This window comes from Capsicum annuum, unplaced genomic scaffold (genome assembly GCF_002878395.1).
Source record: "Capsicum annuum cultivar UCD-10X-F1 unplaced genomic scaffold, UCD10Xv1.1 ctg78262, whole genome shotgun sequence".
Taxonomy (NCBI): Eukaryota; Viridiplantae; Streptophyta; class Magnoliopsida; order Solanales; family Solanaceae; genus Capsicum; species Capsicum annuum.
This window is the reverse complement of record NW_025888738.1, coordinates 1,036-62,313: the sequence shown is the minus strand read 5'-3', so window position 1 is coordinate 62,313 and position 61,278 is coordinate 1,036. Positions and strand designations below refer to the sequence as shown.

At 37.1% G+C, this 61,278-nt stretch overlaps 8 protein-coding genes and 1 long non-coding RNA gene across 12 annotated transcripts; 5 read left to right on the top strand and 4 right to left on the bottom strand.

Annotated features, from left to right (window-relative positions):
• Positions 1–800: 800 nt before the first annotated feature.
• LOC107871457 (protein PHOSPHATE STARVATION RESPONSE 1-like) lies at positions 801–2,241 on the bottom strand. Its single transcript, XM_016718395.2, has 3 exons — positions 2,096–2,241; positions 1,760–1,829; positions 801–1,270 (listed from the first exon to the last, which is right to left on the bottom strand). The coding sequence occupies exons 1-3, from the start codon at positions 2,224–2,226 to the stop codon at positions 905–907; spliced, it is 567 nt and encodes a 188-aa protein (XP_016573881.1). The 5' UTR covers positions 2,227–2,241; the 3' UTR covers positions 801–904.
• A 12,307-nt stretch (positions 2,242–14,548) lies between these two features.
• Positions 14,549–16,626, top strand: LOC124894910 (ankyrin repeat-containing protein At5g02620-like). The gene is made up of 3 exons (XM_047405408.1): positions 14,549–14,910; positions 15,227–15,759; positions 16,304–16,626. Exons 1-3 carry the CDS (start codon positions 14,796–14,798, stop codon positions 16,379–16,381), a joined length of 726 nt encoding a protein of 241 aa, XP_047261364.1. The 5' UTR covers positions 14,549–14,795; the 3' UTR covers positions 16,382–16,626.
• Positions 16,627–23,689: 7,063 nt separating this feature from the next.
• LOC124894909 (ankyrin repeat-containing protein ITN1-like) lies at positions 23,690–26,149 on the bottom strand. Its single transcript, XM_047405407.1, has 2 exons — positions 25,497–26,149; positions 23,690–24,349 (listed from the first exon to the last, which is right to left on the bottom strand). Exons 1-2 carry the CDS (start codon positions 25,789–25,791, stop codon positions 24,339–24,341), a joined length of 306 nt encoding a protein of 101 aa, XP_047261363.1. The 5' UTR covers positions 25,792–26,149; the 3' UTR covers positions 23,690–24,338.
• A 515-nt stretch (positions 26,150–26,664) lies between these two features.
• LOC107872162 (ankyrin repeat-containing protein ITN1) lies at positions 26,665–29,217 on the top strand. Its single transcript, XM_047405406.1, has 3 exons — positions 26,665–27,596; positions 27,899–28,417; positions 28,494–29,217. Exons 2-3 carry the CDS (start codon positions 28,007–28,009, stop codon positions 28,959–28,961), a joined length of 879 nt encoding a protein of 292 aa, XP_047261362.1. The 5' UTR covers positions 26,665–27,596; positions 27,899–28,006; the 3' UTR covers positions 28,962–29,217.
• On the top strand, positions 27,206–27,604 carry LOC124894911 (ankyrin repeat-containing protein YAR1-like). The gene has a single exon (XM_047405410.1). It carries the CDS (start codon positions 27,206–27,208, stop codon positions 27,602–27,604), a length of 399 nt encoding a protein of 132 aa, XP_047261366.1.
• Positions 29,218–33,275: 4,058 nt separating the features above from the next.
• On the top strand, positions 33,276–42,628 carry LOC124894907 (ankyrin repeat-containing protein At5g02620-like). 4 transcript variants are annotated; one of them, XR_007051425.1, is made up of 5 exons: positions 33,276–34,006; positions 34,992–35,518; positions 35,816–38,328; positions 41,091–41,150; positions 41,901–42,628. XR_007051425.1 is itself a non-coding variant. In XM_047405403.1 (5 exons), exons 1-4 carry the CDS (start codon positions 33,436–33,438, stop codon positions 41,133–41,135), a joined length of 1,368 nt encoding a protein of 455 aa, XP_047261359.1. In that variant the 5' UTR covers positions 33,281–33,435; the 3' UTR covers positions 41,136–41,150; positions 41,901–42,628. The 4 variants fall into 4 exon arrangements, 1 of the variants encoding a protein (XP_047261359.1); XR_007051424.1 differs by having other exon boundaries at positions 41,091–41,710; XM_047405403.1 differs by having other exon boundaries at positions 33,281–34,006; positions 35,816–36,040.
• Positions 41,372–43,338, top strand: LOC107872159 (protein ACCELERATED CELL DEATH 6-like). Its single transcript, XM_047405409.1, has 5 exons — positions 41,372–41,405; positions 41,511–41,614; positions 41,901–42,074; positions 42,191–42,373; positions 42,757–43,338. Exons 1-5 carry the CDS (start codon positions 41,372–41,374, stop codon positions 43,336–43,338), a joined length of 1,077 nt encoding a protein of 358 aa, XP_047261365.1.
• An 8,541-nt stretch (positions 43,339–51,879) lies between these two features.
• Positions 51,880–52,347, bottom strand: LOC124894908 (secreted RxLR effector protein 161-like). The gene has a single exon (XM_047405405.1). The coding sequence runs from the start codon at positions 52,345–52,347 to the stop codon at positions 51,880–51,882; it is 468 nt and encodes a 155-aa protein (XP_047261361.1).
• A 783-nt stretch (positions 52,348–53,130) lies between these two features.
• Positions 53,131–56,117, bottom strand: LOC124894912. The gene is made up of 2 exons (XR_007051427.1): positions 53,752–56,117; positions 53,131–53,355 (listed from the first exon to the last, which is right to left on the bottom strand). It is a non-coding gene; the product is annotated as an uncharacterized LOC124894912 (long non-coding RNA).
• Between the last annotated feature and the right edge of the window lie 5,161 nt (positions 56,118–61,278).

Sequence of the window (61,278 nt, the reverse complement as noted above, 5' to 3'; positions counted from 1 at the left end):
TGTCAACTTAAAGAACTAATAAGCATGTCTTTTGTCTATGGTGATACATTATAAGGGATGTTCTTGGCCAAAATTGAACAAAACATAAACACAAGATGTTTTTGCACCTTTTCGTGATTGCCAAACGACGCAAAGTTAATAAGACTTCTTGATAGATCACATTCATGTAAATGCAGCCGCGAACCAACGTTGACAGCGCTTCATTGTGCGCTCGTGTCGGCTATCGGTGGCGTCGTCCACGACGGGGCTGTTGGCGATTGAAATGTTTGGATCGTGGCGAAATGCGCGGTTCGCTGCCCGCGACATCACGAGAAGTCCATTGAACCTAATCATTTAGAGGAAGGGGAATTTGAATATTTGCTACTACCACCAAGACCCGCACCGACGTCCCCTCCTCCCGGGCTCTCGCCCAAGGTTTTGCAGCGACTGCCGCACCCCTGACAAATTTTCTATTACACTAATACGAGATAAAGCACGTGTCCAAAAATTAGTATATGTAAATACTTGTTCCTAAAACAAACAAAAATACACTATCAGCCATTCAGCGATGCATGTCTGATTGGTACACGTTGAGCCTACTTATGGGTGTTCAATCAGAACGAGGTCTGGTTGAGGTGTTTAAGTGAAAATTGTGTCCACTTTAGGCGTCCTCGTATGTATGACACCTATATAGAATGATGAAACAATCCGGATGACAGACAAGTGTGTCTATTGGCATACTCGTAAACTCACAAGATGGTGATTCGAGTCATGCAGTGATTAGTGAAGAACACAGTCGACCCTTAAGGTCAGAGGAAAAGTGAATGAAACAACCAAAGAAGACGATTATTTTCAAGCCGGAAGCTTTCATCAAGTCGATAACATTTGCAAAGACAACAATTCACATTTCAGCTATCCTGCTGGGCTACATATTACAAATGAGTCTATCAAGATTCATGAAGAGCTGACCTTTCTTCAGTTCTTGCTTGTTTTGACGGAGGTGAACAACACGAGTCTCCACCATCTGAGTCGTGATCTTCACGAACTTTCTTGTCCGGTGATTTCCCTCCTGAACTTGAACTTGAACAATTGTCGAACTAACAGGATCTTTCTCGAGTGCTTCTGATTTGTCGTTTGGAGGCGAATGCTTTGTCTCGGTTGATAGTGAAGGATGTTCATCTGTTATTGATGATGATACCTTTAAATCTTTCCCAATGTCCTTCATCCTCTCAAACATCATTTCGAGGTATTTACCTTGTTCTTCAATCCGCAACTGCAACTTTCTTTGGATCTGCAGAAAGGGATACGTTAAAATTATGAATGTGCTTGATAGAATTTATTTTTTGTAATAACCGTAAAATGGCAGTCCGGTGCACTAAGCTCTCGCTATGCACAGGGTCTGGGGACCGGACCACAAGGTTCTATGGTCCCGCCACACAAGAATACGGATATTTCATCAGCTACTTATGCCACGGATGATGATCAGCTAAAATGAAAAAAGGTACGGAGTGGAGTTAGTGACCATGTCATCGGCAATTTGAGGGAGTCGCATGGTTTCAAAACAGAACAATATCATCATGTTACATTCGAATACATCGAGCTGTTGCTAAAATGATAAACTTGGATGTGTGTCTACACAGACACACAATGTACAAGATTTTTAAGATAACATTCTCAATTATCCAGAGACTTTCGACATCTGATTTGACGATGAAAACAGGTACAAGAAAAGAAAGAATAGATACATGAGTAATGTTTGAGACTTTGATCGTCTACGCACCTCAAGTTGTTCATGAAGCTGCTTTTGGACTTCCATCTGCAATCTTAGCGCTTCTGTTATTCCCATAGTCCTATTACTAAAAATGTCAAGTTTGTAAAAGATGATCCCTCATTTGTACTTGTGGATTGAACGTTGGGTCGGGATGGGGATGGGGGTGGGGTGAGATATCTGCGGTTGTAAAATAGAACACTGGATTTGAAGTAAACATTGATAATCGAATGAACTTTTGCTCATATGGCATCATGTTAAACGTTATGCCCCGTAATGAACAGACATACAAGATATGCGATCGCTGCATAATCAATAAATATGCAAAGTATGGCAGCAAAGACTTACGTTTTCAGGTCCAACGATGGCATCTCTATCACACTGGTAGACTTCTTTTCCGATGTTCCTGCAATGTGCAGATTACAATCTCCATGAATTTCAAATGCAGAAGAAACTAGAGAGGCAGGAAACGCAAGCATGAGATATAATTAAAGAGATGCATCTTACAGAAAGATACATGTATGTATGTTTCGTCATATAATTAGCAAGATTTACGCGGAGTTCCTTGATGGATGCAAAAGTTTATCGACAAATCAGAGAGGAAATTTCTACCTTCTGAGGGTTCTGGTTTATATCTGGCAGTTCTATATTTCTGAAATTCAAAATAAAATGTATACGGTAAATAAATTTTTCCACAACTTTTATTATTTTTGTTCTTTTCTTCTATTTCTTCCATTCAAGTTACATATAATGAGCAAGAGTTGATACTATCACATTATAGAGACAAGATTTACGACTTTCGAACAATAAGCTACGTTTCATGGGCAAGAGTTGACACTACTACATTGTAGAGGCAAGACTTACGACTTTCAAACAATAAGTTATGTTTCATGGGCAAGAGTTGACACTACCACATTATATTTTGATTTATGAGATATTTTATAACTCTTACCTTAGAGGCAAGACTTAGCTCATGGACTTTCAAACAAAAATTATACCCCACGGGCAAAAGTTGACTCTACCACGTTATGTTTTCATTTATGAGATGTTCTACAACTATTGCCTTAGAGGCAAGAGTTAGCTGAAGGACTTTCAAACTACAAATTATGCCCCACAGGCAAGAATTGTCACTACCACGTTATGTCTTCATTTATGAGATGTTCTACAACTCTTGCCTTAGAGGCAAGACTTAGCTCAAAGATTTTCAAACTACAAATTATGCCCCACGGGCAAGAGTTGACCCTACCACGATATGTCTTCATTTATGGGATGTTCTACAACTATTGCCTTAGAGGAAAGACTTAGCTCTAGGACTTTAAAATAATAAATTATGCCCCATGGGCAAGAGTTGACACTACCATGTTATGTAACACCCCATACTTTTAGACTTGAACATAAATTATCATTTCTACTTGTAAACATTCCAAAAACCATAAATCTATTGTGAATATATTGTCTTAATCAACTATGTGGTGTGTAAATCTAGTTGAGCATGAATTGAGATCATAGAGGTCCCCTAACTCAAGGACGAGTTGAAAGCTTTTCCATCGATTGAGTTTTAGTAAGCGTCAAAATTTAGGTCAACTTCAATCAGTCATAACTCTTTGTATCTAACTAATGAGAGAGCCTATATATATCAAATGAAATATCTTTGAATTAGCTTTCCATCGATACTAATTTCGCAAAAATCTGACACCCGTGGAAGAAGTTATGGCTTTGCAAAGTGGAGTGTGTCGTGCAGCATAAGGTGTGCGACGCACACCCTAACTTATGCCATAAGGTGTGTGACGCACAACCTAATGTGTACGATAAAGAGTGCGCCGCACAACCTATATTATGCGATAAGGTGTGCGCCGCATACATTATTACTCAAGTGACTTAAACACTCTATTTTTGGGGCAAAATGGTCCTCTTCCCATCTTTATTTAGCCATAAACTCGAAATTCAGTCTCCAAATACCCCAAAATACACCTTCATTCATCAAAATTGCTCAAGAACTCTCCTTAGGGTTTCAAAATAAAAATCCAAGCAACTCAAGATTCAACCGTGGGTTTTTGAAACTAATTGCATAGTTGGAATCCCCAGAACGTAGGCTTCAAGAAACACCTATCATCTTCGCATATAGAGGTACGTGGGGTTATCTAAAAATCTCATGGGCCTTTAAATTCATGTTTTACAATGGGGGTTTTGAAACTACGAATATAATCATGTTTTGAACGTTTCTATAATATTGATTTGGTCTTTAGGCTTATTTTTGAAGTGATTTGATATATTATATATGTATATGCATGTGTTTCGAAAAGGTGTTAATTTGAGAGAATGAATTATATGAAATCCCTCTCTTGATGTGAATTTGTTTAAAATGTTCATATGATGTAAATTGTTTGAAAACATCTTGAAAAGCATGACATGAAATGATTTGAGAATTGATATGATTTTGACTTGAAAACGAGAGGGCTATTTGTGTTGAAACATGTTGAATACAATGGTTGAATGAAAAGAATGATGTGATATTGATGGCTTGCAAGTCGGGTATGATGATACCCTATAGAATATGATATGTGATTGAATCGGATGAAGTTTGAATGCATTGATTTTACATGAGATAGGTGAGTGCCCAAAGAAGATGTTTGAGTGTAAGGGCTCATCGCTGGAAACCGTGTTTGCCGACGTGGGAATTTGGTACCCTGCTTTGTGATCTTGCGTACCTGACTTTATGTCATTCCCAAGTTGGGACTATGGTTAGGAGCCTTGCTTTGTAATCTTGTGCACTACCATTGGGTCGAGACACCCTGCTGTGTGATCTTGTGTGTCTTCTCCTCACTTATACTCTAATCTTGGTGGCAACCGAGTTTTGAAAGTTGGCATAAATGTGATATGTAGGGTATTCCACCTAGCTCAGCTGCATTACATTGTTGTTGAAAACAATTACATTACGCCCATGTGTTTTCAAATGATTTGATATGAAATTGCTTTAAAACGTCTCTCAACTATATTTTGTAAAAATATTATGTTTTGTTTTGATATCTCTACATACTAGTACTTTTGTATTGACCCCCTTCCCTTCCAGGTTCGAAGGCACAGTCTAGGGGTCTAGAAAATCAGTAGATTCCTCAAACAGATTTGCAGAGTCACTTGGTTTTGGGTCTGGTGGGGGACTTGTCCCAGTTTTCAGAGATTTCGCAGACGTTATAGAGATTTTGTGTTGAGATTGTGGGACCTTATTCCCCATTATTGCTTTCGTATGATTCTTGACTACATTTCCATAATATTATTTATCTTCCACATTTCTTTATCATATGAATTATGTGCATGATTACCAGACAGATATGAGGTATTTCGGGCCTTTATGGTTCGGGATACTCGTCACGGCCAGGGCCCCGGTTCGGATCGTGACAAACTTGGTATCAAAGCACGGTTTATGGTCCCAGGGTGTCTACGAAATTGTGTTGGATAGAGTCTTGTTTATGGGTGTGTAGCGCGCCACACTTATAAGTAGAAGGCTACTAGGCATTTAGGAATATTTCTCTTTCTTCATGTTCTAGTCCATGCAATAGAGTCAGAATGTTCCCTTTCATACTCTAATTTGTGCTATGGTGTCACTCATATGAAAGTAAAGTCATCCCAAATTCTTTCCTTACTCTGATGTTCTCAGACATGTCCCATTATTGGGCTGATTCAAGTGCAAAAAATTTAGAATCTACATGATATAGTCCTTTCCGATTGAGTCCTATAAGATTTTAAAAATTGTGCAAAGACTCGATAGGAGTCTGTTAGTGCATCAATATGTGTTGATTCTGATGTAAATATTGATCCTGATGGAGTTGTGTATTCCAGCTTAAGGTATTAAGTGTATCTAGTCCCTCTCAAAATCCTATTACAGATGTGGAAAATGTATAGCAGAATGTTGGAACTGTATTTCCACCTGAATAGTAGCATAAGTTAAAGTGTTGTTGTCATGATCTATTGGTAGTGAAATTGGACCAAGAAATTGGCGATGTAAAGTCACAAAGTTAGAAGTCAGAGTGAGGGTGATTTTGTGTAAATGAATACTTCAGTTGAATAACCGATGTTTGAGGATGATTTACCCCTTTATAGTGATAAACTAATGTGGTAGAAGAAAAATCAGAAAGAAAAAGGATCGAGACAGGACTCTCTTAGCATGGTAGTCCATGGAGGAAGCGTTTTACTCATATTTTTATTTATACAGAATAATATGTATATTCTTAGACCATTAAATATTATGTGTCAATTTTCTATCCCTTGTAATATGTAATCTTGTTATCATGGTGTTTTTTGAAAAAAAAAAAATTTAAAGTCTTATGAAGCCGTGTGGGGATCTTTCAATTCACTAGCATAGTTGTCTTATCATTCATCTCATTTTCTTGTTCAAAATACAAAAATCAAAGTCTAGTGAAACCGTGTGAGGCCTATTTCGATTCACTAGCAACTTGTTGTTCTTGTGTTGGTTTAATATATGTATCGCTGAATCTATTTGCATGAGATTGAGTTGGTAAAGAGGTGCTTCGTCCTTGCATGATAGTTTAGTAGAAACTAAAGAAGAAGTGTTAGTCAGGGTGATTTGTCGGTTGCTTGAAGTATGAAAATGGTTATATTAGCCAGTAAGTTATAATTATAGACTCATGCTTGTTGTGGAAATTGAAGGTAGTCTAAATGTATGATTGAGTAAGTAAGCATGAGGTAAGAAATTCGTATAAGTGGATAAAATTGTATGGGGTTATAATATCATATTAAGGTTGATCATGCCTATTATGTGACTTTACTCCCCCCCTTGACCTTCTTTTGTTGGTAGTTGTAGACTAGTACTACTTGTGAGAAGGTATGTAGTAGATTTTTGAGGTTTTTGGATAGAATGTTCAGATTTGACGGACTAGTATATTATGTTGCCTTCTTCATTTAGTGGTAGATGATTGATGCTAGACCATTGGCTTGAATTTAATGTAGGATGTGGATGTAAGAATAGTGGCATGATCTTAATGATGTATGTTTTGTGGGATTAAATTAGTAGGCTTGATGTGTTGAAATAGTACATGCTAATGGAATATGATAAGGAAGACCGTAAGGTCAAGAACAATTATTGTTGCTATGAAGTTCTAGTGTGCTAGTGTTTCTTGATGTTCATTTCATAGTTTCCAAGTGAAAATCATGCATAAGGTTGGGTTGTAAAATCATGTTTAGAACTACACATTAAGTTTTGAACAGTTGATGGCCATGAAGGTGGATGTGATGATTTCTTGATTAATGATACTAGTTATATAGAAGTAATCTAATAAGCTTGAACGGTATATGCAAGAGCTTAAGTTTATTTGATTCATAGTCAAGTATGATGTTGTATGTCTGATGTAGAAGTATGCTAAGGTGATATGAGGTAGTGGCATTTCTCTAAGACTATTACATGTTGCGTGTGGCTAGTAGTACCATTGAGTTGCTAGATGGAGAAAGACTAGTAGATGTTATATGGGTTCTAAATGGCCAGGTTAAAGAGTTTTGATTGATAGTTTTGAACCTTTTTATACAATCTTGATTCTCATAGTAATTTGACATAAGCTTGGAGCTACGATATTGGTAGGCTATGTCAAAATTTGTATGGTTCATCAAGGGCTTGGTGATATCTATGATTATTATTAGCATCTAAGTTTGAGTTCTGAAGGTTGAACCGATAGAAATAAGTGTACGACTATTATACGATAACTATTGGGGTTATAGAAAGATAGAGTGTATCGGAAAAAGTAGTAATAGCAGTGGATTTTCCACTTTCAGGTGTAGTTATTCGGGTGAGTTCTATGATATATGTGTACTGTCGTTTCTCAAACCATAAATTATCGTAAGTGTAGTTCAGTTAGAACTAGTAAGAGATCTCCCAAACTTAATATGATGGCTTGAAGCCAAGGGGGAAATGATAGAACGAATAACCAAATCAGACTCTCAGATTCTAGTAGTGATGTCATGATGATATAGAACATCAGCAAGTGAGGGTGAGACTCAACCCATCCTTATCTCAGTATTTTTTAGTGATCCCAATACCTACTCATGCCTTACATATAAGTTCGATAATCATAGTTCATGATCATTCTTATGATAGAGAATCACGTGCTCTTTCAGATTCCTAAATGAGGAACTTCAGCTCATTCAGCAGTCGGGATCATATTCCATATATTATGAACTCCAAATTGAGGTCATGCAAATCATGGCTCATGTATTCACGCTTTGTAATGTGCTCAGTTTCCATAACTCATGTTCAACTTATAGCCATGTATGCCAGTTCAGATTTCTTCTCTGATGAATCCTTGATGTCGATTTGCTATTATCCAGCCTCAGTTGATTGTCGAGTCTTGTATAATATCCTTCCATGCTTCAAGGTTTTATGTCCTAACCTCTTAGTGACTCCTCTATATGTGGTGATAGTGGTGATGGGTAAATTTTACCTGTCACGACTCGAACCGGGGCCCTGGCCGTGACGAGCATTCCCAAACTCGAAGGCCCAGAATGCCCTCTGTCTATCTGATAATCATGCACATAATTTATATGATCAAAGTAATACGGAATAGACATAATAATACGGAAAGATGGTCAAAAATTTAAAATAGTTAAAGGCCTAAGAACATGCCCAATAATATTTAATAAACATCTGCAATAGTCTGTGAAATATCTACTGAAATACTATCTGAATAATTGGGATAGGCCCCAGCAGACCAAAAACCATATTGAAATAAATATCTAAATGACTAGGCCTTCTGAAGCAAAGAAGGCTCACCAACTGAACTCTGAGACAACCCTATCTGTAGACTCTACTGAGGATCTGGCCCCCTAGACTGCGCCTCAGTACCTGGGAGGAAGGGGGGTCAGCACAATTGTACTGGCACGTTAAGCAAGCCAAAATAGAGTAATTAAACATATATATATATATATATATATAATACGTGAGAGAAAATGTTCATCAAACATTATGCATAAAACAGTTTCTAAAAAACATATGGGCACCTTCTGAAAACATGTAATATGTCTGTAAATCTCAAACTCTGATCTGTGTATTACTTCTGAGTTAGGTGGTATCCCCTACAAGTTTGATATTCCACAGGCGATATGGAATCCGCCATTGACTCGGCGGGGAAGCCTCCAACCCGAGTATGCCGCAAGGGTTGGAGTTCTTGAATTTGATACGCCATACGACACTTAAGTCAGCGTATAATAATATACCCGGGTCGGCAAACCACGGTGTTAGGCAGTGAGTTATTTGAACTCAATCCCTCTTCAGCGAACCACCTAACATCTCTGTATGCCCATTTTTAACCTTTTCTGTACATGCAACATTCTGAATGTCTAAAATCATGATAGTCTGAAATGTCTATTAGTCTGAGTTTAATATGGCATTGGTCTGAATTGGCATCGTCATACCAAGACTTGCAATTCATGATTTCTGAGCCATAATACATTAAGCTAAATCTTTCATTTAAATCATAATTTAGACCACCAAAAACATACAACTGATATAGAAGATTTCGTGTTTCGAAACTCAAGTCAAAATCATGCAAAAACTTCATCAACATATGGTGGTCTAGTGCCTTTAGCAAATCCATGCACTCTTTCATTACATGCATTATGAACATTAAACATTCATTCTAGATTCCCTCTTTAATGATTTAAAACCACCTTTAAATCATAACAAGAGTTCAATCATTTCATAAAGTGCTTTTCAAGGATGCATTGCAAAACAATTCATATGCTATGAGAAATCTGAAAAATTCATAATAAGAGGGAATTCACTGAAAATCATGCTCTCAACAACAATTCATTCTTGAATACATGGTTCATACATTCATATTCTCAAATTACTTTGGGGAAGGTCAAAAGACCAAAACAATGATGTTAAAACATTTAATACATGAATATATACATAGATTCAAAAACCCCATTCTAAAACATGATTTTTCTATGCCCATGAGAATTTAGGAAAACCCCACGTACCTCTATTTCGAAAAATAATGGGTGCTTCTTGAAGCCTGTGGATTGGGGATTCCGAATTTCTAATCAATTTTGAAAACCCACAGTTAAATCTTGATTTAAGACTACATAAACATGCCAAATTAGAATAGTATTTAAGGCTCTGGGATTATCAACGCATCAGAGTCATGGTTTTTATTCTACCCCAAAATACGTTGTGTTACATTACCTGTTGATAAAAGGGACATTGTATGCTTGTTTAGATAATTCCATGAGTGTTTGCATTAAAGTTTATATGTGGTTATCAATATAGGCTTGAATGACATGTTGGGATTCAAGGGGAGGAACACAATATGCGTTAGTGAATCCATAGTAAGAGATCGGAGTCAGTCGTTGAAGTGTTAAAGCACGTTATGCTTAAGATGTGACCTTCATGAAGATAGGAGAGGTTGAATCATGCAGTTGGACTAGTATCATAGTGTAGCATGTTGTATTTTGTGACTTAGAGTTAGGCTTGATCGTGGTGAAACGATTCAGTTATTTTAGACATTAGTATAAAGTTTTGTCGATGCTCATATGAGAATTTTAAGCTGAATTAAATGAATATGATATTTAAGGGGGATAGTATAGTTAAGGGAGTATACGAGATGTATGTTAAGCTTGAAATTAAGAAGTTACATTGACTAAGGCCTGGCAATTCCATCCTGATTTATGAGTTATATGTCTATATTCCAGGCTGCAGAGTAATGTTAATGTTAGGATCCTATAGTCAGATGTCTTGTGTGACTCATACCCAAGATTTTTTTTCTACCCAGTGCTTCTAGGACTTCGTTAGGAGGAGTGTTGATAAGATACTCCAGATTGAGTATAAGTTTCCAGTATAGTTCAGTCTATGTGGCCAGCAAATCAGTTTAGCAGTCAGATTCACATGACTTGTTTTCTCGTCTTTTCATTTAATCATGCTACGTAAAAATCTCAGATATGTTACTATTCCAAGTTATACTAGTAGTTGCGAGTATAACTCAGTTCATGTGTCATGTACTAGATTCAGATTCCAGATGTTCAGTTCTAACTCACTTCGTAGGTGCCTAGTGCATCGCCTCAATTTTTCCGAGTATCTTAGTGATTTGAGCATTCATAGAAAGGCATAGTGTTCCAAGGGGGAGATACCCCCATTCAGTTGCATGCATAAATTCTTATTACAAGCTTCGCATCAGTTATTATTGCGTATTCAGTCATACATTCATATGTCAGTTCAGTCAGATATGCATGTTCATTATGAGAATTCAGCTTATGAGTAGCTTCAGTCGTGTATTCCATGCATCAGATATGCACGCCCGGTATAAAGATTCAGAACATCAGTAGTTTCACTCATATAGTTAGGTTTCAAATCAGTGTATCCTTATTAGAGGACGTATCATGTCTGCATTATTCCATACCTTTAAGGCTTCAACAAGTTCCTACCCATCATTCGATGACGAATGATCCCAAGGGGGAGATAATGTAACACCCCATACTTTCAGACTTGAACGTAAATTGTCATTTCTACTTGTACACATTCAAAAACCATAAATCTATTGTGAAGATAGTGTTTTAATGAACTATATGGTGTGTAAATCTAGTTGAGCATGAATTGAGATCATAGAGGTCCCCTAACTCAAGGACGAGTTGAAAGCTTTTCCATCGATTGAGTTTAAGTAAGCGTCAAAATTTGGGTCAACTTCAATGGGTAATAACTCTTTGTATATAACTAATTAGACAGCCTACTATATATCAAATGAAATCTCTTTGAATTAGCTTTCCAATGATACTAATTTTGCAAAAATCCGACACCCGAGGAAAAAGTTATGGCTTTGCAAAGTGGAGTGTGTCGTGCAGCATAAGGTGTGCGACTACACCCTAACTTATGCCATAAGGTGTGCGACGCACAACCTAATGTGTGCGATAAAGAGTGCGCCGCATAACCTATATTACGAGATAAGGTGTGCACCGCATACATTATTACTCAAGTGACTTAAACACTCCGTTTTTAGGGCAAAATGGTCCTTTTCCCACCCTTATTTAGCCATAAACATGAAATTCAGTCCCCAAATACCCCAAAATACACCTTCATTCATCAAAATTGCTCAAGAACTCTCCTTAGGATTTCAAAATAAAAACCCAAGCAACTCAAGATTCAACCGTGGGTTTTTGAAACTAATTGCATATTTGGAATCCCCAGAACGTAGGCTTCAAGAAGAACCTATCATCTTCGCATCTAGAGGTACGTGGGGTTATCCAAAAATCTCATGGGCCTTTAAATTCATGTTTTACAATGGGAGTTTTGAACCTACGAATATAATCATGTTTTGAACGTTTCTATAATATTGATTTGGTCTTTAGGCCTATTTCTGAAGTGATTTGACATATTATATATGTATATGCATGTGTTTCGAAAAGGTATTAATTTGAGAGCATGAATTATATGTAATCCCTCTCTTGATGTGAATTTGTTTAAAATGTTCATATGATGTAAATTGTTTGAAAACATCTTGAAAATTATGACATGAAATGTTTTGAGAATTGATATGATTTTGACTTGAAAACGAGAGGGCTATTTGTGTTGAAACATGTTGAATACAATGGTTGAATGAGAAGAATGATGTGATATTGATGGCTTGCAAGTCGGGTATGAAGATACCCTACAAAATATGATATGTGATTGAATCAGATAAAATTTGAATGCATTGATTTTACATGAGATAGGTGGATGCCCGAAGAAGGCGTTTAAGTGTAAGGGCTCATCACTGGAAACTGTGTTTGCCGACACTGGAATTTGGTACCCTGCTTTGTGATCTTGCGTACTTGACTTTATGTCATTCCCAAGTTGGGACTATGGTTAGGAGCCCTGCGTTGTGATCTTGTGCACTGACATTGGGTCGAGACACCCTGCTGTGTGATCTTGTGTTTCTTTCCCTCACTTATACTCTAATCTCGGCGGCAACCGAGGTTTGACAGTTGGTGTAAATGTGATATGTAGGGTATTCCACCTAGCTCAACTGCATTACATTATTGTTGAAAACAATTACATTACGCCCATGTGTTTTCAAATGATTTGATATGAAACTACTTTAAAACGGCTCTCAACTATATTTTGTAAAAATATTATATTTTGTTTTGATATCTCTGCGTACCAGTACTTTTGTATTGACCCCCTTCCCTCCCAGTTTCATTTATCATTTATTAGTTTTGGGTCTGCTGGGGGCCTTGCCCCAGTTTTCAGATAGATATTTATTTCAGTCATGCAGTAGAGATTTCGCAGACGTTATAGAGATGTTGTGTTGAGATTGTGGGACCTTATTCCCCATTATTGCTTTCGTATGATTCTTGACCATGTTTTCGTAACATTATGTCTTTATTTATGAGATATTCTACAACTCTCGCCTTAGAGACACAACTTATCTCAAGAATTTTCAAAGAACTTTGTAACAACAATTCATGCTCTTAAATTTGATATGATGTCAAAAAAAGAAGATTCCTTTGCGAATTATCCAACTTTTTATTTATTAGCGAAATATAATAAAAGTTGAGAAAAAAGAAAAAAACGATCAAACAAAATAGAGGAATAAAAAAAGAGTGAGAAAAAAAAAGGCAAGAAAAAAAATACTGAAGATTAAGAAAAAAACGAAGAATTAAAAAAATTGAGAAAATAAAAAATGAGAGAAAAAAATAAAAATAAAGTTTGAGAAAAATGGGGGAAAAAAGACAACTGATAAAAACTAAAAATAAAAAAAATAAAGTTTAGAGATAAATGAATTAAAAAAAGAAAAAAAATAGATAATGAATAAGAAAAAAAAAGAGAAAAAAATAGAATAACAAAATTAAAGTAAAAAATAAAAAAGTGAAAATAATAAAATATAAAATTTGAGAAACAAATAAGTATGGAAAGTTTAATAAATATATTTGAGGTGTAGAGAGGCAAAATGGTACTTGTACTATACTTAAAAAGTAAGGAAGATTATTCTTTAAATACATTTCTTTATTGGGGTTAAATATCTAAAGTCATCCATATTTGGGTCTATGACATGCAATTTCCAGTTTCTTACAGCTATTGGAGTCTGGCCTAAGAATATCTCAGAATATATTTAGCTGTTGAGTTAACTTAATTATAATTAGTGACGTGAACCTATAGTAAGACGACGTGTGGCAAAGCGGTATTTTGAAAAATCACCGTTAACAAGTAATGGAATGGAGAACCTGTTTTGTAACGACAATGGCATAAACGAGATAAACTTTTAACGGATGGCATAAATGAGACATTTATGATAGTTTGATGGCATATTTGAACCTTTTTCCGTTATTTTAATTAACGATGTGGATCTCTAGTGAGATGACACGTGTCAAAGGTATTTTTGAAATACCATCATTAACAAGTAACGGCATGGATGAACTTGTTTTGTAACAGTAATAGTATAAACGAGCAAAATTTTCGACGGATGACATAGCTGATGGCATAATCCTTTACACTTGTGAATTTAACTGTAATAGCATGTTAGTTAACAATTTACTCAAAGTTACCAATCAATACTTTTGCTTTTGCTTTTGATTCTCTCCTTTTGCTTTTGCTTTTCTTCTTTCCTTTTTTAAGCTTTCTTTTGGGAAAAGGAATAATGGACTCCGCGAAGACTTCATTAGGATATTTATATATTGGCAAAGACTTTTAATGGACCAGTATGATATTTTAAGATTAATTCAATATTGCAGATTTTAAAAATTTAGATGGTCGAGAGCTATACACAAAATACTGTACGTTGGAATCGTTCTTACCTTAAAACAACAACAACAACATATTGGATGTAATCCCACAGGTGGGGTATGGGGAGAGTAGAGTGTATGTAAATCTTATCCTTACCACAGAGAAATAGAGAGACTATTTCAAAATCCATGCAATTTGATGGTCGAGAAGCGAAACATGACAAGTAAAAGTGAACGGAGGGAATATATTATTCTAAAACAAAGACCTAGATAAGTCTTAATTTCTATATAATAATTCACTCTGAGAAAGCAAAAACTCACAAGATCATAATCTCCTAAATCAAAAAAAGTAATGGATCGAATCCTGTACACTGCTGCGACGAAAGGAATTACAGGAAATGGTGATTTTTCACTTGCTGATTATCGAAATAGGGATGAAGCAAATGGGTACCAGGTCACTCCAAAGGGTAACACAGTCCTCCACGTCCATTTTTGGTTTTAAAGTTGATTAAATTGAATTAGTGCAAACTTGAAACTGACAGTGTATATAGCTTGAATCCTCCTTTCGATTGACAAATTTTTATACTTGTGAACCAAATTATATCATGTCGGTTAACTATTTGTTCAAGGCCACCAATCACTGTTTATTATATAGAACTGAGCTATGGATTCAGCCACTGATGTTTGTGTTATGGTAGGCTTCTTACATTACACCTGCAGGATGTTTCACGCACCGGACTGCCTTCTTTTTTAGTTTTTAATATTCGACATATATGTATCCAGATTGTGCGGCATCACTGTGGGAATGGAACAAATCATTATGCGAGGAAACTGACAAATGGGATTGGAATCCACTGCATTATGCTGTTAAACTAGGATTTAGAGTAGTACTTCGTAAAATGCTGGGGTGGAAGACATCATTAGCCTACACTCACGCAGGCAATGGAAATGACTGGGCAACATCAATTCATATTGCAGCCAATGAAGGTTATGTAAACATGATATGTGAGCTATCATTTCACTGTCCAGATAGCTTGGAAACGCTTAACAACAATGGCCAAAATGCTCTTCATGTTGCCATATCGAATAATAAACTAAGACTAATCATATTCTTATTGAATTCTAAAAAATCTGATTACCTTATTGACGAGCCAGATAACGATGGCAACACTCCTCTCCATTTGCTTGCTGCCTCTGGCTGGATAAGTGTGCCTGCTAAATTAGAAAGACATGCCAGTACAAAGAAGGTGTTAATTAACAAAGAAAACCAGACTCCACTTGACATATCAGAGTCTAGCACAGAGATAACACAGCTGGTACATACCTACATGTTACTTTGCTAGCGTTTAGCCATAGATTTTGAAAATTTATTTTCAAAAATCTTTGTTTGGACTTGAAATTTGGCATGTTCCAAGATCACAACTTCAAAAACTTGAATTTTCAAGTTTCAACTTCAAAATCTATGGTCAATTCAGCTACAATCTATTGGTAATTCCGCGACTACATGTAATTATTCTCACCCGTATGCAACTAAATACATAAAGATTGTTGGTTATGAATCTTCAAATTTATTTAATAGTACATATTACGTAGAGGATGTATAGCTACTGAAGTTACATGTATGAAGTATAAAACTGTTAATGGAATAAAAGGAAGATGCTTCTCATTGATTGTAGACTGAGTATATATAAATACAATACAACAAAGAGATAAACTAAGACAAGGATAATACTTATCTATATACAAGAGTTCTAGAGAGAAGGAACTGTTAAATTTGAAATTTAAAAAAATAGGAGCTGATTTTATCCTTTATTAACATGTTCTTTTACTATATACAAACTCACCACATGATGAAAATAGGCGAAACGGACATTCAAGCGGAATCTTCGCTATTGTCGATTAGGACGGCGTGATTTTGAGATAAATGGAAGAAAATGAAGAAGCAACTCAAATACATCTAGTAGTTGCCACACTACTAGTTGGCGTGACCTTCACAGCAGGTTTCACCTTACCGGGAGGTTTTGAAAGCGATCTCAATAGTTCTAATAAAGGGATGGCGATTCTAATAAGGGAAACAGTGTTCCGTGCATTTGTTGTCTCAGATACCATTGCCTTTACATGCTCTACATTTGCTGTACTCTTCTACTTCTACATTGCGATAAATGCAGCAATTGGAAAAGAATTAAAACTTATAGCTGTGCGCTTTATTATAGCAATTCTTTTGCAGCTTGTGGCGATGTCAGAAGTTGTAATTGCATTTGTAACTGGTATGTATGTTACTTTAGCACATTCAGTTGGTCTCGCTGTTACTGTCTGTGTCATCGGTTGCATCTTTTTCCCTATGTTCTATCTTCTGTTAAATGTATGGCGTATGGTTAAGCGATACTAGATTCAATCTCACATAGGATTATTGAATGTATTTTGTGAACGTTATTTGATATAAATATATGGCATCTGATACTCTTTTATCACTGTTATTATCAACTAGTGAATCATGAGAACACTCAAGGTTGCGCTAGTGATGACCTATTATATGATAAGTGTTGCTTCGAAGAGGCAGACAAAAAGCTGGAATTGCGGATTATTTCAGTCCTTACATAAATGTTCGTTCTTTGGACTGTTTGTTAACATTTAGCCAATGATAATCGCTGTATACCAAGACTGCTCACCAAACTACTCGATAGCCCTAACAAAGGGATGTCGATTCTATTATGGAGAACAGTGTTTTGTGCACTTGTTGTTGTGGATGTCATCTCCTTTACATGCTCAGTTGTTTCTGTAGGTACCTACTTCGGCATGACTGCAACTATAATAGTTGACAGTTATATACACAGAGGCTTTATGCGATCACAAGTATTTTGCAGCTTCTGTCCATGTCCGCAGTTGTAATTGCATTTATAACTGGTACATATGCTACTTTAGCACATTCAGCTTGCTGCTAGTGTTTGCATTACCTTATATATACAATGTAGTCAAGGGGACAACGTAGTCAAGGGGATTCGGGTTAACACCCTCCCGATCCTCTAGAACTGCCCCTAGTGACGACAGATTCTATCCCCTTTGTGGTAGTGGATTCTAAACTAATAATTTGTACATATTAAGTATATATTTTAAAAACAAATACAAATTAAATTTGAATCGAAATTACTAAATTCTGTCAGACTCGTACCTTACCTTTGACAGAATAGGTTGGTGTGGGTTTATTGATCCCACTCTCAAAAACATTGTAATAAAGTAAGAGAAAATGCACTATTTCCATTCTGAACTCTAAACGAAATTGTTGAGACATACTCCAATTTAAAGGAGGTCCTATTACCCCTGAATTAATTAAAACCGTATTTTTGGTGACCTTAAGGCCTAAGTAGCACACTGCTTAAATCAACATACTGAAGGTCCATGTAGACACACGTATGTGCCACGTAGGCACTTAAGGTTGCCAAAAATATGATTTTAATTAGTCTATAGGGTAATAGTACCCCCTTTAAATTGGGGTGTGTCTCGGCAATTTCGTTTATAGTTCAAGGTGGAAACAGTGCATTTACTCATAAAGTAATAATAATACAGCTGACATAAAGATGGCAAGTTGGGCCACATTCAACATGTGAAATGAATGACTGATATATACTAAGACCAAGTCAACTTTTAATTTCTATATAATGTTTCACCTCGAGAAAGTTCTTAAGTCAGGGGTCTATCGAAAAACAACCTCTGTATCTCACCTGAGATAGTCGTATGGACTGCGTACATTTACCCTCCCAAGACCCTACTTGGTGGGAAATATACTGAGTATGCTGTTGTTGTTTCACCTCGAGAAAGCAAAAACTTTCGAGTTCATTGCAGATTTATTTATTAATTATACGTGACCTCCTTATCACATACAACAACTTTACCAATTACTCCAATGCTCTCCGTGAGATGGAAGAACAGCCAAAGATATTATGAAGGCAGCTCAAATACATTTAGTCGTGGCAAATATCTATTTATGCTAGTGACCTTAACAGCTGTTATGAAAATGATATTGATAGCCTTATAATATGATTGATTAATTGACAATAGCTTGGTATTTGTCTAAACTTAAAAAGTAAAGGCATAGTGTTAACGTACATTAATTATGTAGGGACATCATCAAATATGAAGATGGCAAAATATTTATGGATTCTCAAATCAAAATATTTATATACATAACTTAAAATTTATGGATTCTCAAGTCAAAAATATTTATATACAAACAGGATCCGGCAAAAAATATTAGATTCAGATGGTGAATCCATAAAATCAACGTTGTGAATCCGCCCATGTATGTTCTAACATTGCTGTTGTGAATTTAATATATTGTTGCAAGTTGTTGTCATGCCATGCTTGACGAGGACAATTAACATGAATTTAATATATTGTTAACAGTTGTTGATCGCCCTATGAAAAAAGTCAAAGCAAAGAACAAATTAAATACCTTAGCTTTTCTTTTTTATCAAAGGCAAATGTTTGTTTGGTGTCCAGAGTATTTCTTAAAACAAAAAAGAGCAGCCCAGTGCACTAAGCTCCCGCAATGTGCTGGGTCTGGGGAAGGGCAAGGATCTATTTTTTGGATCTATTTTTATCCCAAAAAATAAGATAAAAATGAAAAGAAAATGGATCCAAATTTGTACAATCCAAATTTTGGTTTAACTAACACATGGATAGTTCTTGTTTTTGATATACGAAAAATGAGATTTCCTTAGTTGATTCTTTGAAAATATCGAATCAAACTATTGTCCTTATGTCGACAAAAGAATCAGAAGCTTCTTCGCAAGAAAAACTTTTTTTAACGTAGTACTATACACACTTTCTTACGCATAGACCCCTATGATAATATTCTCTTGTTTTTCTCTTTTTCCTTTTTTGGTTCCTTTCTTAACTTGTAAAGTCGAGTATGTCGCAGCTGCCTTATGTGTTAGTCATACAATTTGGCGTTGGAAGTTGATAAAGGTGCTACTATAGATAATATTGCGTGTGAATAAGAAGCACCGTTGCTTTGGTGAAAGAACAGGCCTTGGGATATGAAACTTCCTACGTAATTTACACAAAGACTCGGGTCTATGTTACAACCTTGACATGTTCACTGGCTTGCAGTTCTTCAATCTTTTTGTATAATGTTCTTGAGTGATAGATATGTCATCAACATCTTGTTTCAAAATTAATATGAATTCATCTTGTATAATATTTTCATTATTAAAGATACCTTACTTTAGAGTAAGCTATATGATGTGAGATCGGAGTTTTCCTCTCTCAAATCAAATACGCCACTGCCTCTCTGATACGATTGGAGCTTTAATTCTAGTATATGTCTTTACACTGCTTATCAAAAAATCCTCGCTAAACTCAGTACCTACAATTTTGGATGTGTTGTTTAAGTGCCAGTGTAGCTAATCTGAGCCCCTCCGCAAATACAGGTGACAGCACTTGTCTTTTCCAATGAACTGGTTTTTTCAGCATCCTAAATTTGATATCCATTTTACTGGTAATGGAAGTTGTTTCACTCGTGGAAGAGGAGAAGAGGGGATTGTTGATTGTGAGATAGCTAATTTTTCCATTAGATTCAAATGGTACTCGAGAAACTGGATGGGCAACACCATAGCACAAATTAGAGTATGAAAGAGGAACATTCTGACTCTATTGCACCAACTAGAACATGAAGAAAGAGAGACATTCCTAAACTCCTTGTAGCCTCCTGCTTATAAGTGTGGTGAGCTACACACCCATAAACAAGACTCTACCCAACGTAATTTTGCAGACACCCTGGGACCATGAACCATTCTTTGATACCAAGTTTGTCATGACCCAAACTAGGGCCTGGCCATGATGGACATCCCAAACTAGGAAGGCCCGAAATGCCCTTCTCTATCTGGTAATCTTGCATAACATTCATACAAAAAAATGCGGAATTATACATCGAATACGGAAACAAGGTCATACTCTGAAATTAGTTTAACAATGAAGGAAAAATCCAATAATATCTGAACATCATCTGACTCAGTCTGTGAAATCTCTACAACATGAAAATCTGACAACGGTCTAAAGCTGAGACAAGGGCCCCAGTAGACCAAAACTGAAATAAGTGTCATAATCTGAAAAGACAGGCCTTCTGGAATAGATAAGGCTAACCACTTCCCAATCTGATAACCTGTCGAAATTATCTACTACTTTTCTGGACCCCTAGACTGAATCTTAGAACCTAGAGGAGGAGGGGAGGTCAATACAGATGTACTAGTACACAGAGAAAAAACAAAATAATCATTTATAATCAAAATATATGAGAGCATTTTAAAACAGTTCATAAACATGTCCTACAGTAAGAAATCACATGGGCATTTTAAAAGATTGTGAAAATCATCATGACTCTGAGAAATCTGTATTATATCTGTGTTAGGTGGTATACCCTACAACTCTGAAAAATTCCATAGGCTATATGGAAACTTCCATTAACTCGACAGTGAAGCCCCCAACCCAAGTGTACCACAAGGGTCGGAGTCTCTGAATCTACTACGCCACACAACCGTCACCATCATAATCTACCCATATCGGCAAATACGGTTTCAGGTTATGAGTTGCTTGACTCGTGCCTTCTTCGGGTAACCACCTAAGCCTCTTTAAGCCCTTTTTTTAAAACTCAATCAAAACATGCAGTCTCGAAAAATATGCTCTGAAAACATACTTTGAAAACATGCTCTGAAAACATAATCCGTTAAGGCATAAATACATATGGTATCATCATACCATTGACTTGCAAGTCACATCTCTAAGCCATTATTAGTCTGTCATAAATCTCTATTTTCAAAACACAAGTTTGGAACCACCATTTCAATAATTCAATTCAAAGAGGCTCTTTCTCAAACCTCATGTAAACACATGCAAAGGACTCATCTTTGTCAAGCATTTCAATAGCACAGGGTGGTCATGTCAAAGTTCTCAATTCACATGCAATTCTTTCTTTCAAACACAAGGACACATTTATATCAAGAAACAACCTCTCAACAATTTCAAATTATACTCAAATGCTATAATATTGTGAAGACATCTTCTAAATCATAAAACCATAATCTTTAATCCAATACCAGAGAGAGATTTCATAATTTATGCTCTCAAACAATCTTAAATCTCAAATTCCATACATATACATGTAAATCCATTCAGGGGATAAGACCATAAGGTTAAAACAATTAGAACATTAAAACATTTGAAATATGTAATCTAGAACAGAGATTTCAAAAATCCTTTGAAATTCATGCATAAAAATCTTAAAGTCATGCTCTTATGGATTTTAAGCCCATGTATTTTTTTTTAGGATGAACCCCACGTGCCTCTATTTCGAAAAATAATGGATGTTTCTTGATGCCCACGGCTTGGGGATTCCAAATCTCCAATTTGTTTTGAAAACCCACGGTTGAATCTTGATTTATTTGGGAATCTTGTTTGAAACCCTAGGGAGTGTTCTTAAAGAAAATTGAGAGAAATATGAGTAATGGGATGTTTTGGGGTTGTAATCCCGTGTTTAAGAGGATTGGAGGATTGAAAAATACCCAAAATACCCTTAATGAAATGGACAAGGATGCTGAAAATAGGCTGAGCACGATATCTCAGGCGGCGCCATTCCTAGAGCATCGGAGTACCCCAGGCGTCGCCCGCCTTAGAACGGTGAGATAGCCCAGGCGGCGCCTGCCTTAGAGCGGTGGAGTAGCCTGGGAAGCGCCCCCTTATCGCGCGGAGCTACTGGAATGGAACACCAAATATGCCCTTAGGCTAGTCTAAAAATTGTGAAACTCATCCGAGATGTACTACGACCTTGCCCCATCGTAACGTAACAAGAAAATCTAAAATCATAGGTCGGGAGGACTGAAAATAAAATTCCCAAAGATTGAGAGTTAAAAGTGAGACTAAGCCTCTTTGACACTAAGAAAAATTTTCAAGTTTTCAACTCTATAAGCATGCTACTAGATGATAACATATGGAGGGTTTCTTATGGGGGTGTTACAACAACGGTTCGATTTCTAGTTCGAAAATTTGGGATGTTACAAATCCTCTTCTTACTAAACTCCTTGATCAACTTGACTTCTTCAAGACTTCTTGTTTGACTCAGCTTCTGATGTGATCAATGTTATCTATGCTTGTCTTGAACGCAGAATCATATTATCCAAACTCCTATACCAGCTAGACTATTTCACCTGAATGGACCAGCTTCTACAACACGTTTCATTCACATGTCTATCATCAAAACTCCTCATGCCTTAATAGCTCATTTATGTCATCGGTTAAAAGTTGGCTCGTTTATGCCATCACTATTACAAAATAGGTACATTCATGCCATTACTTGTTAACGATGGTTTTTCAAAAATAGCTTGCCACGTGTCGTATTACTAGAGGCCCACATCATTAATTAAAACAAAGAGAAAAGGCTCAAATATGCCATCGAACTATCAGAAATGGCTCATTTATACCATCCGTTAAAAGTTTGGCTCGTTTATGCTATTGGCGTTAAAAAACAGGTTCATACATGACAGTGCTTGTTAATGGTAGTTTTTCTAAAGTAGCTTTGCCATGTGTTATCTTACTAGAGTTCCATGTCATATTTAATTAAAAAAAATTAGTAAGAACTGATTTATTTTCTCTTACATTTTGTTCATACTAGTCAGTGCCTTGAATCTGTGAGGAAGATCACCCGTCATGGCATTGAATGAAAAATCCAAGAAGCATAAACATTAATCGACCAAAATGTATGCAACAGAGAATGATTAACTAGTCATTTTGAGGTTTGTAAGGCTTGGCAAAAGAATGTTTTAGGACTCACTTGTTTTTTTACAATTATTGGAGCTTGTCCTAAGAACATCTCGAAATATATTCAGTTGTTTAGTTAACTTAATTGGGACAATCACATAATTTTAATTAGTGATGTGAACCTCTAGTAATTTTAATTGGTCTATGTAATTTTTGGGCCTCTTCGTGGTTTAGCCTCGGGCACAACAGTCTGGCTAGCCTCTGGGTTATCCGTGTTCACAACATGTCTGTTGGATCCTTCACCGGTCATCCCACTTCAATGTTCTAGACTCGTATTTGTAATCTTTAGGAATTCAATTACTAACACTTGAAATCATTGTCTCCGCTCATGTTCATGAATTTCACTAGTCTTTTTTGCACATATTACTAATATATATATAGCGATTTCAGTTCAAGGAACCTAACAGAAGTTTTGTACACAAGGAAAGAGGTGCAACCAATGAATTTATATTAAGTATAAAGAAAATTACACAAAGTATACATGTCAAAAATACTTTTTGAACGTATACATTACCTTTTTGCTACACGTATCTAGCATAATGGCCTCAGCGCTGCCCACACGTACATAATGAAAGAGGTGCAACCGATGGAATAGACATTAACAGCGAGACAATGTGCTAAAGTAGCATACATACCAGTTGCAAATGCAATTACAACTGCTGACATTGCCACGAGCAGCGACCTAGCTCCAACTTTACTGAGATACCACAAATAACCCAAATCCTTATAGGACATTGGACGAGGATCCATATGGTTCAGCTTGGGTGAACGTCCTCCCAACTGAGCAATGGAAATAAAGAAATCGTTAAATAAGCTGGGCGCGATTCTATCCTTGTCTGCCGTCTACTCTCTGCAAGACACTGCTACATCAAAAGGAGTCTTGTTTTCCTTGTTATATGACATCTTCTTTGCTCAGGGATGATATTTTAATTCCAATGGCACATAGCCCCAAAAATCAGAGGAAGCAAGCAAATGGAGAGGAGTGTTGCCATCGTTGTCTGGATCCTCGATAAGCTTATCCCACTTTCTGGACTTCAGTAACTGACCACATTTGTTTGACTGCAGAATATGGCTTCGTGAATAGCATTTAGGCCATTTCTGTCGAGCATTTCCCAGCAATCAGGTCAGTGATTTAATAGCTCATGTAAAACGTCTATCTTACCTGCACCGGCTTCAATGTGAATTTCTGTTGTCCAGTCGTTTTCACTGCCTGCTGGAAGGTAGGCTAAGGATCTTTTCCACACCAGCATATCGGAAACTACTACTTTCAATCAAAAAAGAGAAGCAAAGTGCAGAGAATTCCAACCCCCCACGTCAGGTTCCTCACACAACTATCTATTCCATTGCATTAGCAATCTCGCGCAATCTGGATGCATGTGTCAAAGTTACTAGTAAACTAGAATAATAGCTTGTTTTGTCAAAGCTTTCAAAATCTACTTATTTTGAAAACTCCAACAACAAACCCAGTGTATTCCCACATAGTGGGGTCTGAAGAGGGTAAAATGTACGCAGTCCATACCACTACCGCCAAAGTAGTAGAGAGGTTGTTTCCGATAGACCCCCGGCTCAAGACAAAGGACAGTAAACAAAGTTGTAATAAAACATGAAACAAGATGGAATAATAGAAATAAGACACCCACAAAGTAATACCGTACACTAACAAACTCTTCTAACATGCAGCTCCAACCTATGGACAGTGTGTTTGGTTAAATGCAACATTAGAGCAGAAAATAGTCTTTGGTCATGGTTCTATAAGTACTTAGAGAGACAAACACCACAACTCTCTAAAATAAGCACTTCTGACTCCCCAAAAAACTTGATCAAATCGACTGTGTTTAGACTTTAGAGAGGTCCCATGAAACAAGTGATGTGAATGTTAATTTTATATTGCATGCATTTGACTGGAGTATGTTACAAAGATCCTACCGAGATTATGTGAAATAATTACTCTGAATTTATGTAGACAATAATGTTATGGGAAAATCAAAGTGTAGCTAGATGTTGATACAGAGACACCAACAATATACCAAGTGTACTCTCACTAAGTGGGTCGGGGTAGAGTGTACACAGACCTTACCACTATTTCAGAGGCAGAGAGACTGTTTTTGAAAGACTCTCAGCTCAAAACAGTCCAAAACAGAACAATAGTATACAATAGTCGAAGTACAAGAAACAATAGATAATAACAAGAATCGAAAAGAGATGTTAATACAGTGAGAGTAACGGCAAGAAAATATGTACATACCTGTGTGTTCCTGAATTACTTTTGCATGCAGAGGTGTTCGATTTAATGGACCTACAGAAGAAGTTGGTTGCTTGCATGAGTCCAAGATTTCACTCAAAGCTTCACGAAGACCAGACTCAGCTGCCAGATACAGTGGTATCTCCCAAGCCTTGTTGGATGGACATTCGAATTCAGGATCTTCTTTCACCAAGATTCTGGCTACATCTTGATGTCGGCTTCGCGCGGCCATGTGCAGCGCTGTATCTCCATTCTCAGCTGTCATCCTCATGAGCGTCTCGTTATAATACTCCTCCATACTAAGTAGCGAATGGACTACGCTTCGATGTGACCTTCATTAGCTGCTACGTGATGCGCAGTTTCATTCTTCTTGTTCCGATGGCATAACAACGCCGGACTAATCTTAACGACTTCTTCCACAAAAGGTGAGTGGCCATAATGGGCTGCCACGTGTAAGATTGCCTGTTGGAGTGACACAAGGTTGGATATTCATCCCTTTTCAGATATTCAGCAAGTGAAAAATCACCATTACTGATATTTCAGATACAAGGTTGGATCCATTTTTGTTTCTTTTATTTGGTTTGCGGATTTATCCAAAATCTCCGATATTATAATCTTGTGAGTTCTTTGCTTTCTCTAGATGAAACATTATTTAGAAATATTCTGAATACACAGATCTTCGCCTTTGATCAAAAGAAAGGTATTTATTGTTTGCTTTGATCATAAGAAAGGAATTAATAAAGAAAAACAACATGAATAAAGACAGTTTTTTACTGTTTAATATCTTCTTATGACTCTTTTTTCCAACACAAACAAGGCTATGTAATTGAAAATGATAGAACAAGAAAAATATTTTCACGCGGTTCAAATAAATTTGGAAAATCAAGTTTTTTATCGTATTACAAATTCAATGCTTCATAATGCAGACTCTTGCAGAAATGCAGGATAAGGCAACGTACAGCAACCTACAATGCTTTACACTGCAATCTTTTCTTTTGGTGAAATGACATTCACTTTGGTGCTTAAGAAGCAACCTATGATAATATTCTCTTGTTTTTCTCTTTTTTCTTTTTTTGGTTCCTTTCTTAACTTGTAAATTCGAGTATGTCACAGCTTCCTATAGATAATATCACCATAATTATTTTGTTAAGTTTTGCTCATTTGAGTTGGCTACAAGATTTTCTTTGTTCTGTAGTCATGTTTTGTTCATTTCTTAAGTAATCGACTACTCTACTTGGTTGTTTTTATGAAAAAAGAATCATAAGATGAAGTGAATCTTAAGAAATCCAAGTATTATTTTTTATGTTCATGATATTCTTTCAGTTTTGACATGAAAGCGAAAATACAGAAACATCAAAATCCCTTTCTTGTGATCAAGGCAAGCACCAGATCCCTTTCTTCTTTGAAATTCATAAAGAATCTAATTAGTTTTTCCTATATAATAATGTTTCATCAGAGAAAGCAAAGGACTCACAGGATTCTCATTGGGAGATCTTGGATAAAACTCCAAATCAAAAGGAATGGATCCGACCCTGTATAATGCTGCGATGAGAGGCAATATCGGAGATGCCAATTTTCTAATTGGTGATCATTTGAAAAGGGATGAAGAAAAAGGCTACTAAGTCACTCCAAAGGGCAACACGGTCCTCCATGTCGCAGCCCTCTATGGCCACTCCCATTTTGCGGCAGAAGTCCTTAAGATTACTCCGGCAATGTTATGCTGTCAAAACAAGAAAAATGAAACCGCTCTTCACATAGCAGCTAACGAGTGGCACACTGAAGTAGTACGTGTGCTACTTGCATGTGTCAAAGATCATAATACTAAGGAGAAACTCACGAGGATGACGGATGATAGTGGAGATACAGCCCTGCACAAGGTCATGCGGAGCCAACATCTAGATGTGGTTAAGCTCTTGGTGAAAGAAGATCCTGAATTTGAATTTCCACCTAACCATGTGCAGGAGACACCACTCTATCTGGCGGATGAATCTGGTTTTCATGATGCTTTGATTATCATCTTGAAATCCTTCAAGAAACCAACTTACGCTGCACATCGATCAAATAGAACGCCTCTGCATGCAGCAGTAATTCAGAAACATAAAGGTACATAATTTTTGTTTTGCAGTATCAATATCTAACCTCAGTTGACTTTCCCATAATTAACATCGTCCACCTAAATTTGGATTATCATATCGATAGTCTCAATAGGATCCTCTCATTAGCCGCATCAACTTATAATCAACTTAAATAGCATTCAGATCATTTGTAATAAGTCAAGTTGAGATCCGCTCTAAAAAACATTTATCTGCAATTTCTGTTGATGGTTTCTTAATGTCTGTTGTGCAACTATATTTGCAAAAAGAACTAACCCCTTATTTATGCATTTATCGTGTTGACACATCCAGATTTCATTAGATCACTCTGGCAAGCCTTTATGTGAGGAACCTGACTTATGGGGTTGGAATTCATTGCACTATGCTGTCAAATTAGGATTGGAAGACGTAGTTTCTGATATGCTGGGGTGGAAAATATCCTTAGTGTACCTTCCAGCAGGCAGTGAAAATGACTGGACGACAGCAATTCACATTGCAGCCAGTGAAGGTGATGTAAACATGATCATTGAGCTATTAAATCACTGCCCTGATTGTCGCGATATGCTTAACAGAAACAATCAAAACGCTCTACATGTTTCCGTATTGAACAATCAAGACAAGGTAGTCTGCTTCTTATTAGACTCTGGTAAGTGTGACAGCCTTGTTGATGAGCCAGATAGTCATGGCAACACTCCTCTTCATCTGCTTGCTGCCTCTGGTAACCATGTGCCTAAACTAATAAATAATCCTAGAGCAAAGAAGATGTCATTTAACAAACAAAACCAGACTCCACTTGATATAGCATTGTCATACAAAGAGACAACAAAGAAGGTAATCAGTCGCACATTTGTTTTTCAAATATCGATTGCTACCGACTCAATATAAACTGCACCATTGATGAAAATAGGAGAAATTGATGGAGGATTTTTGTAGCATTGGACGACTTGGAAAACGTGACTTTGAGGTAAAGCGGAAGTACGAGTACATGCATAATCCAAATGATGAAATGGAAACAGGAGTCAAAATGCAACTGAGGGAAGATGATAAAGATAAAGCTAAAAAGGCAGATCAAACAAAAGTCAAAAGTATTATGAAAGTAGCTCAAATCCATATTGTTGTGGCCACTTTGAGAATGACAGTCGCTTTCACCGTTGGTATCACATTATCTGGAGGTTTTGAGAGCGACTCCGATGGCGATCAAGGGATGGAAATTCTAATAAGGAAAACAACATTTCGTGCATTTATTGTTTCCGATGGCATTGCCTTCACATGCTCAGCTATTGCCATATTCATCTACTTCCTCATGGCAGATGAAAGTAGACCACCACATTTGGAAATTGTAAATAAACTTTATGATCTCGTAGGTATTTTTTAGTGCTTGTCAATGTTTGCAGTTGTAATTGCATTTGCAACGGGTATGCTTGCTACCTTATCACATTCCCTTGGTCTTGCCGTTACTGTCTGTTTAATAGGTTGCCACTCTATTTTATTGTACTTCTTGGCTGTTATCTATATTATTAGATATATAGATGAGAGTAAGATGATGAATATAACCGAGCGACAAGAATGCTAGCTACTACTTGTACTTATTGCTTGCAAATGTATAATTCAACTACGTATTTCAGTTTTTATCCAATACCTTGAATTACATATGACAGATTTGGTTTTTAGTCCATTACATATTATTTTAGCTAACATTCTTATCACGTGATATAACATCTATGTAAGATCATTTTCATCTATTCAAATAATAAGTTTTTACAGGAGATCTTTATTTCGTCACCGACAATGCTATAGACCCGATATACATTCACTAAATAATTCATAGTACAACAACAACAATATAGCTAGTGAAATTCCACAAATGGAGTATGGGAAGGATAAAGTATACACAAATCTTACCTCTACATTTGGAGGCAGAGAAAGGTTTCTGAATTTTGGTAGACCTTCAGAGGCTAGCTGTAATGCCCCGAATCTGGTACCCAGAATGCTACATGGTGCCCATGACCCCGAAGGACCACAAGCTAACCCATGACGGATATCTGTACCTATACACTGCATGATATACATATATAAATGCAGAAATAAAGGCTGATAGGCCATAAGGTTCAATACTGTAATAAAACTGATAAAAACATGACATCTGGGTTGGGTATGGGACCTCATCTGACAGTGTTTATCCACCTCATCAACCTTCATCTGACAGTGTTGATGTCTCAACCTATACTGGCTACATAGTTATGGAACGCAAGGATTGCTTTTAGGAATCACACCCTCATCTGAAAGTGTGTGTTTCCATCCTTGGATTCGCTCGGTGCTAACTCCTACTCTCATCTAAATAGACACTGAACATGGATTTACTGAACTGAACTGTACTGATTTAACTAAGTTCCGTTGACTAATGGAATAGTACTGAGATTACTGAATTACTAATCTTTCCTGGGTCACATGACTGACTGAGTTCTATGGATCAGGTCTTGACTAAGGGTATCGTAAAAACATGGCACTAGCTCTAGGCACACAACTATATTTTTTGGGTACAAGTACCCCCAGGACTCGATAGAAGGAAACTGACAAGACTTGACTTTCTTGAATACATGACCCATATCAACTATTCATAATAAAATGAGTTGGGGATTTCATGAAGTACATAGTGCACACAATCTTGTATATAGCTTGGAATGCACATAATCATGTCATAATTTCATCATTCTAATATCATGGGTATTCCATCAAAAAATTGCATTTCACAACAATATCATGGAATTTATTTAAACATAAGGTACCATACATTCATAGCTTGGGTCACAATTTAGCTATATTGCCTAGTTTCTAGTCCTATAAGAATTTTATCAAACACCTTGCATGCACAAACTAGGGCATAGGTATGATCATCAATTAAATACAATATGATTCCACAATTTAACTGCATTGCATGGAATTCAATCCTATACTAACATGGTTTCATGAAAACAAGATAAAGATTCAATCATGGATATCGTACAACCCTAACAACTTGAGCAAAATCAATTCACAAACATAAATATCATAGTATATAATTTATTAGAGGATTTTTGGAATTCATGGATGAAAGGAATTCATGGATGAACACTACGCATACCTTTGTTGTTGTTTTCACAAAGTTTGACGGTTGAATTTCTTGAACTTGAATCCCCAATTGAACGCCTTAAGGTGTTCTTGAGAGGATTTTTGAGAATATGGGAGTAATTTGGTTTATAATAGGTTAAATCCCGTGTTTTTAATATATATAGGGTGGGGAAAAAGTCCAATTTACCCTCAAATACGCTGAGCTGAAAGCTGGAAAAATTTGGCAACGTGTGGTGGAGCGTGTGTCGCATGCTCTATCGCATGCTAGGACCTGCGAGATGGAGCATGCATTGCATGCTAATCTCATGATGCTACTGTTTCGAAATCCAATCGTTCCCTAAACGGATTCCAAAAATTCCCAAACTCACCCGGAATGTACTATTGACTTGCCCCATTGCGACGCAACTTGAAAATCGAAAAACGGATGTCAGGAAGGTCGTCAAATAAATCCCCGAAGTTCAGAGGCTTAAAATGAGACTAAGTGTTGAACACCTAGCTAAAATATTTCTAAGTGTTGGCCCTTCTAAAGAGGTTTTAGGAGCTACAATAGCTGATTATAAATGTAAGATTTTGCGGGGTCTTACACCAGCGCAAGGAAAAACAATTCAAAGCAGTTCAAAAAGGAAATGTTAGAAGCCATGGAAAAATACTTTTCCACTTAAGTATAATGATTTTGCCTGTTGCAGGGTTCAAACTGTTGGGAATAAACCCCGCCAAGATAATAATATTGAGGTAATAACAAGAAATATTTATGACAACAGTAATACGGTTAATCAACAAGAACAATAAGAGCGATAATGACACCAAAATTTTTATGTAGAAATCCAATGAAGGAAAAACCAACGGGCCAAGAGGAGCAACTGATATCTCTATAGTAAGGAATTTTACACCGTAGTCACAAGTACAATACTCAAAGTGATTACTACACACTCAAAATAAATCTCTCTCTTGATTTTTCTACCTCACTACAATATCGCGCTCACACTCTCTATTTCATCCATGACCTCACCAAATGAAGAAGATTCAAAGTGTTCATAGTGAACACACTAAATAACCAACTACCAAATCTATTTTACCAATTTGCAGCCAACTTTCTTTGAAAAAAATTTTGCCCATGGTAAGTTTTCAAGACTTCATTTATGGGGTTGGACCCTACACAAACATCTCACGTACGCCTAATTCACAAGTCCGGTCTTACCACTAGATCGAAACCCTGGTATGACACTGTTGCATGGGTTTTTGACATACGCATTTTCAATGTGACATGGATATAGTTTCAATTATGGATAAGGCGGTTAAGCTACTTTCATCTGTCTAATTTCTAATTGTTTTGTAAGAGTCGAGAATGTAAATGGAAAACATCCCATGTGAAAGACTCACGACCAGGTGGTTAGCTTAATAATGAAGAAATTTGACAATATGCTGCCTCTTTACTAAGAACATAATCGAGATAAGTCATCATAAATTATAAATGTGTGAATTTGATTATCGTGATGTTTGGGACTGCAAATCGTGGAGGAGCGAAATGATTCTCATTTTCGAGATTTAAGGTTGTTCCTTTCATATTGTTAGTGGCTCATTTAGTGTCTACTTAAGGCTATGTGAAGTGCAGTCTCATTGTTCTTGTTCTCATGGAATAACAATGCTGGACTAATCTTAAGGACTTCTGCCACGAAATGGGAGCAGCCAAAATGGGGGACCACGTGTAAGATTGTGTTTCCCGTTGGAATGACTTGGTACGCATTTTCTTCATCCCTTTTCAGATATTCAGCAAGTACAAAATCACCATTACTGATATTGCCTTTGATCAAAATAAAGGTACTTATTGTTTGCTTTGATCAAAAGAAAGGAATTTGTAAAGAATGTTTAAACATGAATAAAATCATCTTTTTACTATTTAAGATCTTCTTGTCGTGACTCCTTTTTCCAACAGAAACAAGACTAACTAATTGAAAATGATAGAAGGGCAGCCCGGTGCAATAGACCCTTGTGGTCTAGCTCTCTTCCCTCAACCCTACGCATAGCTTTCTGTGACCTTGGAGAAACTGGTAATGTTGTTGTCATGTGACTAGGAGGTCACGGGTTCAAGCCTTGGAAACATCATCTGGCAGAACTGCAAGGTAAGGTTGCGTACAATAGATCCATGTGATCTGTCCCTCTTCCCCGGATCCTACGCATAGCTACGATGCTTTACACTGCAATCTTTTCTTTTGGAGAAATGACATTCATTTTGGTGCTTAAGAAGCAACCTATGATGATATTCTCTTGTTTTTCTCTTTTTTCTTTTTTTGGTTCCTTTCTTAACTTGTAAATTCGAGTATTTTGCAGCTGCCTATAGGTAATATCGCCATTATTATTTCGTTAAGTTTTTCTCATTTGAGTTGGTGACAAGATTTTCTTTGTTCTGTTGTCATGTTTTGTTTGTTTCTTAAGTAATCGACTACTCTGCTTGTTTTTTTTTATGAGAAAGGAATCACAAGATGAAGTGAATTTTACGAGATCCAAGTATTACTTTTGTCTTGGGAGGTTTAATAAGTTCTCAAAACTGTTCATATTCATTATATTCTTTCAGTTTTTGACATGAAAGCAAAAATATGAAAACATCAAAATCCCTTTCCTGTGATCAAGGAAAGCACCAGATCCCTTTCTTCTTTGAGATTCATTAAGAATCTAATTAGTTTTTCCTATATAATAATGTTTCACTCAGATAAAGCAAAGGACACACAGGATTATCAAAAGGAATGGATCCAATCTTGTTCAGTGCTGTGATGAGAGGAAATATCAGAGATGTCTATTATCATTTGATAAGGGATGAAGAATATGGATACCAAGTCACTCCAAAGGGTAACACGGTCCTTCATGTCGCAGCCCTCTACGGCCACTCCCATTTCGCGGCAGAAGTCCTTAAGATTTCTCCGGCAATGTTATGCTGTCAAAACAAGAAAAATGAAACCGCTCTTCACATAGCAGCTAACGAAGGGCATACTGAAGTTGTCCGTGTGCTACTTGCATGTGTCGAAGATCATAATACTAGTGATAAACTCACAAGGATAACAGATGCTAGTGGAGATACAGCCCTGCACAAGGCCGTGCGGAGCCAACATCTAGATGTGGTTAAGCTCTTAGTGAAAGAAGATTCTGAATTCGAATTTCCACCTAATCATGCACAAGAGACGCCACTGTATCTGGCGGCTGAATCTGGTTTTCATGATGCTTTGATTAACATCTTGGAATCCTGCAATAATCCAACTTATGCTGCAGGTCCATCTAATAGAACGCCGCTGCATGCAGCAGTAATTCAGGAACATAAAGGTACAAAATTTTTATTATTTTCAGTATCAATATCTAACCTCAGTTGATTTTCCCATAATTAACATCGCCTACATAAGTTTGGATTAATCATTTCGATAGTCTCAACAGGATCCTCTATTAGCCGCATCAACTTATAATCCAATGGACTAATTTTCTTCCTAGTTAATCTCAGACAACTATCCCAATCCCTCTTCTCCTCTCCAAAAGACTATTTCGCCAAGGTGTAGAGAATGATGTGAACAAAGAAATTTTGGCCTGCTCCCGTGACTTTCTAAACTAGCCAACCAAAATCAATCGTCATGTGGTTATTTAATGTCAAACAGTTTTTGTCCCACCTGAATAGATATTCTGCCGTAAGAAAAAATAGAAGGGAAAAGAAGAAGACTTAGCGGAGGGGTGGGTTGAGCCATGTCATTTCAGTATCTCTGTGCAACTTTATATTCTTTGACTAAAAATTTTTTCTAAACAGCCTCTCTACTTCTTCGAAGGTAGTGGTATGGGCTGCGTATATTTTACCCTCCCCAGACCCCACTATGTGGGAATACACTCGGTATGTTGCATTTGTGGATTTTCTAACAGCGATACAGGTGACAGCACTTGTCTTTTCCAATGAACTGGTTTTTGCAGCATCCTAAATTTGATATCCATTTTACTGGTAATGGAAGTTGTTTCACTCGTGGAAGAGGAGAAGAGGGGATTGTTGATTGTGAGATAGCTAATTTTTCCATTAGATTCAAATGGTACTCGAGAAACTGGATGAAATTAAAGGCTCTCTAAAGAGGAGCTGCATCTGATATCTTTACCATTTAAAATGGTATAAATGCGTGAAATAAAATTATGTATCACTCGGATTATAGCTATGTGACTGCTCTAAAAAATATTTATCTGCAATTTTTGTTGATGATTTCGTAATGTCTGTTGTGCAACTATATTTGCAAGAATATCTAACCCATTATTTATGCATTTATCGTGTTGACACATCCAGATTGCATTAGATCACTTTGGCAATGGAATAAGCCTTTATGCGAGGAACCTGACTTATGGGGTTGGAATTCACTGCACTATGCTGTCAAATTAGGACTGAAAGACGTAGTTTCTGATATGCTGGGGTGGAAAAAATCCTTAGTGTACCTTCCGGCAGGCAGTGAAAATGACTGGACGACAGCAATTCACATTGCAGCCTGTGAAGGTGACGTAAACATGATAAAGAAGCTATTAAATCACTGCCCTGATTGTTGCGATACGCTTAACAGCAACAATCAAAATGCTCTTCATATTGCCGTATTGAAAAATCAAGACAAGGTAGTCCGCATCTTATTAGGCTCTGATAAGTGCGACAGCCTTGTTGATGAGCCAGATAGTAACGGCAACACTCCTCTCCATTTGCTTGCTGCCTCTGGTAACCATGTGCCTGAATTAATAAACCATCCTAGGGCAAAGAAGATGTCATTTAACAAAGAAAACCAGACTCCACTTGATATAGCATTGTCATGCAAGGTGACAACAAAGAAGGTAAGCAGCCGCATATTTGTTTTTCAAATACTGGTTGTGCTTGAGTATATGCTGGTGAAATATTGATATACTAGTTCAAGGATGATATCAAGCAAAAGAACGATTTGTGGGAACGATATGTGGTGTTGAAACATCAAGTGAAACTTTAATTCTATTTCTTGCTCTACCTTCGCCTGAATTAATTTTACATGATATCATTGTCTCCTAAACTATGAACAGATTAGTTCTCAGTTAAACAAGTTCCTGTGTTAAATTTTTCGACAGACTCAATATAAACTGTACTATTGATGAAAATAGGAGAAATTGATGGAGGATTTGTCTAGCACTGGCCGATTTGGAAAACGTGACTTTGAGGTAAAGCGGAAGTACGAGTACATTGCCAATCCGAATGGTGAAACGGGAACAGGAGTCAAAATGCAACTGAATGATGAAATGGGAACAAGAGTCAAAATGAGATCGAGGGAAGATGATCACGATAAAGCTAAAAAGGCAGATCAAACAGTAATCGAAAGTACTATGAAGGTAGCTCAAATCCATATTGTTGTGGCCACTTTGATTATGACAGTCACTTTTGCCGCTGGTATCACATTGCCAGGGGGTTTTGAGAGCGACCTTGATAGCCATAATCAAGGGATGGCGATTCTGATAAGGAAAACAGCATTTCGTGCATTTGTTGTTTCCGATGCCATTGCCTTCACATTCTCAGCTTTTGCTATATTTATCTATTTCATCATGGCAGGTCATAGCAGATTTCCTCAACGTAAAAAAATTGTAATTAAGATTTTTAATCTCGCCGGTTATTGTCTGTGCATTTCAATGTTAGCAGTTGTAATTGCATTCGCAACGGGTATGTTTGCTACTTTATCACATTCACTTGGTCTAGCTGTTACTGTCTGTTTCATAGGTTGCCTCACTATTTTATTGTACTTCTTGGTTCTTATTTATATAGATAGGAGTCTAGTGAGACATGAATAGCTAGCTACTACTTGTACTTATTGCTTGCAGATATATAATTCAACTACATATTTCAGTTTTTACCCAATGCCTTGAATTACATATGAATGATAAGGTATTTTAGTCCATTACATGTTATTTTCTTCTATTCAAATTATAAGTTGTCGCAGGAGATCATTTTTTACAATGCTATAGACCCAATGTACATTCTCTAAATAATCTATGGTACAACAACAACAATATACGCAGTTAAAACTCCGCATGTGGAGTTTGAGGAGGAAAGAGTATACATAGCTATTACCCATACATTGGAAGGCAGAGAGGTTTTCGAATTTTTATAGACCTTCATCGCAAAGAAAAACAATTCAAAGCAGTTCAAAAAAGAAATGCTAGAAGTAGAGAAGCCATGACAAAATACTTTTCCACTTAAGTATATTGATTTTGTCTGTTGCAAGGTTCGAACATGTCACATGCGCCTAATGACCTGAAGGGTCATTACAACATGTTGGCTCTACCTCCAGACTTTTCCGCTGTCCATCCGGTTTTTCATGTCTCTATGTTGCGGAAGTATATTTCGGATCCTTCTCATGTGCTTAGATGGGACTTGGTCCAGTTGGACGATCAGTTGACGTTTGTGGAGGAGCCCGTGCTTGTATTGGCTAGTGATGTGAGGCGACTGCGTACTAGAGAGATTTCTGTCGTTAAGGTTCAGTGGAGGCACCGCCCAGTGGAGGAGGCCACTTGGAAGTTAGAGAGAGAGATGCGAGCCCAGTACCCTCACCTATTTGAGACTTCAGGTACTTGCTTATCTTTAACTTTCGGGGATGCAAGTTCCTTAGTAGGGGATGTTGTAATGACCCTTCAGGTCATTTGCCGTGTTCTTTCTTATTTTCACTGATAGAGCTCCTCCATAGCCGTCCCAAGTCATTAATGACTTGCTAGAACCGATAGTGCGATTACCTGGCGGTTCGTTTGGTTTTTAGAACCACTTTTCCAATTTGAGTCTTCGTCGATTCTGAATGGTCGTCCAGCGAAAAATTCAGTAAAATAATTTTGGATGCAAATTTCGACTATGCCAGCAGATATGTAATATCGATTCTAGGATGGATAGACCCTTGGTTTAGATCCCACAGCACCCAAGCTCATTTCGACCCATTAGTCTAAAAAGTCAAAATTAAAATATGAGTGTGGGACCCACAAGTGGTTTAAATGACCTCGTATGGAAAATCTGAGATCACCAATACGTCCGGAATGTCAAAATTAGTGGGGTTACATAGTTCGTTTGCGAAAAATTGAGTCCAAATGAGTCCGGAAGGTCAAAAACAAATTTTGACCTTGCGGGCCCATTTAAAACCGTATAAAAGGGAGTTTTGGCAGATTTTGAGCATTCTTCACCCCTATTAAAACCCTAGCATCCCTAGGAGAGTGGAGACTCAAAAAAATTGGTCTTGTGGGTTGATTGAAAGCTTAACAACTTGTGTAATTCACCTTTCTACTATAAATCCAATGTATGAATTTCTCTAATTTGATATTAATTTCATGATTTCTTGACTCAAAACCCTAAATCATTGTGGGTCAATTGTATCCCCAAAATTGTGTGCTTGACTCAAATTTCTTGAGGGTTTTAACTCCCTAAAGATAATTAGGCTATGAGCTTGGAAACTCCTTTCCAAGGGTGAAACCCAATTGGGGTTTTGGTGTCCATTTGAAACCCATGGCACAATGATGCCATAAAGGGTATTTTCATTCTTATTGTAATGTTTGGAGTGTATTGTTGATAGCATTGATCGTGGATGGAAAAGCTTCTCGGAAAGGAAGGAAAAAGTTCGTTGATTCGTGAGTTGCTTGGATTCAAGGTAGGTTAGGCTTACCCGTAGTATAGATTGAGCTTGTTTGTAATATAACTATTGATATCTTGCGAAATTGGGTGGGGTACCTAGACGATAGTTGATTACATGGGTGAACTTGGGATTTATTGATTGCTATAGACTATTAAATTGTAAGGTATGATATTTGAGCCTTAGACGAGGACCTTGGTTAGCCTATTTGTGGTCTCATGACTAGCGTGAGAACATTATAGTTGTCCTAAGTAGACATAATTGGTATACGTTTCTATCCTTAGGGGTGTATTGACCTATATAATGCCTTGATAGGAGCTGACCTTGGTTTTGGGTTGATCTAGGAAGGATTCTTGAAGAGACTTTTCCTATGACCTAAAAAGGATTGGTAAGCCCTTTTGGTGAGGTATGAATGACTTAGCCTAATCCCGGGTAGAAGCTAGACATGTGTTAGTATGCTTGGCATTGGCATTCTCGGGATTTAGAAGTGGGAATTGACCCACCTTAAGCTTGAACTAAGTAAATACTTAACGACCTAGATACTTGGTGATTGTCCAAGATACATACATATGTGTAGGAGTTGTGATGGTTGCACTCGATTATCGTATTACCTTGTGATCATGACTTGAATACCCTTGCTAAGTGATTACTGTGCACGTTTGGTAAATACCCATGCCCTTGTTGATGCTCATATTACGTGTGAAGCTTATTAGTAAGTATAATGGCAAGCGTTATCCGACGTCCCTACTTCTATATATATATTGTGAGCTTTTGTGTATGCTTATTAGTTTGGTTATGCATGTGGATGTATGTGGTTGTAAGTGGAGGAATATGTGATATTATGATGATGCCCGGTTTGAGTCCGGAGGAATATGTGATATTATGATGATGCGCGATTCGAGTCCGGAGGAATATGTGATATTATAATGATGCCTGGTTCGAGTCTGGAGGAATATGTGATATTATGATGATGCCCGGTTCGAGATCGGAGGAAAAGTATGATATTATAATGATGCCCGGTTTGAGTCCGGAGGAATACGTTGATAGTGTAATGATGCCCAGTGAATCCGGAAGAGGTAAGCACTCATGAAGCTTCTGGTGTTATGCATGGTACTGATAATAGTAACTCTGTGCAATTCTGTTGTATGATTTGTTAAGACTTATGGTATGTTCTGGTACTTCTATTAATCACTACTTAAATTGCATCCCTTTTCTTTTGTGGTTCTGTTTGAACCACTGTATTAAGAGGACTGGTGGTTTTCTTCTTGTGATTTGTTGGACACTTGAATTTATTAGTCCCTTCTCTCTAAAAAGGAATGACGCAACTGTATCGAGACTTAAAGCATTTCTTTATTTTGTTACCATTTTGTTAAACATTCTAAATATTTTTAACTGTAAAGATTTTGGATTATAATACTTTTGAAGTACCTTTTAAATAGATAATTTTATTTAGAAGATATTGATCTTGCAAATTTGTCCCATGGAGATGGGTTGGTTGAGTTGTTTAGGCATAAGAGTAGCAACCTGAATATTATTCTAGATTGGGATTCAAGCTGTAACACTCAACATCTGTTCTAGCCTGACTGAGCACTGAACAGGATTACCCAATTCTCATGCTTGTAGACTATCATAGGTTGTTTAGTGGTTTAGTTGAGGTGTAAAGCTGATTTCGGCACTATCGTTATTTAAATAGTAGCGTATAAAAGAGGGACTCATCTTGTCCTTTGCGTTTCTACCAAGCGAAGTAGTCCTCATAGAATTAATGAGTACATGTTTATGCTATGACAGTGTCTTATACTGCTTGTGAATTGCTGCATGTGTCAACATCTATTGTGGCAGGGGTGTAAATTGATTGTTGTGCTATTTCTTTTATGTAATTGACATAATTATATGCTTAACTGTCATTTGTCATGATTTAACAATGTGGTAGCATTGAAGTGTTCTGTTTGACAGTTAATTGAAATGCCTACAGGAACAAAAATTACTACTTCTTGATCTCAGATTCGTAATTTGAATCTTCTATATGCATTCTACTTCTGTTAGGTTTCATGTTATTCCTATATGAATGAGTTTAAGAATATGCTGGATAAACTCTGTTTTCTGTCAAGTTGGAAGCTTTCATTATAGGACTTGCTGGAGTTTTGGCCTTAGACCCTCTGTTAAATGGAAAAGAGAAAGCATGTCATGGCCTATTTATTGTTGGCTAAAACAGACGTACTAATTTATAATTAGCAAAGTGCATGAAAACAAAAACAAAATGAACTTATGCCAAACGAGCGGGGTTGTGCTACCCGCGGTTTACGGTAAATTGATTGAGTAGTGGTGCTTTATGGTATTATTGGTTGTGTTCTTTTGTGTACTCTCCGGTGGTATGGGATGCTGTGATGAGTTTCTTTGTAGTGCTCCCTTTCGTGTACTTCCCGACGGTATGGGACGTCGTGGTAAGTTCTTATGTTTATGTTCTAAAGATGGTTGTTGATGATTATGGCAAGTAGATGCCTTGCGATTTTGTATACGGCTTTACGTTTTCTAAATGATACTCAGTTGTTATGGAGATTATGGAGTATATAGAGGTAGTATGTCATGTTATTGTTTTAGAAGTATAGATGTGTTATAGTGGTATCGAAGCAGATTTAGGTTCAATCTTATCCATTGACTTTAAGATTATTGTCTTACTTTATATCTTCTTTACATTATATTTGAGCTCAGTCGGCCGATGATGCCTACTGAGTACCCGTGTTTTGGTACTCATACTACACTTCTGTACCTTTTTGGTGCAGATCCAGGTCCTAGTTGCCGCTGTTGAGCTAGTTCGTGCGAGTTGACTATTCAGAGACAGGGTGAGTTCTTGGAGATCGAGTTGCCCTTTTTCTCCTCTATCCTTATTTGTCTTTTACTTTTGAGACAAATGTACGAGCTTATTTAAGACATTTTAGATTCTGAGATTGTAAATTCCTCTCGTCAAATTTAGAAGCTCTTGTATTAATACTATTAGGTCGTGGGATTTGTATTTGAATATCGGTTGTCCTTAGTTGTATAAATATTGTTATATATTGTGTTTATGCGTAGAGTCCATGTTGGACGTTCTTACCAAGGTAACCCATTTCCATAGCTCCGGGTTACGGTAACGGCTTACCTACTGGAGGAATGTGGTAAGTGCCACATTACTCCAAACAGGGTCGTGACCACTGGATGTGTAGACACTGTCAGACTCTTGGTGGAACAAGATCCTGATTTCGAGTTTCCAGCAAACAACGCCGGGGAGACACCACTCTATCTGGCCACGGAGTCTGGTCTTGCAACTGTTTGTCAGAAATCTTAGAACACTGCAACAGACCAACATACAGCGGTCCATGTGGCCGAACGGCTTTGCATGCGGCAATAATTCAGAAACAATTGGGTACTCATTTTTGGTTTTAAAGTTGATTAATAACCTCTGCTCATGATTAAATTGAATAAGTAGTGTAAACTTGAAACTAACAGTGTATATAGCTTGAATCCTCCTTTCGATTCATATACACCTGCAGGATGTTTCACGCACCGGACTGACTTCTTTTTTAGTTTTTAATATTCGACATATATGTATCCAGATTGTGCGGCATCACTGTGGGAATGGAACAAATCATTATGCGAGGAAACTGACAAAATGGGATTGGAATCCACTGCATTATGCTGTTAAACAAGGATTGAGAGTAGTAGTTCGTAAAATGCTGGGGTGGAAGACATCGTTACCCCACACTCACACAGGCAATGGAAATGACTGGGCAACATCAATCCAGATAGCTTGGAAATGCTTGACAGCAATGGCCAAAATGCTCTTCATGTTGCCATATCGAATTATAAAACAGGAGTAGTCACATTCTTATTGTTGAATGCGTAGGAATCTCATAACCTTATCGACAAGCCAGATAATGATGGCAACACTCCTCTCCATTTGCTTGCTGCCTCCGACTGGATAAGTGTGCCTGATAAATTAAGAAGACATGCGAGTACAAAGATGTCATTTAACAAAGAAAACCAGACTCCGGTTGACATATTGTCTAGCACAGAGAAAACACTGCGTGTACGTACATACATGTTACTTTGCTAGCGTTTGGCCGTAGATTTTTAAGATGTATCTTCAAATATATTTGTTTGTGACATGAAATTTGGCATGTTCAAAGATCACAACATCAAAAACTCGAATTTTCAAGTTTCAACTTCAAAATCTATGGTCAATTTAGCTACAATCTATTGGTAATTTCGCGACTACATGTAATTATTCTCACTCATATGCAACTAAATACATAAAGATTGGTATATATAGTATGTTGGTTATGAAACTTCAAATTTATTTAATACTACATATTACGTTTGATACTCGTATTCGATAGAAGTAGAGGATGTATAGCTACTGATGTTACATGTTCTTTTACTATATATAAACTTACCACATGATGAAAATAGGCTGCACGGCCATTCCAGAGGTGTCGTCTTCGCCATTGTCGATTAGGACGGCGTGATTTTGAGATAAAATGGAAGAAAATGCAGAAGCCAGAAGATGAAACAGAGTCGAAAGGCATGCTGAAAGATATTATGGAGGCAACTCAAATACATCTAGTAGTTGCCACACTACTAGTTACCGTTACCTTCGCAGCAGGTTTCACCTTACCTGGAGGTTTTGAGAGCGATCTCAATAGCTCTAATAAAGGGATGGTGATTCTAATAAGGGAAACAGTGTTCCATGCATTTGTTGTCTCAGATAGCATTGCATTTACATGCTCTGCTGGTGCTGTATTCAACTACTTCTACATTGCGATAAGTGCAGCAACTGCAAAAAGATTAAAACTTATAACTGTGCGCTTTAAGATAGCAATTCTTTTGCAGCGTTTAGCGATGTCAGCAGTTGTCATTGCATTTGTAACTGGTATGTATGCTACTTTAGCACATTCAGTTGGTCTCGCTGTTACTGTCTGTGTCATAGGTTGCATCTCTTTCCCTCTGTTCTATCTTCCGTCAATTGTTAGGCACATCGTTAAGACATACTAGATTCAATCTCATGTAAGATTATTGAATGTATTTTTGTGAACGTTATTTGATATAAATATATGGCATCTGATATTCTTTTATCACATTTATTATCAACTAGAGAATCATGAGAAAACTCAAGGTTGCGCCAGTGACGACCTATTATATGATAAGTGTTGCTTCGAAGAGGCAGACAAAAAGCAGGAATTGCGGATTATTTCAGTCCTTACATAAATGTTAGTTCTTCGGACTGTTTGTTAACATTTAGCCAATGATAATCGCTGCAAACCAAACTACTCGATAGCCCTAACAAAGGGATGTCGATTCTATTAAGAAGAACAGTGTTTTGTGCACTTGTTGTTGCGGATGTCATCTACTTTACATGCTTAGTTGTTTCTGTATGTACCTACTTCGGCATGACTGCAGCTATAATAGTTGACAGTTATATATGCAGAGGCTTTACGCGATCACAAGTATTTTGCAGTTTCTGTCCATGTCTGCAGTTGTAATTGCATTTGTAACTGGTACGTATGCTACTTTAGCACATTCAGTTGATCTCGCTGCTAGTCTTTGCATTACCTTATAAATACAACGTAGTCAAGGGGTTCGGGTTAACACCCTCCCGACCCTCTAGAACTGCCTGCCCCTGGTGACGACGGATTCTATCCCCTTTGTGGTAATGGATACTAAACTAATAATTTGTACATATCAAGTATATATTTTAAAAACAAATACAAATTAAATTTGAATCGAAACTAGTAAATTCTGTCAAACTTAACACCTTGGCTTTGACAAAATGGGTTGGTGTGGGGTTATTGATCCCACTCTAAAAAACATTGTAATAAAGTAATAATAATACGACTGACATAAAAATGGCAAGTTGGGTCACCTGCAACATGTGAAATGAATGAGGCTGATATATACTAAGACCAAGTTAACTTTTAATTTCTACATAATGTTTCACCTCAAGAAAGTTCTTCAGTCGGGTCTATCGAAAACGAAAACAACCTCTTTATCTCACTTCTAAGATAGTGGTGTGGACTGCGTACACTTACCCTCCCAAGACCCTACTTGGTGGAAAATTTACTGAGTATGTTGTTGTTGTTTCACCTCTAGAAAGCAAACGACTTTCAAGTTCATTACAGATTTATTTATTAATTATACGTGACCTCCTGATCACTTGACAACAATTTTACCAATTACTCCAACGTTCTCCGTGAGATGAAAGAATAGTCAGAGATTGTATGAAGGCGGCTCAAATACATTTAGTAGTGGCAACAATCTATTCATGATAGTGACCTTCACAACTGGTTTCACATTATGAAAACGACATTGACAGCCCTATAACATGATTGATTAATTGACAGTAGCTTGGAATTTGTCTAGACTAAAAAAGTAGTGTTAAAGTACATTAATTATGTGCGATTTGACATTTGACCAACTGCACATGATTAAAAGATGTATGAAGTTACGGTCAGTGTCACCACCTGATTTCCGAGTCATGATGGCACCTACCACATCCCACCGGTAGGTAAGCCGATACCATAATCCGGAGCTATTGCAATGGGTTACCTTGGTAAGAACATCCAACTTGGACCCTATATGTGAACACAGCATATAACAACAACATTTCACAACTAAGGACAATCGATATTCAAACACAAATCCCATGACCTGATAGTATTAATACAAGAGCTTCTAAACTTGACAAGAGGACTTTACAAACTCAGAATCTAAAATGCCTTAAACAATCTCATACATTTGTCTCGAAAGCAAAAGACAAATAAGGATAGAAGGGATAGAGGACAACTCGATCCCCAAGAGCTCACCCTGTCTCCGAATAGTCAACTCGTACAAACTAGCTCAACGGCGGCAACTAGAACCTAGGCCTGCACCAAAAAGGTACAGAAGTGTAGTATGAGTACCAAAACACTGGTACTCAGTAGGCATCATCGCCCGACTGAGCTCAAATATAATGTAAAGACGATATAAAGAAAGACAATGATCTTAAAGTCAAGGGATAGGATTGTACCTGAATCTACTTTGATACCACTGTAACAACATCTATACTATTAAAGCAATAACATGACATACTATTTCAATATACTCCATAATCACCATAACAACGGAGTATTATTTCGAAAGCATACAACCATATACACAATAGCAAAACATCTACTTGCCATAATCATCATTAACAATCTTTAGAACATACACACAAGAACTTACCACGACGTCCCATACCGCCGGGAAGTACACGAAAGAGAGAAAAACAAAGAACTCATCACGGCGTCCCATACCACCGGAGAGTACACAAAAGAATACAACTAATAATACCATAAAGCACAACTACTCCATCAATTTATCAAAAACCGCGGGTAGCACAACCCCGCCATGACTCATTACCGAAATCCACTCGTGCTTTGCCACACTAAATTGTAGGACCCGAAGAGTCACCTTTTCCTTTCCGAATGAGCCAGTGATAGAATGGGAAGGGAATTCTTTAGCACCTAGAGGGCACTTAATATCTTATCTCAGGCCTGTAGACTCATTTCAAAGGGATTTTTGTATCATCTTATCTGGTTTAAGGACTCTAATGCCGAGATTCTTCCTCTTCAATTTGTCCCTGTAGTGAATGAATTTCCAAAAGTCTTTCCAGAGGATCTCCTAGGAATACCACCTGATAGGAAGATAGAGTTTGGTATTGATGTAATGCCAGATATCTGCCCCATCTCTATTCCGCCATATAGAATGGCTCCTGCAAAACTAAAAGAGTTGAAAGAACAACTAGCAGATTTTCTAGATAAAGATTTTATACACCCCAGTGTGTCTCCTTGGGGTGCACCTGTACTTTTCGTGCAAAAGAAAGACGATTCCCTTCATATGTGCATAGACTACCGTCAGCTGAATAAGGTAACGATTAAAAATAAGTATCCTCTTCCTAGGATTGATGACCTTTTTGACCAGTTTCAGGGTGCTAGATGTTTTTTAAAAATATACCTTCGTTTGGGTTTTCATCAGTTGAAGGTTAGGGAGTCAGACATTCCCAAGACAGCTTTTCGAACCCGATATGGTCACTATGAATTCTTAGTCATGTCCTGTGGGTTGACTAACACCCCTAAAGCCTTCATGGATCTTATTAATAGGGTGTTCCCCCAGTTTCTAGATTTGTTCGTCATAGTATTCATTGACGATATTCTGATTTATTCTAAAAGTGAGGAAGACCATGTCAATCACCTCCGAATTATCCTTTAGATCCTTAAGGATCGTCAGTTGTATGCTAAGTTCTCCAAATGTGAATTCTGGCTGAATGTTATTGCCTTCTTAGGGCACATTGTATCTGGTGACGGGATTAGAGTGGATCCCCAAAAGATTAAGGTAGTGAGAATGGCCCAGACCCACGACTCTAATAGATATTCGGAGCTTCTTGGGTTTGGCAGGTTATTACAGAAGGTTCGTAGAGAGTTTTTCTTCCATAGCTGCTCCGCTTACTAAATTGACTCAGAAAAGGGTGAATTTTGTATGGTCTGATTTATGTGAAAATAGTTTTGAGAAGTTGAAAGATAAGTTGACTACTACTCTTGTTTTGACTCTTCTCGAGGGAGTAAAGGGTTTCGTGGTATACTGTGATGCGTCCCGCATGGGACTTGGTTGTGTGCTTATGCAGTGTGGTAAGGTAGTAGCTTATGCATCCAGGCAGTTGAAGGTGCACGAGCGGAACTACCCCACTTATGACTTAGAGTTAGCAGTTATGGTTTTTGCACTTAAGATTTGGCGACACTATTTGTATGGAGTACATGTTGATATATTTACTTACCACAAGAGTTTACACTATGTTTTCTCGCAGAAAGAATTAAATCTTAGGTAGAGGTGATGGTTGGAGCTTCTAAAATGTTGTGACATGAGCTTGCACTACCATTTGGGAAAGGCGAATGTCGTAGCCGATGCCCTCAGTAGAGGAAAGAGAGAGATGGTGAAGGATATTCACCGACTTGCAAATCTAGGAGTATGACTCTTAAATCCAAAGAGGGAGAAGTAGTAGTTCATGAGGTAGCTAAATCTTCTCTTTGTACAGAAGTTAAAGAGAAGAAGGCTAAAGATCCCATCTTGATGCAGATTAAGAGTGACGTGGGTCAGCAAAAGGTGATGTCCTTTGAAATTGGTGGTGATGGTATTTTGAGGTACCAAGGTAGATTGTGTGTGGCAGATGTAGCTGGTCTGTGGGAGATAATTCTTGATAAGGCTCACACATCGAGTTATGTTGTTCACCCAGGCTCTACAAAAATGTATCATGATTTGAAAATCATTTATTAGTGGAATAATATGAAGCGTGATGTGGCTAAATATATTGCCAGGTGTTTGAATTGTCAGCAAGTCAAGGTGGAACATATGAGGCCAGGAGGTACTTCGCAAGAGATAGAATTTTCTTTATAGAAGTGGGAAATGATCAATATGGATTTCATTATAGGACTTTCGAAGTCCCGAAACCAGTATGATTCTATATGGGTTATTGTAGATAGGCTGACTAAGTCAGCACAATTTTTGCCTGTCAGGACTAATTACTCGGGAGAAGATTATGCTAAGTTGTTCATCGCCGAAATAGTTCATTTGCATGGGGCACCTGTGTCCATCATATCCGACCGAGGTACGCAGGTTTCTTCTCAGTTTTGGAGGTCTTTTCAGAAACGTTTAGGTACTCAGGTGAACCTAAGTACAACATTCCACCCTCAGACTGATGGGCAAGCTGAGCACACCAGTCAGACCCTTGAGGACATGTTGAGAGCTTGTGTGATTGAATTTAAAAGTAATTGGGTGGAGCACTTGCCATTGATATAGTTCACCTATAGGATGTTTGGGCCTGATCTTGTTCATCAGGTAATGAAAGATGTAACTCTTATTAGAGAATGACTTAAGGCAGCTCAGAGTCGTCAAAAATCCTATGCTGACATTAGAAGAAGAGATTTAGAGTTTGAGGTTGGAGATTGGGTATTTCTTAAAGTTTCTCCCATGAAGGGATTTATGCGATTCAGGAAGAAAGGTAAGCTGAGTCCTCGCTTTATAGGACCATATCAGATTGTGAGAAGGATAGGTAGAGTTGCGTATGAATTAGAGTTGCCGGCAAGTTTGGGTTCTGTCCATCCAGTGTTCCATATATCTATGCTGAAAAAGTGCATTGGAGACTATTCGTTAGTAGTACCTATTGAACAAATCAAGGTGAAAAACTCCCTGTCCTATGAGGAAGAGCCGGTAGCAATCTTAGATCATCAAGTTAGAAAATTGAGGAGCAAAGAGATAGCCTCAGTTAAAGTGTTGTGGAGAAATCAGAAAGTTAAAGAAGCAACTTGGGAATTAGAAAACGACATGAGAGTTAGATACCCAAGCTTATTTAATCCGGCGAATGAAGTAATGGAAGGTACAATCCTTATCCTTTTCTTTCTATGCCTTTTTTTGTTCAGAAATCGTGCTTGACTATAATTCTGCATCATCATTCGGGGACGAATGATCCCAACGGGGGGATAATGAAACGCCCTGAAAAGTCATGCATGTACTAACTCTTAGTGGTGTGGTCTTAAACTTGAAAACATGAAATTTTTCTACGTGTCAAAGGACTTAGACTCATTTTTAGCTAGTAATCTTCGGAGATTTTATTTTTGACCTTCTCGACCTATGTTTTTAAATTTTCTTGTTGTGTTACGATGGGGCAAGGTTGTAGTACGTCTCGAGTGAGTTTCGGAATTTTTGGACATTGTTTAGGGCACGTTTGATTTTCCAAAATAGTATCACCAAGCGATATGAATGCGTCACATGGTCCATAGCATGGTGGCATCATGCGATATAGCATGCGTCGCATGCTCCAGTGCGATGGGAAATAGCATGTGACGCATGGTCTGTTGCACGCCTGGAAAATTTTCAGCATTTAAGCTTCGTCTCATTAAGGGTATGTTGGGTATTTTCCCACACCCTCATCAGCTCAAACACAAAATTTCAACCCTATTTGAGCATATTATCCATACATTCAACAAGTTTACTCAAGAACACTTCCAAGGGTTTCAAAATAAAAACCCAAGTAGTTCAAGATTCAACCATGAGTTTTAAAAGATAATTAGAGATTCAGAATCCCCAATCCGCAAGCTTCAAGAAGCACCTATTATCTTCGGAAATAGAGGTACGCGGGTTTTATCCTAAAAACTACATGGTCTAGAAATTTGTTAAAGCATGATTTAAATCTTAATGCATGTATTTTTACGGGGGTTTTGAACACTATATTATAGATTATGTATTTCGAAAGTTTCAATGTTATTATTTCTTTGGCCTTGTGGCTTTTCCCCTCTAAATTGATTTACATGTATTCGTATATGTATGAAATTTATATTTTGATCTTTGTTGAGAGCATGAATTATGGACTCCCTCTCTTATGATAAATTAAATATTTTGGCTTTGTTGAAAAGAGAGTTGAAATGAATGTTTTGTGATTTGAAGTGTCATAGAATTTGAAATATTGATTTAGAGATACTGAGAGGGTGTCTTGATATGATTATGTTTTGTGATGAAAAGAAGAATTGTATGAGAAAGAGACTTTGGGCATGACCACCATTGTGTTGAATTGTTGACAAAGAGTTTCTTCGATGTGTATACACGAGTTTCTTGAATTGTTTTATCGATATGGTGGTACCTAACTTATGTTTTGAAAACAGAGAATTTTGTATGCTAATAATGGCTCAGAGATGTGACTTGTAAGTCAATGGTATGACGATACCATATGTAATTATGCCATAATAAAGTATGTTTTCAGAATATGCTTTTCAGAGTATGTTTTCAGAGAATGCATTTTTATAGAGTTTTAAAAAGGGGCTTAAAGAGGGTTAGGTAGTTACCCAAAGAAGGCGTGAGTCCAAGCAACTCTTAGCCTGAAACTGTATTTGCCGATACGGGTAGATTATTATTGTACGTTGGCGATGGTCGTGTGGCGTAGTAGATTCAGAAACTCCAACCCTTGCGGCACACTTGGGTTGGGGGCTTGGCTGCCGAGTTAATGGTAGTTTCCATATAGCCCAAGGAATTTTTAGAACTGTAGGGTATACCACCTAGCGCAGAAATAATATAAAGAGTGTCACAGATTTCAGATGTTTTCACAGAGTCTTTCAAAATGCCCATGAGATTTCTTACTACACGATTGTTTATGAAATGTTTTAAACTGCTCTCATATATGTTGAATATAAATGATTATTTTGGATTTGATCTACGTGCCAGTACTTTTGTGCTGACCCCCTCCACCTCCAACCTCTCAGGCTCAGTCTAGGGGTCCAGATAAGCAGTAGATATTCAGATTGCAGATCAGGTTATGCGTTGGTAAGCCTTCTTTACTCCAGAAGGCCTGTTGATTTTCAGATAATTATTAGTAGTTATGTTTTGGTCTACTGGGTCCTTGTTCCAGTTTTTAGACTATTTTGTTTAGTCCATAGTAGAGATTTCGCAGACTGAGTCAGACATTATTATTCAGATACATTTTGGATTTCAGCCTATAGTATTATGATTACTTTCAGATTGACCATGCTTCCGTATTAGATTTATATTTCCGTATTTTCTTTTATTATATGAATGTTGTGCATGATCACCAGATAGAGAAGGGTGTTCCGGGCCTTTATGGTTCAGAATGCTCGTCACGGCTAGGGCCTCGGTTTGGGTTGTGACATCTTATTTCTATTGTTATGAAATTATATAGTAGGAAGAAATGGAAATTGGAGAGAAGAGAGAATTTTTTATTAAGATTTGTTCTTATAATTTCTACATAAATGAAGGACTATTTATAGCTGAACTTGGCACTATTCAACCCAAGAGGTGGCATATTTTGATTGGGCTAGATAAAGAGGTAGACCCTGGTCCATATATAAAATAACACATAGGCAGCCACTACTTCTAATAGCCTTCCATGTTTTCTTGTTTTTCCAACACTCCCCCTTGGATGCATATATGAAGAAAAAAATTTTGAATACGCATTTGAGTGCTGCCTTATTAAAAAACTTAGCAGAAAAACCCAGTGGTATAAAAACCTTGATTAAGAAAAAAAGAGTACAACGCGTATTCTAACTCCCCTTGATGAAGACCTAGATTCAAGTGGTTCAGTCTGCGCATCCTAATCCTGTATACCATCTTTTCAAAGGTTGAAGTTGGTAAAGATTTGGTGAACAAATCTACAGGATTGTCATAGGAACGGATCTGCTGCACATTAATATCAACATTCTTTTGAAGATCGTGCGTGAAGAATAACTTTGGTAAAATGTGATTTGTTCTATCTCCCTTTATAAAGCCTCCTTTTAATTGAGCTATTCATGCTGCATTGTCTTCAAATATGACAGTGGGTACCTTGATGTCAAACTTCAGGCCACATTTCTCTTTTATGGAATGTACCACTGATCTCAACCTTATGCATTCTCTACTTGTTTCATGGATTGCTATTATCTCAGCATGATTAGAAAAAGTAGCAACGATGGACTGTTTTATCGATAGCCATGATATTGCAGTACTACCGTATGTAAACACATAGCCTATTTGAGATCGGGCTTAATGTGGGTCAGATAAATAACCTGCATCTGCATAACCAATAAGAACTAGGCTAGCTTTGTCAGTATAAAATAGACCCATATCAATAGTCCCTTTTAGGTACCTCATTATATGCTTAACCCCATTCCAGTGTCTTCGCATAGGGAAAGAACTATACCTAGCTTCCAAATTAACAGAAAATGCTATATCTGGCCTTGTAGCATTAATGAGGTACATAAGTGCACCAATAGCACTAAGATATGGTACTTCAGGAACAAGAATCTCTTCATCCTCTTCCATAGGTCGGAAAGGATCTTTACTTACATCAAGTGATCGAACAACCATTGTAGTACTTAATGGATATACTTTGTCCATGTAAAAACGTTTCAAAACCTTTTGGGTATAGGCAGTTTGGTGGATGAATACTCCATCTGCTAAATGTTCAATTTGCAGACCAAGACAAAGTTTTGTCTTTCCAAGATCTTTCATTTAGAATTCTTTCTTTAGATAGTTGATTGCCTTTTGGACCTCTTCTAAAGTCCCGATGAGATTTATATCATCCACATAAATGGCGAGTATAACAAACCCCGACACCATTTTCTTAATGAAAATGCAAGGACAAATAACATCATTTATGTATCCTCCATTTTTCAAGTACTCACTTAGGTGATTATACCACATACGCCCTGATTGTTTTAGACCGTACAATGATCTTTGTAATCTGATTGAATATAATTCCCAAGACTTTAAACTATATGCTTCTGGCAATTTTAATCCTTCTGGGATTTTCATGTAAATATCCTTATCAAGTGAACCATAAAGATAAGCTATAACCACATCCATTCTAGATGGATTTCAAGATTTTCATGTACAGCTAGACCGATGAGGTATCTAAACGTTATTCCATCTATGAAACGTGTGTCACACCCTTTTTATTCACTCCCAAAAAGAATTAATTTTTAAGTTTCGAAAGGGCTTTATTATTAAAGTGACAAAAGATGAAAATTGTTTCAAAAAAGGATTCATTATTTTCAAAACTCAGAGTTGCCACTTGGCATAAATTAGGTGTACTAAGTCACCCGTGGATATCCTTTTTCAAAACGGTTTTGGTTCTATAAAACTGATCCGCGAACAGAGATTCCGGCTAAGGAATTCTGTTGACCGAGGGGAAGGTGTTAGGCAACCCCTTGATCCCGTGGTTCGACCACGGTCACTTGGTGGAGTATATCGGTAAATTTGGACACTATGAATATATAAACCACACCAAACATAAATAAAACGATCAATCAAGTAAACAAATCCAAAAACAATGTCCAGTCCAATTATACATTCCAAAATAGAAAAATAAGGAAATGTAAATCCTATTCTAAACTAATCCTAGACTAAGCTCCGATGCCTCACCCAATGCCTCAGGCCTTCACCACGAACGTCCACCAATTACAAGATACTTTGGGGCATTCCCCGGATAAATCAATACAAATCGCTCGAGGCATTCACCTGCCAAATGAATACATTTTTAGTGCGGGAAAACAAAACCTTTCAACATATAATCCAAAAATTCCACAATCCACAAGTTCTAAATTTGCCTATCCGAGCCTACAGTTTGCTTACCCAGCATGACCAATCATGGCACTATTACAATCAACGACATCAATGAATCAAAATGACAATATTCATTTTTATCAACTTTCAATTCCCGCCCCACTTTTATTGTCAAATTATTGATTTTAATTCTCAAACAAGATATCATTTTATCGCACAACACATAAACAATGAATCAACACCAAGTAATTATTCACCATCAACAAGGATCAAATAACACGCAAACGCTCAATTCATAATACTGAATATCATAAAGAGTGAAATAAAAAGAGAGGGAGAAGAGAATCGAACCTCAATTATTGATTTCAATGTAGTGTTATTCAACTAAACGAGACAGAGTCCGGCCGGGAACCTCGAATTGAACTTCAACCGCGACCCACCAACTCAAATCCAAACCGAATGGAACTCCACCAACGACAGTGAATACCCAGGATCAATAGCCAGACAAATTTCAAACCCAAAAATAAATACCTCGATATGAAAACCAAGATTCAAACCCAAAACGATGACTGATGAAACTCAAAATCCGGTTTCAATCTTGAATCACCAAAATAGACGAACCCAAGCTACAAAAATCTGATGGAAAACTAAGCACCCGCACGACTTGAACTCCGGTGAGCTAATAGTGCCCAAAACAGATAGAAGTAGGTCGGATTCCAGAGAGTTTGAATATTTTTTAAACGGGGTCGCTTGAAAACTTTTGAAAACGGAGTATTTCTGGTGATATTCTCATTTCCCTATCGGACTCATCGAAAAATCAATAGAGAACAACGAGATTCCAGCAAAATAGTCGCCAAAAAAACGACTGAACCCACTGAGATCCATTTCTGAGTAACCCGAAATCAACACAGTTTTCTTCTCTATTTCAGATCTCGACTTCAAATCTCTCTCTCGAGCGCGAATCTCTCAGTATGTGTATCCCCTATTGTGCGTGCGTTCAACAGGTGTATATAGTAGCTCTATGTGTATCTCCTATGTGGAGAAGAAAAGAAAAGTTGGGGTCTCTCTGTATTTCTGTTTGTGTATGTGAGGATGATGATGATCTTCTTCTATGGCAGTGTGTTCAGAAGAAAAGGAAGAGATGGACCGTGTTACATGCTTTTTTCATCAATGGAGAATATCGATTCATGATGTAGTGGGTACTATGTTTAGCGCGTGAGTATGAAAATGAGTGTGGTTCTGTGAATTATGAGTCCCCCTGTGAGTGAGAATTGTTTTCTTTTTTAATTATTCTATGGGACCTTGAAAGTGTCTATCCAAATATGGAAGAATTTTTTGTGCCTTATTCTGTTAAATGATAATTAAAATGTAAAGGAAAGGGGGCATGTGGGGTAGGTGGTGAGGTGGGGTATGTGAGGTGTTAAAATTTAATAGGAAGGGATTGTTAAATAAGATAAAATTAGTTAGGGGTTGTTATTTTTATATTTTTGTGGGATATAATCACATGGGTGAGGGCACGCAGTAAAACGGAGGTAAAATGGTAAAAATGTTTTTGAGGAGGGATAAAATTACGTGTCTACATCATGCTCCTCTTTGAATGTAAACACAAAGTGTTTTCATACAAAGAAGTAGACAACGAGATAGAATTTTGACCCGACCATTATTAAAAAGGAATGAAATAAAAAGAAAGAGAGAGACCAAATCTTGATTTAGGACATCCTACCTACCCAAGTTATGAGGGAATCAAGTGACATGTATCTTAAAAAAATGGAAGGAGGTGGACTATACCGAGTTAGAGAGTCGAGTGAGGTTCCATCGAGGTTCCGGTCCATGGATCTGTCATTACATTAAAATGAAAATTAGAAGTTACAACATAAATGAAATTACAAAATCCTATCTATACAGCTTCTATTGGACTCCTGAATTAAGTTTCATCACCCTATTCTTCAGGCGGGCTCCTGACTTGCAATTTCATCACTTGTTACCTGATTATCAATTGCTTCACCTTATTGCTTAACATTCATTTATTCGCCCTATACTTCGGGCAGGCTCCTGACTTACCATTTCATCACCCTATTCTTCAGGTAGGCTCCTGACTTGAAATTTCATCAAGTTGTTGCTTGCATTTCAATTTCTACACCCTATTCTCTAGGCAGATTCCTGACTTGTTATTTCATCAACTTGTTGCTATGCTTTTCAATTTCTACACCCTGTTCTCCAGGTGGGTTCCTGACTTGCTATTTAATCAACTTGTTGCTATGCTTTCAATTTATTCACCCGGTTCTGCAGGTGGGCTCCTGACTTGCTATTTTTCAATCTATTTAACTTTTAATTTCTTCACCTTGTTGCTTAATTTTCCATTTTTTCTCCTCCTGCTTTGGACAGGCTCTTGAAATCACATCAAAACTGGAAAGAAAATTATCCCAAACAAAAATTATTATAAAGAGAAATTTCGTTTGCCAAAAAAGTAAAGTTCCAAAAACAAGAATTAAATTTTTCCCCAGTTTATCATCAAAGGACTTTTGTGAAAGTCACATCATTATAGGAATCAAGAAGAATAACTCGACTATAAGGTACGTCTGATAGGGATCAAAGGAATTGACTCGACTAAAAGGTACATCTTCTAGGGGTCAAGGGGAATGACTCGACTAAAAGGTATGTCTTATAGGAATCAAGGGAGAAGACTCGACTAAAAGGTATGTCTTATAGGAATCAAGGGAGATGACTCGACTAAAAGGTACGCCTTATAGGAATCAAAGGGAATGACTCGACTAAAAGGTACGTCTTATAGGAATCAAAGGAAATGACTCGACTAAAAGGTACATCTTCTAAGACTCAAAGGGAATGACTCGACTAGAAGGTACATCTTTTAGGAGTGAAGGTTCAATTTAAGAAGTGTATTACCCAGCAAATGAAAACTAAAATCCATGGACAAGAAAGTGTGTCTCCGAGGGATATAAGATGATGAACTTTTACCATGATTTGACTATCAAACCTGTGCAACAACATTGCTTCCTACATTTGTAAAAGTGAGGCATTGCAACCCTTGATATTTATGCTCTGAAGTCCTTACTTTGAAGGTAATATGTTTCCTGTTTCATCAAAGAAAACTTGTGAGTTTAAAACATGGTGGCTGATTTGTGGCTTTGGGTTTCACGGCAAATGCTCCTGCCGTCATCATATTTAATCTTGCTTCCAATCATTAATATATATCCTTGACTTACTGAATCATTGATCCGAACTCAGATTATTAAGAGTGGCTGAAACAAACACAGTATCTCTTCTTTGCCATGTTTCTTAGATAGACCCTTTGAACCTTGGTATTTCCATAAGTTCCTCGACTTGTCTTTTGACAAAACTTTCTGCATGCCCTTTTTTCGGCTCACAATCATGTCTCTTTCATGTGCTAGCTTTTGTATTGCTTTGTGCAATTAAAGAAGATGGTAGCCAGTTTTGAAATCTTTTCTCACTTGTTTTGATACGGACTTGACTCAAAGACAAGAAACAAAAAAAAATGACAATTTTTGTTTGGATAACTGACTTAAGAAAGATAAAATAAAAATAAAGAGAAGAAAGAAAAGACAATAAATGTCCCCTTTTGAAACAAAGAAACAAAAAATTCATCTAAATATGACAGTCAACATTAATGATTATGCCATGCATTTTGGATTAAGTAGCTTGATCTTTTCATCCAAACTTTCTACCCATTGTTGTTGAGTTAATGGCCTAGAAACTGAGTTGCTTCCTTAGGTCCACTGCATTTAAGACCCCATTCGACTAGTAGCGCCTTGAAGGTTTTTCGCCAACAAGCTTCTCTCATTTATTTTTATCACTTCACCATTGCCTTATGGTATCCGAGAGGGTTTTTCACCAATAAAATTCTCTTATTTTCATTTCTCTCAACTCACGATCGTCTTACAGTGCCCGTGAGGGTTTTTACTAATAAGACTCTCTCATTTTATCTCTCTCAACTTACCATTATCTTATGGTGCCCGCGGGGGTTTTAACCAATAAGACTCTCATTTTTATTTCTTTCCTGATTTCTTATACTGAGGAAGACAAGTAGTACCCCAAAATGCATCATCATATCCATTGCATGCTTTGCCTTAACATCATCAAAGATTGATCTAAAGTACTTTCTTTGGTTGTAACTTGGCTTTTGGATAAGGTTAGAAAAAAAAATAATGACATGAGGCCCAAACAACACTCGAAGTGGGGTAGGACTTACAACTTTTGGAATCGACTCAAACAATGAGGATTAACTCATGCCCAGTTTCTTTTGACTGGGCAATTCTAAATTATTTATTTGGTTAGACCGAGCCCTGAGTAGGGAAGCCTATGTATCTCACCCTCAAAAGAGAAGAATCAGGTTACGCGTAGTTCTGGCAACTTGTTTTTTTACTTGATTCTGATTTCCTTCCTCTTTTTTCCTTTATTGACTTTTTTTTCCTTTGAAACTTTTTGACTCTATTTTTCTTGAAACTCTTCTCTTTACTTTCTTTTTGGTCATTTTTTTCTTCTTTTTCTTCTCTTTTTTTTTTTTGCTAAAGTTTTTCTGACTCTACTATTTTACTCGACACTTTTCCTTTGAGCTTTGTTAACTCTATCTTGATTCCAAAAGAGGGGTATGAAAGAAACTAACACTAAGGCTCAAATGGGGTAAACAAAGGATGACACAATATTTGGATAGCAGAATGAAATGCCTTCGTCATATCAATCCTTGAAGATGCTAGTACATAGCATGCAATGTGAAAGGACACAATCAATATCACTTATGATATGTTTTACAACACTAACTTGCCCCGAGCATATGTGTCGCCTTTTCTTTTACACTTGTCGAACATACAACTCCACCTTTATTGTACATCCCTCACATTGAATGACTCATGCTTTCATGGAGTTGATTTTTGTTCTGTTCCTTGGGAGCACACATCCGCTATTTGACCTAATTGAGCTTTTTTTTTTTTCAATTGATGACCAAGTTATTCTTGTGATTCTCAAAATAATTACTTTAATTTTGAAAGAAGGCTCCAACATGGTCACTAAATATGTCAACACTCTATCATTTTTTTCTCAGATGATTTTTCTAACCTTAGCCCTCTGATTCAATGTTCATGTTTAAACTGGATTTTAAGATCTGGCTGTAAATTTCACTAGCATTTCATGTCACTAGAGTCAATATTAAATGTACTATGTAAAGAAAACAAACAAACGACACATATTTAAAACACAAAGAAAAATGGGACACTTTATTTAATAAAAATAAAAGATAGAAGGGTTTGAACATAACGACAAAGGGACAAAACAAGATAGATCCCGAACTACAACCCTGAAATAATTCGGATAACAGAAAATAAAACAAAACACACTACCAGAGCTCTTCCTTGTAGGGAGGGCGGTGACTTCTCAATTGCTCAGCCTGACAACTTAGCCATTGGTTTGCCTATCAACATGACTAGAGCTTTCCTCATTGTCAATGTTCTGCACCATAATTGATTTATCTTGAATCGTCTTTTCAATTTCTCTTTTCAAAGCACGATAATCTTCAATACTGTGACCCTGAACATCAGAATGATATGCACATCGTACATTAGGATCAAAACTTCTTGAATGTGGGTCAGGAGTATACCCAAGGAGAGGAGTGATCATGCCCTGCTGTACCAATCTCTAGAATAAACTGGCATAGGATTCCCTAATAGGAGTGAAATAATCTTCTTCCCTCCTTCTCTTTACGAATTCTAGCCTCGGATGAAACTTGGGGTCGAGGACGATGTTGAGGGACAGGTGCATGCCATTGTGGATAAGAAGATAGATGAGCATAGGATATTGAGGAAATGGAATGGGATTTCTTGGATTTTGGGGAAAGAAACCTTGTATCTAATATGTAAGCACGGATTTGAGGCTAATAGTATTGGTGGGTTGGACCTCTCAAACTCTGTTTTGGCCCTGGCATGACAGTTGGTGTGTTTTCCTTCTTCTTTCCTTCAGTTTCCCTTGATTGATTGCAATGTCGTCCCAAATGTTTCACAGAATCCTTTTGTCCATCAAGCTCCCCAAATCTTGAAGGTTAACACTTGAAGACATGCCCCAATTTTTATATGAAACATCTTCACAGCCCATAAGTCCAGGGGAATTTTTCATATCATTTTCTACACTCTTAACTTTCTCAACCACTTTCTCTAGCTCTTCTAGCATGCTAGGCTTCTTAGTAAGAAATTTTTGCGGTCCACTTAATTTAACGGTAGGCTCAAGAGTATAACAATGATCATCAAGAGTATTGAACGTGGATTCATTAGTGGACTGGTAAAGCACAATCGTTGGATTGATAGCCAAAGTGAAAGTCTTAGTAGAAGGTTGAACAACAAAAGTACAGACGGTATGTGGTGCTGTGAATGTGGTAGACTTATACTGAGGAGGTAAAGAAAGAGTGGTCGAAGTATTGAGGTGAATTTGACCTGGAATAGATTCTGAGGCATGCTGTGATGCATCAACAACAGTAGGAAACTGACGTTTCTATTTTGGTGGAAGACTCAAGGTATTTGCAGGGTCAAAAGTGGGGAATGGAGGTGGAGGTAGCCCACTGGCCCAAGCTCGGTACATTTCCATCATTTGTTGTCTCAATCTCAAATTTTCTTCCTTTAAACTCTCAATTTCCTGACTCTTTGTTTCATCCATGATGCCACTCTCTATATCCTTGTTGGACACAACTAACCCTTCCTTAGATTTGGTGTGATATTGAGGACCAGCCAGGAAGCCACAAACCAACCACCTTAAACTAACTGAACAAGAGGCAGCAAATATGTTAAAGTTCAAAATTTTTTTTCTTCAAAACCTTTTTTTTATTTTAGAGAAGATCACTGAACCCAAGAAGGGCGCCTGCGTATCTCACCCCCAAAAGAGGAGAATCAGGTGTGCGTAGTTCTTGAAGTCTTGCCAAAATAGCCAATTAAACTCTTTGTTTTCTTTCTTTTTTTTTTTTTGAAACTTTGAGAAGAAAAGAAAATAATAAATTGTCAAAAGAATTGACTAAATCTTTCTGGCATTTTTCAAGTTAAAACTCCCTATACAAAATGAAACCTATGATTATCAAAGAAAAATCTTTTTGGGTTTTCGATTTTTAATATCATACGACAAAGAAACTTGAAATTATTAAAGGAAAATCTTTTTGTAGTTTTTAAAGATGTATATGACACCTACTCTAGATGAAGAGTAAAAAAAAATATTTTTAAAATTTTTGAAATAAGATCAACCAAAAATGAAACCTACGACTATTGAGGAAAATCTTTTTTTTTTGTATTTTTCTTTTCAAGACATGTATGAAACACCTACTCTAAATGAAGAGTGAAGAAATTTTTTTTGAATTTTTTAAATAAGATCCCCGAACCAACAATAGGTTGCCTACGTATCTCACATCCCGAAAGAGAAGAATCAGGGGTGCATAGTTCGTCCAGATTAGACAATTAACCATTAACTGACAGATTGACCCTAACTTAAGAGACACGACTACAATGACGAAAATAAAATCTTTTTTGGGGTTTTTCAATTCGACACTTCACATAAAAATGACACCAACAACTACGAAAAAAAATCTTTTTGGTATTTTCATTATATGAAATGTACAAAACTTCTACCATTTTTTGAATTTTCTTTATAAAAAACTCCTATTAAATAAAAGATCTTTTTGAAATTTTCAAATTTTGATACTTGCTAAAGAAGACAATGAAAAATCTTTTTGATATTTTTGAATTTTTTTTTCGGAAAGTGAGTGCAAAAGGTAAAAAATCTTTTTTTTTTGAATTTTTGAATTTTGGAAAACAAAAGTCATAAAGAACACTAAAAAGCTATGAAACTCTTTTTGATTCACCATTTTTTTATGCT

Bases quoted from the DNA above. Each gene is read 5' to 3' on its own strand.
- LOC107872159 (XM_047405409.1), top strand. From the start codon at position 41,372: ATGCGTAGAGTCCATGTTGGACGTTCTTACCAAG. The intron at 41,615-41,900 runs GTTTGTCAGAAA...ATATGTATCCAG, and splicing joins CGGAGTCTGGTCTTGCAACT to ATTGTGCGGCATCACTGTGG. The intron at 42,374-42,756 runs GTACGTACATAC...TGATGAAAATAG, and splicing joins GCACAGAGAAAACACTGCGT to GCTGCACGGCCATTCCAGAG.
- LOC124894908 (XM_047405405.1), bottom strand. From the start codon at position 52,347: ATGAAAGATCTTGGAAAGACAAAACTTTGTCTTGGTCTGCAAATTGAA.
- LOC124894907 (XM_047405403.1), top strand. From the start codon at position 33,436: ATGGATCCAATCTTGTTCAGTGCTGTGATGAGAGGAAATATCAGAGAT. The intron at 34,007-34,991 runs GTACAAAATTTT...TGACACATCCAG, and splicing joins AGTAATTCAGGAACATAAAG to ATTGCATTAGATCACTTTGG. The intron at 36,041-41,090 runs GTAGCTCAAATC...TTTTTGGTGCAG, and splicing joins TAATCGAAAGTACTATGAAG to ATCCAGGTCCTAGTTGCCGC.
- LOC107872162 (XM_047405406.1), top strand. From the start codon at position 28,007: ATGCTGGGGTGGAAAATATCCTTAGTGTACCTTCCAGCAGGCAGTGAA. The intron at 28,418-28,493 runs GTAATCAGTCGC...TGATGAAAATAG, and splicing joins ACAAAGAGACAACAAAGAAG to GAGAAATTGATGGAGGATTT.
- LOC124894909 (XM_047405407.1), bottom strand. From the start codon at position 25,791: ATGGAGGAGTATTATAACGAGACGCTCATGAGGATGACAGCTGAGAAT.
- LOC124894910 (XM_047405408.1), top strand. From the start codon at position 14,796: ATGGATCGAATCCTGTACACTGCTGCGACGAAAGGAATTACAGGAAAT. The intron at 14,911-15,226 runs GTAACACAGTCC...ATATGTATCCAG, and splicing joins GTACCAGGTCACTCCAAAGG to ATTGTGCGGCATCACTGTGG. The intron at 15,760-16,303 runs GTACATACCTAC...TGATGAAAATAG, and splicing joins GCACAGAGATAACACAGCTG to GCGAAACGGACATTCAAGCG.
- LOC124894911 (XM_047405410.1), top strand. From the start codon at position 27,206: ATGTTATGCTGTCAAAACAAGAAAAATGAAACCGCTCTTCACATAGCA.
- LOC107871457 (XM_016718395.2), bottom strand. From the start codon at position 2,226: ATGCTTGCGTTTCCTGCCTCTCTAGTTTCTTCTGCATTTGAAATTCAT. The intron at 1,830-2,095 runs GTAAGTCTTTGC...TTTTAGTAATAG, and splicing joins CCATCGTTGGACCTGAAAAC to GACTATGGGAATAACAGAAG. The intron at 1,271-1,759 runs GTGCGTAGACGA...CCCTTTCTGCAG, and splicing joins AGCTTCATGAACAACTTGAG to ATCCAAAGAAAGTTGCAGTT.